At 32.5% G+C, this 72,089-nt stretch overlaps 2 long non-coding RNA genes across 2 annotated transcripts in view; both read left to right on the forward strand.

Annotated features, from left to right (window-relative positions):
• Nucleotides 1-26,039: 26,039 nt before the first annotated feature.
• Nucleotides 26,040-31,433, forward strand: LOC145306042 (uncharacterized). Its single transcript, XR_013874875.1, has 3 exons — nucleotides 26,040-26,106; nucleotides 30,619-30,685; nucleotides 31,395-31,433. It is a non-coding gene; the product is annotated as an uncharacterized LOC145306042 (long non-coding RNA).
• A 19,778-nt stretch (nucleotides 31,434-51,211) lies between these two features.
• LOC145305368 (uncharacterized) overlaps nucleotides 51,212-72,089 on the forward strand; it is a 23,164-nt gene continuing 2,286 nt past the window's right edge. The window contains exons 1-3 of the long non-coding RNA XR_013874580.1: nucleotides 51,212-51,231; nucleotides 52,540-52,608; nucleotides 59,394-59,443. This is a non-coding gene — a long non-coding RNA (uncharacterized LOC145305368). The remainder of the gene's footprint in view (nucleotides 51,232-52,539; nucleotides 52,609-59,393; nucleotides 59,444-72,089) is intronic.

Genomic DNA, 72,089 nt, shown 5'->3' on the forward strand with positions numbered 1-72,089 from the left:
GTTTGAGCGAGGCATCTCTATAATCGAGTCCTTAAAATGTAAATATGTCCTAAACATTATCCTGTAATTATGCAGTATTAAACAAATTTATTAAACATTTATCGCTTTGATGGTCGTTGTCATCCTTGTTTTTAATTAAAATTTGTATAAGATACTAAGATCTCTTTTTATAAAAAAAAAAAAATATTTTAGTTTCATAAAAATAACGAAATGGCAAAACACATGAAAAATAATTGCAGCTGTTGTTAACACAACACTTAGTTAGATTTACAACCTTTACATTTGCCTCCAAATATCCTTTAGATTAATTTCGCCGGCTGGTTATACCTTATTCCTGGAAAAATAGCTTTCAAAAAGCTAGTGGCAATACTATTATGTTTAAGCCTTTCTACAAGTAGAATGTATTCCTGCGTTTGTCCGTTACTTAGAAATATGTAAAATATGAGCTTCTTAAATCCCTGAAAATTTCAGCTGTCTATTTTAAATAGAAGCCAAGAAAATCCCGTTTCAGACGGACAGACCGACATTTCAAAAATTGTGATCATGTGGTTTGAGTCCTGTAATTGTCCCTTCCCCCCGGACTAGGGGTTTAATTTTAGGTAAGGTGCTAGTCTACAATGTTCTACAAGTGTTATACACTAAATTTAACTGCAATTTAAGTAACATAAATCGTATGAATAATATATTAAACAAAAAGTATAATAAATAACATAAATACACTTTTTTACAAAAGAACAATATAAGTTAATAACCTCTTTATGCTTCAATATGATTTATTGTTTACTTTAAAATGTTTTAAAAGTATAATCATCATATAAAAGTATAATCATCATATAAAAGTATAATATCAATATAATATAAAGTATAATTATCATATAAAAGTAACTGGATGCCTGTACTTCTTTGTATAGGTTAAGATCTCGAAACTGCTTGACCGACTATGATCTGCTCTTCCTATAGGTCCAGGGAAGGTTTATAACTATTTTTGGGGAGGGTACCTCCACCCTCTTGAAACTTGACTTGGCCTTAAAAACATAACCTTCAATAAAAACTAAATGAAAAGTAAAATAGCCGTTAATTTAGTCCGCTACAAGTTTCACTTTATTAGAGTACATCATACAAGTAACAATAAATTATACTGATTTTCTCGTATTCATTCGAATCCGGTGGATAGAAACCGGTTCTCATCCATACAAAAAACTATGTCTAGCATCGTATTATATCCAGCTTTCTACGAATATAAAAATGTACAATCATAAGATTAAAACTAGTTTTTTGGCCGGTGCCCTCGGCACCTCGGGGCTAAAAAAAATAGTTTTAATCTTATAATTGTACATTCTATATCCGCGGAAAGCCGTTTATAATACGATGCGAGAAATAACTATTCTAACTGACTGTTTTTGTTGTTGCGTAAATTGGGCTTTACTACTTAAAGATAATTTTAAACAATTTTTTCACAAAATTTGATAAACGAACACCCTAAATATTTTTAAAGTAAAAAAATAAACATACAACAAGCTCCAATACATTTGTTATACTGGTTTAAGCTTCTCCGAAATTAAAATTTATTTTTAATTAACTTCATATGAGCAGAAAAATATTTTCACGAATGGAGCGTTTCTTTAAAACTGCGTGATATTTTTTTATTAAGATTTCTATTTACGTACAGTTAAATAATTTGCATTATAGGTTTGATTTCATTATGTTTGTCTGTTTGTACTAAAAGAGCTTGCAAACTTCTGTATAGAATCCGAAATTCAGAACTCGAGGGTGGGGGTATTTTTTCACCCCCATAAAATCTCTGAAACCCCTTAATGTACCCCCCTCAAATTAAAAACCTTAGACGTCCCTTAGACGAACTGTCTAAAACTGTTCACCAATGTTTAATCTCTCCATAAAAAGTTATGATTTTGAATGACTTAATAGTTATTTCTCGCATCGTATTAAAAACAGCTTTCCGCGGATATAGAATGTACAATCGTAAGATTAAAACCAGTTTTTTTAGCCATAGAAAGCTGGATATAATACGATGCAAGACATAGTTATTTGTATGGATAAGAACCGGTTCCTATCCACCGGATTCGAATGAATATGAGAAAAAATATTATGAACAACTTTATTTAAAGAACAGATAACCAGTGTTCATAAATCAATAAATTTATTGGGAAAAACAAATGTATTTTATTATGTTTTAATATTTATGCTTTTGCAGCATACTATATGCCTATTGGTAAAGAGAATCTTCACGAAAAATTTCAACTTTCTATTTTCAAGGGCAGCCGAGAAATTTACAAAGTATTATAAAATGAAGGACTTACTACATCAAAATATGCATTTGGGTGGGGGGGGGGGATCTATGCAGCATATATTAAAGGGAGGGTTGATTTACCCTCTTCCCCCCTAAAACTATAACCTACCAAAAATGGTGAACTTTACCACAATTAACTCCCCCCCCCCCCCATCCACTTTTATTTTAACACGTCGTATTTATCACAAAGTCCTTCAAAGTCCTAATTATTTATTTGAAACAGCAATTTCAACTCTACAGCACCACTTGGAGGCAATTATCTTTTAGTTTCTTACTACAATTATTAAAAAAAACACATCTGTAAAAAATCAATTTCCTTTGAAAAGCTGAATCAGTTTTCGGTCCCCCTTTTCAAATATTTCAAAGTAAAAAAAAACTAAACAAGGATGACAACATCCATAAGTAGCGAAGCTCAAAAATTATAATTGTATATCAGTAAAAAATACTGTAAAGCAGTGTCATATAATAAATATTATTATTGGTAAAATATGGAAATCATTACACCTTTAAAATCACGCAACCTTATAATTATGAAAACTTAAAAATCTAGGAAACGATCTAGCACCGCAATTAATAGACAAATCTTAATGAAACTTAATGGAAATATGTAGAACATGAGCATACTCAATCCCTGATAATTTCAACCGTCAATCCTGAATAGGAATTGAAAAAAACATGAAAACCTAAAAAATCTAGGAATTGATCTATCACCCCAATTATTTAATTATTTTAAAAAAATATTAATAAAACTTGGTGAAAATATGTAGAATATAAAATTAATCAATCCCTGAAAATTTCAGCCCTTTATCTTGTAAAGGAGTTGAGAAAATCATGAAAACGTAAAAATCTAGGAATCGATCTAGCACCCCAAATAACAAACAGACGGACAAAACAATGTATATATTAGATGGGCATATATAGTGGGAATCTTCAATAAAAATTTCAGCTGTCTATCTTGAATAGGAGCCGAGAAAATCACGTTTCCCCAAATTCATTAATTATGGACAGACGGACGGACGGACGGACAGACGGACGGATGGACAAACGGACGGACGGACGGACATTGTGAATTATAGAGTAGCTTCGCTACTTAAAAGTGAACCAAAAAAGATGTACTTTCTGTTTTCAAAATTGTTTGAAAAACTGGATACTTATATTTCTATACTTGATTAAAACCACCTTTAAACTGAAGTTCAGAAATAAAATAGCTTAAAACCAAGACGGCTTTTTACGCTTCACTAGAATGTAGAACTCAATCGGTTAAGTAGTTTTCGAAATTTAAGCTACAAAAAAAAATAGGATGACAACATCCATAAAAGCGAAGCTCTGAAACGGTAGGAAAAACGAACATTAACTCTTGTAGAGTGTCAGAACTCATTAATCAGTATAAAAAATTGTAAGTAAATTTGTTAAAAAAAACTGCGGAAATACAGGGTAATATTTAAGGACATACTTACATATTTAGGACTTGATCAATTTTTAGGACATGTTCAAAATGGACGTACGGATATTCTGGTCTTGATTATATAGTTGCTACGCTTTCTAAAGTGTACCTAACTACTACAGAAATCACCCTGAAAAGTTTAAATTCGATATGACTACTCTAACATGCCTAAATTAACGAAAAGAACTATCCGTTCCAGTCAGACGGGCGGACCGACCCTTATTATATAAAAGCTTTGCTTTGCTTTTAAAACACCTTGCTACTTTAATTATTTTTTTGGGTGGAAAAATTAATTAAATGGAGAATCATGAAAATTAAAGCATACGAATTGCTTCAATTCTGCTAATTACATACATAAAATATCTATATAGCTCGCATTATTAACATAGAATAGTTATTTATAGCATCGTATTATAGACAGCTTTCCGCGGATAGTAAATGAAAAATTATATGATTAATAACAGTTTTGTTATCCCTGAGTGACCAAACTGGTATGAATATTATGATTTTTATTTTATAATTCGTGGAAAATTGAATGTAACACAAAATGTTAAATGAGTTTTCACAGAACCGGTTCTAATGCAGCGGATATTAACTGGTTTCGAAGCCATACTGGGAATGATAATTATATATATGTTCAAATATTAAATATTTGATGACCGCTAAGTAGTTTTAATTTCTAGTATCGCAGCTGTTTGTATGCTAGGAATGTCTGCTTGTTGTCAAGGAGGTGTCTGGTTCGAGTCTGGACCTCACCACAGCATACTTCTAGTATCGCAGCTGTTTGTATGCAAGGGGTGCCTGCTTGTTGTCAAGGGGGTGTCAGGTTCGAGTCTTGACCTCACCTCAGCATACTTAAGACGGTAAAATGTTACCTATTGCTGCTATGTCTGACGTATGTTGTCGTGGCTTACAAATTTTACATAAAGATGAATAATAAAAGAAAAAAAAAACATTTTAGTATCCAAGGAAAGCTGTGTATTTTAAAACGATATAATAATTATCTATTATAGTATCATAGACAATGTCCGCGGATATTAAAATGAATTTTCTTTTATTTCATTATTCATCTTTTATCTTATGATACATTCATTCACAGGTGATGCGTCATTATTGCGTCATGTTGAAAAAATACACATTTAGATAAATACAGGGATCTTAAGGGATAAGGCAATGAAAGATAAACATTATTACAACCCAAATGACAAATAATAAAATTTGTTTATTATTTGTGTACAAATTTAAACACTGTTAAATGAATCAAGATTGAATAAAGTGCCATAGTTTTTATTGGCTAACTAATATATTAAACTTTGGGTACCAGTATAATTTGCAGTCCATTATCCCCTCCCTCCCTGGATGAATAGAAAGATAAAAAAAAAGTATGATTCTTATGTATGCAATATGCATTCTCCTGTCAAATTTAATCTTATGTAAAACAACTGGAAAAATTTAAAAAGCTTTTTCATAATTAAAGTCGGTCCGCCCGAACGTAACAGAATTTTTCCTATAATTTTAAAAATTTGCATGATGACTCCTGTATTCATGCTGTCTATTACACTACTCCCAAAAGTTTTATAGTAACGTTTTCTTATCCGTTGACTTAACAACTTTGGAGACTTAAGAGAGTGAATTTTTATTGGTTAAACATTAAGTTGAATGTTAAAACGTTTCAACCACTTATCATAATCTACAGAAGTGGTAATTTTGTGTATCCCTTTAGATCCCTGTATTTTTGAGCTTCACTTTTATAGATGTTGTCATCTTTGTCTCTTCATGATTAATTTGACCACATAACGAAATTTTTTATTTTTTTTCTTAAATCTTATTAACAGGGATAAATGGATAAGACATTGTATTTCAAATTAATTAATTATATCTTTGACTTTGGGTACTAGAAAAAAATCTTATTTTGATTCTTGAACAGAATGAAAGTTGTACGTATCCTTGATTGTTATTAATAAGCAAAATTTATTAAAAATTTTCTCAATAAATTTGATTTTTTAAGACTTTTGATCTAGAATTTTAAATTGCCTATTGTCTAATCCTTTATCTCTTAATATTAGACAATGGACGATAAATCAATAAACATTTCCAAATATTTCCATAATGTAAATTAACACTAAAAATAAGATTTAATAAAAGTTCCCAACGTTTTTAAGCTAACCAACAAGCACAATACATTTTTAAAATGTAGCCAAGAAGAAGCTGAAAATCATCATGTTGAAATGGACATACGGACTTTCTGATAATAGTTATATAGTTGCTATGCTTTGTGTTACATGAATCAACCTGCCAAATTTGAAATCGATGGAGCAATTCTCAAATTACCAATAATAATGATCAGAGACGTTCGTTTTGTTTAAGCTGCGCTACGTATAAACAAAATTATCCTTGTCATTAAAAACTACATGTCAAACATTAAGTAAACAATGTTAGATAAAATTAATAATTAACAACTGATTATCACGTTCACCACAAAATAATTTTGAAACAACTGAATCAATACATAAAATATACATATATGTATAGACAGATAGATAGTAAGAAATAGATAGATAGTTAGTTGGATAGATAGATAGAGAGAGGCGCATATAAACTTACTACATGACTTTCTCATGTCATAGTTGAAATTCTAATAGTGCTAGAGTGTTCATAATCCTTATATATATAAAAGTAACAGAATGTCTGTCTGTCTGTGTGTACTGCTAACCACTGAACATAGGTCCAGGGTAGGTTTACAACTATTTTCAGGGAGGGTACGACCCCTTTTCCTAGCCACTAGAATTTTTTTTCTCAAAATTTAGTTTTAAAAAAAAATTCGAATTAAATGTGGATGGTCGACTCCTCTCCTTCTTCAAGAAACCCTTCAGGTTTCTAGTTTCGTATCCGTAGTTTCTATTATGTATTTTTTTGTTGACTATTTTTTTTATTTCCTGGCATTTAAATAGTGAATAAAATATCAGATAATTTCAATATCTCTAAAAGACTGACTGCAAAAGTTCACTCATTTTATCAGGGAGAGAGGGGACATTAGACTGTAAATTGTTCTGGTACCCATTGTCTTAAAAACACGTTGTCTATTTCGTTGGCTTTAAATCTTTGGGTGCTTTTATTAGATATTAATTTATTGAGACACGCAGTGTAATCTTTTTAAATAAAAAAATATTGTAAAAAAGAGGAAATTTTGTTTATCATAATTAAGGTAGTACATCAATTTTCCATCCATTGGCTTATCCCTTAAGACCAATGTATTTTTTACATAATGTTTTTAAAACTTGAATACTCTAAAAAGTGTCTATTAAATTTTTGTAAGCGTGTGTTCGAACATGCAGTAGGAGACGGGAGGGAGGGGATATTAGGCTGTTAATTACACTGGTACCCAAAGTTTTATAATCACCCCAAAACCTTGGTTACTTTAATTTTGATTGGCAAGTTCAAACTAACATTTCAGATAATTATAATCTACAGAAAGGGGTAATCTTGTTTATCCTCATTGGGGATAATTTTATCGTCCATTGTCTTATCCCTTAATATCCCTAAGCAGTAGCACACATATGGAAAAGACAAAGGGAAGGGGTCAGTGGCGTGGCGACAACGTTGAAAATGCACATTTTTTATATTTTTTTTCAAAGAAAATTAGCTTTCTAACAAAAATGAATATATTTATACTTGGATGTTAGACCAGATTTTCATGTTTTCTAATAAAGTGAGACTCGCAAAGGGCTAAAATAACGTTACACCTATCCACCCCTTCAACCCATCACGTCCCCTCCTACTGGATGAAAGAGCTGACCAATAAAGGAGTTCCATGTCAGCAAACTAATTCGACGACAATTTTTCCCCTATCAATATATCCATGTATATTTTATATTCATTCTAATAAAACACTTGTTTTCATACAGATTAAATGATATGGACAAGTATATAGATTGTAATTAAAAAGTTTCTTTTAAGGTTCAACCCACCCTTTACCTTTCCCCCAACCCCCGGCATTACATATAAGAAATAGGGGATTGTCATCGAATCGTATTACAGACAGTTTTCCGGGGAAATTAGAATGAAAAATAACAAGATCAAAACCACTTTTGTTAGCCTCGGGGGGCCGAAGGTCCGGGCTGACTATACATGAATTTTACTATGGATGAGAACCGGTTCTAATCCATCATTTCAAATTTCAAATCATTTCAAAGCCACACTTGAAAATAATTTACATGACAGATAAAAGAATACTTGCTAGGAAAAAGCCACACATATACAAAACGCACAATCTTGCGTGAATTTATAAAAAATACTTAAGATAGATTTCGTAATTCTTAACTTTAATAACAAATGATTCTAAATCATCTTGTCCTTATTCAAAACCATTATTTTTCTTGTGCTTCGCGTTATGAATGTTGTCATCCTTGTTTTTATATAGACAAAAATTACATTTTTACCGGAAAGGTGGACAAAGGGACAAACAGACAATTTTAATTTCAAAGTAGCTACGATCAACTTATAAGAATTGTTTGAGAATATGTTGAATTTAAAAAGTACATAAATAAGAGCAAATAACAGACTTTAATCATTTTAATATGTTAATAAGTTAAACAAAATTCATACAAAATGATAAAATAAGTTCCATATGCTTCAGTTTATGTTTATTTATTGTATTCTTAAAATTAAATCTTTTCCACGTTTATTGTGTGTTTGTTGTGTCTGTCTGTCTGTATATTTGCAAGAATTTAGATTAAATTCTGGAATAGCATATTAAGATTATTCCTGTTACAATAAGGTATAATCATTACAAAAAGTTGTTAGTTTTATATGATAGTTCATATGATTAATAGGTCGATTGGGAACAATATCATAAGCATACTATCTCTATAATAGAGTCATTGAATGTAGGTATTAGAGTTGGGCCGGATATCTGGACAAAGTTCAATATCCGGAAAATTACCGGATATACGGCCCAACCCTAGTAGAAATGTCCATATAAGCATTGATGCGTTGCCATAATACTTTTGTTAATGTTCGTATGTAAGACCGTCTAATTAATTGAACTTCGCTTTTTTGTATGTTGCTTCCTTGTTTGGTAAATAATGTTAAGCTTCACAATTTATGTGTTAATAAAGAAATCTCTTTCAAAGACAAAACAGATTTTATTTCACATTTAAGAATTTTATGTCCCTTGAAAAACAAAGAATACTGTTTAATAGAATTTAACAAGGACAATTACGTACAAGAGAGATAGATAGAGAGAGAGAGAGAGAGAGAGAGAGAGAGAGAGAGAGAGAGAGAGAGAGAGAGAGAGAGAGAGAGAGAGAGAGAGAGAGAGAGAGAGACAAACAGAGAGATAGGGGGAGAAAGTGAGAGAGAGAGAGAGAGAGGGAGGAGAAAGTGAGAGACAAAAAGAGAGAGAGGGGGAGAAAGGGAGAGATAGAGATAATTTTTAGATTTGAATTTAAGGTGGGTGTGAATTTTTATACACATAAGGGCGTGTTTTGTACCTCCATCTACCACCCTTAAATTTCCTCTTCTGCACGCCTCTAGTTTGAAGTAGCTTTTATTATTATATTTCTTAAAAGCTACAACTGTACGCTTTTGTCAGAAATAGCCATTCTTAATTTTTTTTCTATGGATAGAAAATATGTATAGGCTTGTTTTGAGCGGCGCAATTTAGAGCGCAGCCTTTCTTTATGTAGGATAAGATATGCTGTTCGTCAGTAAGTCCGTAAATGGTTGATATTTAGTTTATTCAGCTTATACTTACGAAACCCATACGTGGTTTTTAGCTGTCGATGGGGGGCTACATATAGTAAAATTGACGACCTCTCCATTTACCCCCCAAAGATTATTTAAGATTTATTTAGCTTGTTGGTTACACCTTAATCCTGAGTTAAACTATAGAAATTTGATAATGGTCTTCAATTATTTCTGTCTGTTGGTCCATCTCATCCTTTTTCTTTAAAACTTGAAACAATTTTAATTTTTAATTTTGGGATGGTGATTCCTGGATCGATTATAACAAATTTTTAATAAAGAAAATTTTTCAACAGATTACCTACACATTTTTAATATAATTAAATTGTAAAAGCGCCGCCTTTCTGTATTTGATAATGTCCGTTTGTGTGACTGTCTGATATGTCGAGCTTTGCATTTATGTGTGTAGTTATTCTTGTTTTCTTAGTACATTCGGGTACGTAAAATTTTACGATGCGCAACATTCTTCAGATATTTTATCTAAAACATCTTTGCTTTTTAAAATAACAGAGCAATTATAGATAACTAGCGGCTTCGCCCCTAGCCTCTAGGGGCTTTGCCCCAAGAGGTTTGATCAAACCAATTTTTCGTATTTTAGATTTAAAATAAAAAAGAAAAAAAAAATTTGGGGGGGGAGGGATTTTTTTTTTTTTTTTGGGGGGGGGGGTTAGTCGACGCCACTATTTTAATTTTAGTTAAAATTTTTTTTTTTTGGGGGGGGTTGGGGGTGTCCAACCCCCCAAGAAAATAGTCATAAACCTTCCCGGGACCTATGAGAAGCTACCCTGTAAAGGAGAACCCGATCGGTTCAGCGGTTAGCGAGATCCTTCGCTACAAACAAACAGACACACAGACAAACAAACAGACAAACAGCCAAACATCGTTCTACTTTGTATTTTAGATAAATGTATGACCAGAGGCGTGTAGAAAGGGGGAACACTCAGAGAGAGAGGAGGGCTGTTTAGTCCCCAAAACATTATATTAACGATTTCTTAATATTTGGCTTACAACTTTGAGGACTCCCAATGAATTTTGATTGATTAACATTAAGTTGAGTGTCCAAACGTTTCAACTACTAATTGTAACCTACATAAGAGTAATTTTCTGTATCATCAATGGGAATGTTCATAGATTTATCGGCCATCGGCTTATCCCTTTAAATCTCTGCTTAAAGGGCGAATATAGGTTTGATATGATATGGGCTTATTTCAAGCGTGCAATTATATAGATTATAAATAACTTAAAGACATTGACATATTTAACTGTATAAGTCCGTTTCTAGCCTAAAACCGAACTGATTCGTTGATATAATTACGCCATTTCGCGTAACTTGTGTGGTTCCCTAAGAAATCCAAACATCCCTGCATCACACAAGGCTGCGTCGGAAGGTTGTATTATAAAGCTTTTGTTCAATCATAGTCATAATGAAGATGAAAGGAATGGGAAAAAAAAGGATGCTGCAACTTTTACTTTTGATCAAATAAATTTTTCATAACATAATTTTGTAAAAGTACATTGAAAAAGGGAGGGCTGAAAACTAATTTTAAAAAAATATTTCAAAATTAAAATATTATTTTTGTTTGCTAAAAGTTGCATCATGTTTGTGTCTTTACCCAGGCTACAAAGGGTAAATATATTTTACATATTATATATTTTTATATAAATAAATTGTATTCATCATGAATAAATCTAAAATCTTAGTAGAGAAAATAAATTTAAAAACTTAATATTTATCTTTATGATGCACTATAAAGCAAAATTTTTGACGCTATTTAAAATTTGAATAAAATACTATATAATTAAATAAAATAAACATTTTAATTATCATTTAAGATGCATGCCAATGAAATAATCAATTAAACTTAAGAGAACTAGTCAAAAAAAGTCTTGTAAAGGGCTAAAATAAACAATTTTGTAGGCCATCTCATTTATCATATGTTGAAGAAAACACGAAAATTGTAAAATCTACTTAAGGATTTTTTTGAATTTTTAAATTTAACATAGATATTCTAAAACTATGCAATGGCACCTTTGATATAAGCTCATATCATATCGAACCTATATTCGCCCTTTAATATTCTTTTTACTTTCCTCTTTTTTCTTTATATGTTTTCTTCTCCTAACTCACCCAATAATTGACTACATATTTAAATAGTTTCACTATTATTGGACGATATCGTACTTGTTTCAAAATTAAATAGGTTAAATTTATTACACTAGTCCCCAAAGTAATATAGTAACATTTTCTTATTTGTTAGCTTTCCAACTTTGGGGACTTTTATTGAATTGTGATTGGTTAGTTCATTTAGTTGATTTTCCAAACTTTCAACCAATTATTGAAATCTACATAAGGGGGAAATTTTGTGTATCATCATTTGGGGATTTACATTAATTTATAGGCCAATGTATTGTCCCTTTAGATCCCTGGGCAGGGACTCTGTGTTGACTTTCAATTAGGTTGGAAACACAGTCAAGTCGCTCAAAAAAGCAGAACGATTACGGAAAAGGTCCATACCACTAAAACCAGGTAGTTGTCTGGTTTATACATCTATACTTATATTATCTAAACATTAAATAGATGTATAACTTGACAATTACCTGTCACCTTTATTGTCTGCTAGCAAATTGCTTTCTGCTCTTTTGTAGCGACTTGGCTGTGTTAACGTCGGCACAAGGTCCTTGGACATAGGACATACAGTTATTTTACCCCCCGCCCCTATAGTGTTTTACTGTATAGTAATGTTTAAACTTAATGAAATATAAACTTGATAATAAACAGTTCAAGAATTTAAAAGTCGTCTTATGTAAGATTTTCGTTCATTTTTAGAAGCAATGCTATTCAATAACCAAGATTTCTCACCAGGATTTCTCACCGGCTATCAAAGGTAGATTTGAAGGCTGATTTGAAGTGACGATTTTATAACTATAGAGCAATTCATAGCAATTGCAGTTATACCGTTTTTACTTTTTTAAACGTTTTTATTTCTACAATTTCTCATCTTAAATTGTTGATATCATAACATACATGTAACAATAAAATATTTTACTCACTTTCTTTATTTTCTAAGTATATTTGCGATTACTTTTATTTAATGAAATCTTACAATTTTTAACATTTACAAAACTGCCTGCTTTATTGCATCAAGATCCATGACAGATCTATATAGGAAATAAACGTCTATAAATGAGCTCGAGTCTTCCAATGGTAAAGTGTTTAAAACTCATAGTGCTCCAATAATCCTCATTAAACTCTCATTGACCAAAGCGATAAGACCTTTATTCTATTTGTTTATGGAATGAATTAAGTTTTTCACTTCATGTTGATATCTGAATTACATTAAAGTATTTAATCCTTATTTCATAAATAAAAAATATATGTTCATAATAGAGTAAATCTAAGAAAACTGTATTTTAAAAGGATTCGATTGTGGCGACACTTCCTTCGTGTTAAAATATTAAAACTAAAATTTTAATCATATTAACCCTTTGATGATGGTAATGTGAAAAAAATATAATTGAAAAAATCTTTTTAAAATCATTTTAATTAATAAATATTTACTTCTTTCTTTTAGATAGTAATGGCGGGGGAGGAAAATAGATTTATTGAGAAATAGATAATAGATATGTACTTATAGAAAACTAGCCAATAGCGATATAGTTATATTGAGCCAACTCTAGTTTATGTAATAGTGACGAATGACAAATACTTAATTTTTGATAATCGATTTCTTGTTTCTAATAAAGTGATGCTTCCCAGCTGGTTAAAATAACTATACACTATCCACCCCTTTTACCATCTTTTTAATTTATCCCCTCCCTTCAAACAAGATGAACGAACTGACTTATAAATGAGGTTTATATTAGCTACCTAAATTGATGGTAAATTTTCGATTGTCAATTTATCCATGTATTCTTATATTTATATATCTGTAAATAGTTATAGAATTGCTGTACTTTATATAATGTACTTTACTGTTACAGGAATCATCATCTAAAGTTTGAAATAGACTGTATAATCTTCACATGCTTACATTAAGATTAGAGCTGTTCGTCCGGAACAAACAAATGGACCAACCCCAAATATAGAAAATCATCTTTAATCCCATTATATAGTAGTAAGGTTTTTTTGTCAGTATCTTATGACTTTCATTCTATACCTAGCGATTACTTTTTCTGTTTCTTACCTTATGAATTATTTTCGACAGATTTTTTATAAAATGGATTGCTTTATTTCATCAAGATCTATGACAGATCTATATAGGAAATAAATATCTATAAATGAGCTTTAGTCTTCCAATAATAAAATGTTTACTACTCATAGTGCTCCAATAATCCATAATAAACTCTCATTGACCAGAATGATAAGACCCATTTTTTGCTCTATGAAGAATAAATTCATTTTTTTATTCCATGCTGCTATTTGAATTACTAGTGGCTTCGCCCCTAGCCTCTAGGGGCTTCGCCCCATGAGGTAATGGAAAGTCAACCCTCCAGAATAATTCTATAGTTATATTTTTAAAAAAGTTATTCTTTGCCGAATTACTCTTTGGTAAAATTAAACCCAGATTGTGCGCCATATGCACAAAAATTTCAATTTGTAAAAATTAAACCCAGGTTGTTCACCGTATATACAAAAATTGAAAACTCTCCTCTGTAAATTTTATTTAATAACTATAATTGCAACAACATTTTAAAGATGTCAATTTTTAAAACTTACAAAAAGCCCAATATTTTTTTGGTTAAAATTTTTTTTTTTTTGGGGGGGGGGGGGTGCATGGGGGCTTCGCCCCATGATGCAGTGGGGTTACCCCAACCCAATTACTAGTTTTTGTTTACAAAAATAAAAACAATTTGGAAATAGGTATTTTTTTTATTTTTTGGGGGGTTGGGGTGTCCCACCCTCCTAGAAAATAGCCTAAAACCACCGGAGGACCAGTAGGTATATTCCCAGAAGAGTAGAGCCCAATTTGTTCAGCAGTTACTGAGATTTTTTAGAGGTGGTTTTTTTAGTTGTTGGGGGGGTTGGGGGTGTCCCACTACCCAAGAAAATAGCTTAAAACCATCACAGGACCAGTAGGTATAATCCCTGAAGAGTAGAGCCCAATCAGTTCAGCAGTTACTGAGATCTTAAGCTTCAGACAGACAGACGGACAGACATCAAGCTACTTTGTATAATAAATATATTAAAGTATAAAATTTTTATTCATAAAATAGAAAATTTTAATTTATATAAAATGAACAAGGTCTACAGCTTACTAAATATGTATTTCAAATAATGGGCATATAAGCAAGTAAACTGGTCAATTTTTAGCTTTCTACAAATACTACTATACTACTAATAATCCACATATGTTACATATACTCTCCTTAAATTTTTTTATTTTTTTTTTATTTAACAATGTGCTTTGTAAAGAATAAAGTTGAATTCTAAAAGAAAACTTAATTTGTGGAATTTAACAATGTGCTTTGTAAAGAATAAAGTTGAATTTTAAAAGAAAACTTAATTTGTGGATTTTATATACTAAAATTTCAATGTAGGTTAATGTAGGTTGAAATTGTACAGTTCTTCTTGTTCTGCTGGTTTCATTCTTGCCTTTGTTAGTTTTCGGATCTTGGAGTACTGGCGGCTGGAATTACAGCACAGTTTATATGCTAGGGCTAGCATTGCCCTAGGTCCCGCGTTTACTAAAGTCAAACAGACACTTAACACAGTGACCACTAAGTTAGTCAGATTTATGGCTAATGCCAACAAGCAGATATACATTATACGTGGCATATTCTTTGATGATTTCCTGAATTTCTTGCCACAGATTGAGCTTAATTCTGTTCTCCAGATTTGTGAGGCTGTAGGTGGTTCGGGTTGGTTGGTTATGGCTGGAGCATTGTTCAGAGCCTAAGCATAGGCCTATCATTATTCTGTTTAAGGTGCTCTTCTTGTAGTTTGGGAAGGATTGGAGGGATTCCCAACTTTGGAGTTGAGTGGTTGTAAATATCGCTGATTCAGTGAGGTCCTCCATCTGGTAATTGTCTTCATTAACAAGGTGGTACGTTGGTGGTATTGGTGCCGGCCTGATATGTGGTTCTAAGCTAACAAATTTTCCCTCTCTGGTCTTGATTTTCATTGGATGATGGCTGGAACATAGGGTTGGTGTGCTGACATTTTGACTTAGTTTGGTTATAGGGTTTACAAACTGTCCATTGGTTAAAGGAATCTCCTCAAAACATGTGGTTTCCTCAGCAATGACTCCGTTTTTTAGTTGGCATTTGGTTAGATAGATTATGTCTCCATGTCGATGGATAAATTGATTGTCCTTTAGGTGTATCATCTTAGGTGTTTGGAGCTGTTGGTCACATATTTCCCTGAGTTGATTTTTGTTTGATTCAGTTATCCTGTTGTGCAGCATGTGGAGCTCATACTGCACCTTTGCAAGTATATTGGCGGTGATATCAACATCTGCCGCATGTACAGCATTCAAGTAGGCTGCACCAGGGTCCAATGTTAAGAAAATATTATTCATGTTGGTTGACTGTATTCTTAGGCCACAACTTGTTGTAATATCTTCTGATGCATTTATTAGTAATTGGTGTTGATGATTTATATAGTGAGTACCCAGAATCGAATTCATTGGAAGGCTTTGTATGATTTCGAACTCGCAATGATTTTCTTCTATGGTCCAGATATAGGTGCCTTGAGTAGTAAAACATTCTTTGGAAGGAGCGTCACAGGATAAGGTGATGTGTTCCGAGGTAGATTCTATTTTGTTACCTTTCACCAAATATTCCTCATCCTCTACAGTGATGGTTACTTGTTGGATTTGAAGAGAGTCCTTTAGAATTCTACCTTCGTATCTATAATCTTCGCCTTCACAGGCAATGTTGCTGGAGGAGGTTTTCATATTGCCTTTGGAAACATAGTTAAAGAAGTTGATGGTGTTGATATCAATTTGTCTTTTGATTCCAAACAGAGACTCTGGGGTTTGATGACCATGGTACATATAGCGGCACTGGGCTGGTGTGATCTGGACTGGTATTTGAATTTCAGGGGGTATAGCTACTTTTAAGTGGGACCATGCCCCACAAAAGTATGTAAAGGTGCTAACAGAAGCAGCACATTTATAGCCTTTCAGCCGTTGTACAGTTTGTTTTTCAAGTAGATACACCTGTTGGGGAGCTGTGTCTGGTTGTAGCTTGGCATTGTCACAAGCAACTGTTGCATCATACTCTTGTATGTTGGTGGGCTGGTGACAGTCCCAGTAACTTATTGTGTAGGCACTGGCCTTTGTCACCAATAGGAATATGCATATACTTTTCATCATTTAGTCTTGTCCATGCTGGAGATAGTTGATAGACTGATTTAAAACTTATGTGCAACACTGGGCTAGTTGCTTTCTAAAACTTTGAAAATAGGCCAGTTGTTGTGATGGAAAGCAGATTAGGTGAAATGATCTGGTCAAATGTGATGGAAAGCAGGTAGAATCTTCTGGTCAAATGTGATGTACAGCATATCAGGTAGCAGGTAGAATCTTCTGGTCAAATGTGATGGAAAGCAGGTAGAATCTTCTGGTCAAATGTACTAAGCAGGCAGAGTTGAGAAGGCAGGTCATTCCAGAATTTTCTGGGCAACATAGGCACAATTTCTGGTCAGCAATCTTATTAGGATTGTATTTAACAGCATGTTTCAAGATGTTCTGTAAACTAATATGAACCTAATTTGATTAGCATAAATTATATATATAGGAACATGAAGCAGCAATTTTTTTTTTTTTTCTAAAGTTCTTTTGCTAATCGCTGTCCTCCTCTAAAGCTTCTGTGTAGTCATCGAATGTAAGTGCTGCTTTTTTCCTAGGAGCAAGTGGTTCCTGAACTTTTTCTTCTTCCCTGAGTCTTATTAGACCCCTGGTATGAGGTCTTTTTCTTTCCTCACTAGCTGCAGGCCTATCTTCCATTACCTTTCTCTTGGTTTGTTCACTAGGTAGAAGGATTGGTTTACTGGCCACTTGCTGGCCTCTTGAGGGTGCAGCTGTAGAAGGGATAGATGCAGGGACAGTAGGAACAGAAGGTGCAGGAACAGTTGTCACTATGTCAACAATTTCAGGTATAGTTTCATCAGTAGGGTATTCAGTTGTTATGTTGTCTTGTGGTATATTGTAGACTGCTGGACCTTGTATTTCTTCTACTAGAGGGTCCAGATCATCCTCATCCTCCCACTGGGCTGGAATGTTACCTTTAGGAACATGGCCTTGTACTGGTTTAAGCCTTGATATATGTACTGTGTTAGCTTTGTTGTTGCGATCAACAATGGTTACCAGTACCTTGTTGACTAGTTTTGTAACTTTGAAAGGACCAATCCACATTCTTGTAAGTTTGGGAGATTTGTCTTTAACGTTCCTACTGGTGAAAAACCAAACCTTATCACCTTCTTTAAACTTGTGGTCTTCATTACCATAGAGTTCGCCATTTCTTCGTATGGTTTGTTTTTGCTTGTCCAAAACAAATTTGTAAATATGATTGTACCTCCTTTCCATGTTCTGTACTTCTTCCAAAGGACTGGTAGGAGTTTGTTCTGGGGATTTGATTATCAGATCTATGGGTAGTGATAATTCTCTTGACAAAAATGAGGCAGCAGGTGTCACTCCTGTTGCTGCGCATAATCTCGTGTTATATGCAAACATAAGCAATGTTATATATTTGTCCCATTGTCTCTCTTCCCTGGGGAGAATTGTTCTGATGAGACCATTGAGGGTATGATGCATACGTTCGATTGGGTTTGAGTGTGGATTGTATGCAGGACCTTGTAGTGTTTTGATTCCAAGTCTTTGTAACAGTGCTTGAGTAATCTTACTGGTATATTCTAAGCCTTGATCAGAGTGTATGCGGGCTGGTGGTCCAAAATAGTTGATCCAGGAGGTGATAATTCCTTCTACTACTGTTGCTGCTGTTTTATTAACCAATGGTACTATTGCTGCATATCGACTGAAGCCATCCATAAGGGTTAGACAGTATTTATGCTGCCTTTCAGTCACTGGCATAGGCCCAATAAGATCCACAAACAGCATCTGGTTAGGGTAACCATATTGATGGGGGTAGTGTGTCCCCTGCTTAACATTTATCTTGTTGGTTTTCTGTAAACATGTGTTGCAGGTGTTCACCCTATTACGGACATCTTGCAAGATTCCTGGATAAAAAAATCTTAGTGAGATTCTTGATGCGGTAGGTATTATACCCCAATGGCCCACTACATCATTGTGGCAACTGAGGAAGACATCTTGTCTCAATGCTTCTGGCACTAGGATCTTTTGGAGGTCTCCTTTCCAATGTTTCACCTGCTGAATTAATACCCCGTCAGTCCTTTTTTGTAGTGTGTTCAATATGTTGTAGTACACCTGAAGATCCTTTCTTGCCTTTGTTACATCCTTCTTGTCTGGCTGGCTCTCTAACCAGAGACTGACAGTGATTAGGACAGGATCTCTTTCTTGCTGTTCTCTTATGTAGGTAGGACTTAATGGTGTATTAATAGGCTCTTCTGCATTGGTTGCTTCTAAGGCAAAGATAGCTCGGTTGAATTCATCTTGCTCTGTTTTTTCCACTGCATCAGGAGGAGCATGATTAAGTGTCCTAGATAAGGCATCAGCTGCCTGATTTGCAGCACCTTTTATGTGTTCCACAGTAAAGTTAAAACCTTGGAGGTACTCTAGCCACCGCACCATGAGAGCATTGGTAGGCTTAATGGTTTTTAGGTGACATAGATAAGAACTATCTGTTCTGGCTACAAATTCTGAATATCCAAGAATTTGGCTAAATTTGCGCACAGCAAACACTAATGCTGCAAGTTCTCCTTTGATGGAAGAATAGTTTTTTTCTGCAGTAGTGGTAGTTCTACTGCTAGCTGCAAGGAACACTTCTTTTCCATTTTGCTTTTGGCTCAGTGTGGCTCCAAAACCAATACGGCTATAATCAGTGGTGATTATAAATTTACTAGCTGCTGGCCCATAATCAGGGGGGTGTCTAATTGGTTTTTCAGCGAATAGTTGCTTTAACTTGGTGAATTCTGCCTCCAGCTCATCATTCCATTCCAAATCTTCAGTGTTTCTTTGTTGATTTAGAAGGTTGGTTCGTTGGGAGTAGTTTGGGATGAATCTGGAATAGTAACATGTAAATCCTAGGAACCTTTGGACATCTTTTCCCTTCATTGGTCTTGGCCACTGGAGGATGGAGGACACATACTGATCATCCATCATAATGCCCTTCTTGGAGATAATGAACCCCAGGTATTTACACTGTTCCTGAAAGAGATTTGTTTTCTCTGGATTCAGGCGTATACCTGCTTTGGTATAGGCAGAAAATGTCTCATCCAGACATTTTAAATGTTCTTGCAGTGTTATACTGTGAATCAGTGTATCATCCAGGTAGCTGCTCACTTGATCCGGGGGTAAGCCTTGTGCAACCAATGCAACCAAGCCACTATATATACCGGGCGCAGCCTGCAAGCCAAATGGCATTCTGCAAAAATTAAACAAACCTTTTGGACTGATAAAGGCTGTGAGAGGTTTGCTGTCCTCGGCCATCTTTACACTATAATAAGCTGATATAGCATCAAGACAGCTGTAAATCTTCTTTCCAGCTGCATTTTCTAACATCTGGGTTATGTTGGGCAGAGGATGGGCATTTTTCTCGCACAAATCATTTAACAACCTGTAATCTACACACCAGCGCAGTTGACCATTTTTCTTCCTGACACATACAAGGGGACTTGCCCAAGGGGATTCACTGGGTTCGATTATTTCATCTTTAATCATCTGCTTAATTTGAGTATCTAGATCTTTAGCCAAGGCGGGGTGAAGAAATCTGGCTTTGCACCGGACAGGTTCTACAGATTTATCTTTGAGTTTGAGTTTGCATTCTATAAGATCTGTGCAACCAGGTGTTCTGGAATTGTTGAAAACTTGAATATGCTTTTTCAGTAACTGCAGCAACTTCTTCTTGATTTTAGGATTGTCCCTTAGCACTTGATTTTCCTCAATCCTCAATAGCTTAGCTAGTTCCTTGACTGTTAACTCTTTATAATCAGCTGCTTCTTCAGACTTCTCATCCATACCCATGTTGTTGATCCCTGGCAATTCTATTGGTTCAACTGTAGATCCAGTGAACCTGTGGGAGGGACTCAGTTGTATGGTTTTATCACTAGGATTTATGAAATACATTTCCAGTTTATTGTTATGAACAGGAAAAATACCTTCAGGTATTATTATGTTTTTAATAAATCTAGCCTGAGTAGCTAAAGCTTCAATCTTGTTTCCCCTCTGACCAGGATCTACTGTACAATGAACAAGTTTAACCGAGTTAGGAGGAATAGATGTTGTGGCAGGAGTCATCTTGATAAGTTGGACTTCATCCATTCCCTGGATACAGGGTTCTGTGTTCATAAGCAATTGTGATATTAAGAAGGTTTTGTTCTTGAGTGTAAGATGATATGCATTCTTGTCAAATGCTAGTTTCACATCATTCTGCTGAAGGAAGCACTTACCAATGTTTAATGGAGTTGACAGGTTATCCACTACCAATAATTTGGGTATAACCAGTTCCACAGTGTTCTTGCCCTCAGCCAACTTCATTGTTACCGGGCCAGTTTCTCCTACAATCTCTATTATCTTCTTATTTGCAGTGTGGACAGCTGGTAGTTTGGTTGGTTTAATTGGCAGTTTCAACTTCTTGCACCAGCTGTCTGAAATAGCTGCTTCAAAATGTGCAATAGTATTACCCGAATCAATGAGGAATGGGGTTGGAACATTGTTGAGAAATAGTGTGCAGGGAGGTTTTGGGTGTATTGCAGAGATCTGGGCTCCTGTTTGTGAGGGGTTTGTGGCAGGAGCCTGACCTAGAACCCCCAGGAGTTTTCCACATCAAATTCATCTACTTCACCATTTTCTTCTATACAGGAGATATTCTTCTTTTCTTTGTTGTCCTTGTAGCAGTCTTTTGTATTATGAGTCTTGGTCTTACACTTTTTGCAGAATTTCTTGTCCTTTACTTGGTCAGCAGGTTTGGCTCTGGGCTGGAAACCCTTGGTATTTGCAGGTTTGTAGGGTTGAGAACCAGTTGTAGTATTTAGAGCATTTTTCCGTTTCTTGGAATAACAATCCACGGCTCTGTGGCCGTTCTTTTTGCAATAAAAGCATTTCACATCCATCTGGCTGACTTCCATAGCATCTTTGTCTACGTAGTCATGTTGTGGAACATCCACACCTAGGCCCTGGGACTCTTGGTGAAGGCCCAGTCGTACAGCTTCAAGTTCTATGGCAACAGCTTCTTGCATGGCCTTGAGGTAGGCTGCAAAATCAGCAAAAGTACGTCCTAGGAGGCGGTATTTTAGTTTTGGATTTTGAAGGCTTCTAAGATTTGTATCAATAAATATACTGAGACTTGAATTTGTACCTTCAACACTCCTCAGGTAGAGTTGATAATGTCTCGTAGAATATGTTATTGGGTCCTCATTGGCATCTTGCTGGAGAGCCCGAAATCGCTCTAAAAACACATTCAATGAGGTGGTTGGTAGGAACAGTCCCTTTAAATCAGTTTCATATTCACAGAATGTGTATCCAGGAGTAGCTAATTTGCCTTCCAGATAGGCAGCACTTGAACTGGCCTTCCCCTTTAGGGAGTGAAACAACAGAAGGAGTTTTTTCCTATCATCATTTATTTCATTAAACAAGAAATAAGTTGATAGCTTCAACAGGTGAGTCCTAAATTCTGTATCATCCCCATCTGTGCAAGTTCCAGCAAACGTAGGAAAAGGCAGAGAAATTCTGGAAGATGCAGCAATTGCAGGATCTGGCATTTTGTTGCAGGAAGTTTACACAATATCCCAGGAGGCAATGTGCATAAGATCAGTGTCACTCAATATCCTGCTTCTGTAGCAAGCAAAGAGAATAAAAGGAAAGCTCTCAATATCCTGCCTAGCAAGCAAAGAGAATAAAAGGAAAGCACACTGTAAAGAGTGTATTTCTGACACCACTTATAATGAACAAGGTCTACAGCTTACTAAATATGTATTTCAAATAATGGGCATATAAGCAAGTAAACTGGTCAATTTTTAGCTTTCTACAAATACTACTATACTACTAATAATCCACATATGTTACATATAAAATAATAAATTAAAGAAAACCTAGTTTTAAAATAATTTGATACTAGTGAGGCGTCCTTAATGGGTTCAGATATTCAACTAAAATTTAACATTTGACCAAACATTTTAACCCTTTCAGGACGATAATATGAAACAAAAAATACTAGGATCCTAAAATATTTTAAAGCAAGAGAGACAAAATTATAAACACAGTTTTAAATAAAATTTTAAAAATAATGAAATTAAAAAAGGCGGAAGGAAAGGGAAGTAAGAGAGAGGGACATTTAATCTTTAAAAAAATGAAGAAAAATCAAAAAACCTAACTAAAGTCGTAGTAATCTTTATGTGTAGTAACTTTTTTTTGTAGTTGGGTTGATATTCAGGGATTGGACAATGGAAGAAAAAGATTAATATTCAGGGATAGGCCAATGGAAGAAAAAGATTAATATTCAATCTAGCCAATAGCGGGATAATTTTAGAACGCCGCCTCTAGTAGCTTGATAACTGTGAGCCTCTAAGGGCGCAACCGCTAATCCAATCTATAATACAAAGTAGAACAATGTCTGTCTGTTTGTGTGTGTGTTTGTTTGTCTGTTTGTTTGTAGCGAAGGATCTCGCTAACCGCTGAACCGATCGAGTTCTCCTCTACAGGGTAGCTTCTCATAGGTCCCGGGAAGGTTTATAACTATTTTCTCGGGGGGTGGGACACCCCCAACCCCCCCAGAAATGAAAAATTCCCCCCCCCAAAAAATTTTCTTTTTCTTTTTTATTTTAAATCTAAAATACGAAAAATTGGTTTGATCAAACCTCTTGGGGCAAATTCATGGTTATTTCATGGTTCCCAACCATTTGAAGAGCACCTAGATGCTATGGGCACAATCGCTAATATTAATATAAATGGGTAAGTTTCAAACATATCTTCAATCTAAAGGGATAGGAAAATAGCCGATAAATTGATTTATATCTTTAATGATGATACACAAAATAACACTTTCTGTATATTACAATCAATGGTTGAAACGTTTGGACACTTAATGAACCAACCAATCAAATATCAATAAAAGAGAAATAGGAAACTGTCCCAATTTTGTATAACTTTTACGGAACAAGTTCCAATTACGTCATATTTTTCTTTCCCGAAAAAGAGAAGGGAGAAAGAAAAAAAAGGGAAGGGGGGAAGAAAAAAGAGATGGGAGAAAAGGGGGTTTTCCCCATCTCTTTTGAAGAGATTTTCTTCCCCCCCTCCCTTTTTCGGGAAAGAAAGTCCCTAAAGTTGTTGCGAAAACGAAAAAGAAAATGTTATCATTAAACTTTTGGGATAAAAATGGGTAAGTTTTAAATGTATCTTCCATGATAATCACAGCATTGTTACACTTGCTAAACTGAAATCATACTGTAATACCATTGGTCCCAATGGTTCGCGAAGAAACCCGCCAAAAAGAGAAATTCTCCGACTATACATGTGCAGAGAAGTTGTCGGAAGAGAGGAATATTCTCCGATGCACTTTTAGTTACATTTATACCACCGTTGGTCCAAGGTCTCGGGTTCGAACCTATACACTTTAATGAACATTTCTTAGGACCAAAGAATTTCTCTTTTTTGTTTATCTATATATAATATAATACAATGTAGAACGATTTCTATCCGTCTGTCTGTCTGTCTCATTCTTTCCCTCGTATGAAATATAAATTTTAAAATAAGAAGTAATTAAACATTTCAGTTGCTAGCAAAATGTTAATAAAACAAGGATGACAACATCCATAAAAGCAATGCTCTGAAACGGTAGGACAAGAGGGCATTAACACTTGTAGAGTGTCAGAACTTAATAATCAGAATATAAATGTATAAGAGTCGAAGCAAAATAGTAAGTAAATTTGTTGAAAAATTGCTTGATGCAGGATAATGTTTAAGGGCACACTTAAATTTGTAACACTAAATCATAGAGTTGCTTCGCTTATGATATTGTACTTTCCTGTCCCAGAAATCAGTATACAAAAAATCAGATCAATAATTAGATCATCATATAAAAATTTGTTGTTAAAAAAAGTGAAAAATTAACATGTTGAACATGGATGTACGGACATTCTTGTAATGATTATATAGTTGTTACGCTTTCTAAATTGTACCTAACTACTACAGGGATCACCATGCAAAATTTGAAATCAATAGGACAATTCTAACATGCCTAAATTAACGAAAAAAGCTATCCGTCAAGGACGTACGGACGGACGTACGTACCGGCCCTAATTATAGAAAAGCTTCACTTTTATGAATAAGATTGAATATTTTAAATTGATAGAGTCATATTTTGCTTCTCTGATTAGCACTCTTAGTGAAGCTTTCTATGGTCAGTGCCAGTACGTATGTAACAGATAGCTATTATCGTTAGTTAGGCATGTTAGAACTGTCCTATCGATTTAAAACTTTGCATGATGATTCCTGTAACAGTTAGGTACGATTGAGAAATTGTAAGCAATTCTTAAATAGTTATCACACAATTCTTTTGTCCTACTGTCTGATTTTAGAGCTTTCTTTTATGGATGTTGTCTTAAAAATATGGTATTCTTAAGCTTACAAGCATCCAGTACTTCAAATTTTTATACAGTTTAGTTAAAGCAATTATCTAATACACCAACATCCCCACTTCCTTCCCTACCAAAAAAAACTTTAAATTCCGTGTTTTGTATGTACATTTATTTAAATTATGCACAAGAAACCTGGGATTATAAGGGATACGACAATGGACAATAAACTGATTTATATCCTCAATGGTGACAAACTAAATAAGCCCCTATTTTTATATATACTGAATTTTCTTTTTGAAAAATTTGGACACTAGTATAAAAATTCAACTATCCAAAATAAGATGACGTGGTTATAAAACTTTAGGTACCAGTGTAATTAACAGTCCTATGACCCCTTCCTCCCTGACAAAAAAAAATCGGAAAATAAAGGGGACAAACGGCTGTTTATTACACTAGTCCCCAAAGCTTTATAATAACGTTTTCTCATTAGTTAGCTTAACAACTTTAGACACTTTTATTGAAATTAGATTGTTTGGTTTTAGTAGAGTGTTCAAACGTTTCAACCACTTAATGTTATCTACAGAAGGGGTAATTTTGGAATCATCATTGATAATACACATCCGTTTATGAGCTATTGTTTTATCCGATAAAGACCAAAGTGTCTTAAACATCAGATTTGTGACGCCATAAAAATGAGGGATTATCCATCTCTTTTTCAGGGATTTTCTTTACAACTTCTCCTCTCATCTTCCTCATTTTTATGACGTCACATAGCTGATTTTTTAAGACACTTTGATCTTTGTCTCTTATCCCTTTCGGTTCCTGCCAAATATACTGCTAAAATAAATTGTTTTGAATCCTGGAAGCTAATCTCTTAACTTGTTGATTATTTCAGAGGATTAGTTTTGATTATATGTCAACAATGTCAACTAAGAATAAGAGCTATGGATAAACATAAAAGTAAGTCTATCTATCTATTCTTCTATCTATCTATTTATCTATCTTCATATTCTTATATTTAGATTAAGAGCGATATAAATATTTTTATATGAGAGCTATTCATCTATGTATATCTATCTATCTAACTTTATATTTTTTTGGTTGGCTATTTATCTATCTATCTTCGTAAGTGATAATTTGACTAAAAGTATTATTTGTTTCTTGTTAAGACTACTGAACCGATTAAGTCTCAGGTTGGTTTATGACAATCTATTTTAAAATTCAAGTCTTTGGCTGGCTAAAGCCACAAAGGAAGTTTATCTAGATATCTTTTTAAAAGCGAAGCTTTTCTATAATTAGGGTCGGTCCGTCCGTCCGTACGTCCGTCCGAGATAGATAGCTTTTATTCGGTAATTTAGGCAGGTTAGAATTGTCCTATCGATTTCAAATTTTGCATAATGATTCCTGTAGTAGTTAGGTACGATTTAGAAAGCGTAGCAACTCTATAATCATTACCAAAATGTCCGTACGTCCATTTTAAACATGTTGATTTTTCTACTTTTTTAACAACAAATTTTTATGTGATCTAGTTATCCGTTTGATCTGATTTTTAGTAGCGAAGCTACTCTATAATTTGAAATGTCCGTCTGTCCGTCCGTCTGTCCGTCTGTCCGTCTTAGTTTGGGGGAAACGTAAATTTCTCGGCTCCTATAAAAGATAAAAGGCTGAAATTTTTTGACAACATTCCTATTATAAAGGAGCACAATTAACTATCAAACATCAATGGCGGTCGGACCGCTTTTTAGCAGGTTTTAGGCTATTTTTGTATTTTTCACATTTTCTTCCATAACTTTGGTGTTTATGGTCCGATTTCCAAAATTTTTTCAGTTAAAGATATCAAAATTGAATTTCCTGTCGATTTAAGAAAACAACTATGACGGTCAGACTGTCTTTAAGCAGGTTTTAGGCTATTTTTGAATTTTTCACATTTTATTCCATACCTTTGGTGTTTATGGTCCGATTTCCAAAATTTTTTCAGTTAAAGATATCAAAATTAAATTTTCTATCGTTCAAAGAAAACAACTATGACGGTCAGAATTGCCCTTTTTCAGGTTTTGGGCTATTTTTATATTTTTTACATTTTTCCTCATATCTTTGGTGTTTATGGTCCGTTTTTTTTAATTTTTTGTAGTTAAACATAATCATATCAAAATTAAATTTCCCGTTGTTTTGAGCATCCACTATGTAATTTACTTTAACCATCAGTCAGTTTATCATAGTACTGAAATATAAATATTAAGAAATTAAAAACAAATGTTGAAAAGGTTTCGTGATTTTTTCCTAATATACATGCTTTTGACAACTAATATCTAAATTCTAATTTAATTGTTTGTGCTTCGCTACTTATGGATGTTGTCATCCTTGTTTGTATATTGATTCATGGGACAACAAAAAACAATAGTATAAGCAAAGCAACTCTATAATCAAGTCCTAAAAATGTAAGTATGTCCAGAAACATTATCCTGTATCAAGCAGTTTTTCAACAAAATTACTTACAATTTTGCTTCGACTCTTATACTTTTATATTCTGATTATTCAGTTCAGACACTATACAAGTGTTACCGTTTCAGTGCTTCGCTTTTATGGATGTTGTCATCCTTGTTACTTTTAAAAGCGAAGATTTTCTATAATTAGGGTCGGTCCGTACGTCCGTTCGTCCGTCCGAGATAGATAGCTTTTATTCGTTAATTTAGGCATGTTAGAATTGTTATATCGATTTCAAACTTTGCATGATGATTCCTGTAGTAGTTAGGTACGATTTAGAAAACGTAGCAACTCTATAATTATTACCAGAATGTCCGTACGTCCATTTTAAACATGTTGATTTTTCTACTTTTTAACAACAAATTTTTATGTGATCTAATTATCCCTTTGATCTGATTTTTGGTATATTGATTCCTGGGACAACAAAGAACAATATTATAAGCGAAGCATCTCTATAATCAAGTCCTAAAAATGTAAGTATGTCCATAAACATTATCCTGTATCAAGCAGTTTTTCAACAAAATTACTTACAATTTTGCTTCTATCTATTACTACTACCTATCTATCTATTTGTTTATTTCTACATATATATAATTTAATATATGTAGCGGGACAAAGTGTCTCAAAAATCAGCTATGTGACGTCATAAAAATGAAGGAGACGAGAGGAGAAGTGGGAAAGAAAACCCCTAAAAAAGTGATGGATAATCCTTCATTTTTAAATCGATAAAAAATATATTTTGTCCAGGGATCTGAAAGGATAAGACACCAGTACATTAACTATTAGTTTAAAAGTTTGGACTCTGCTTGTAAAAAAGAATAAGTCGCATGTTCCAACCTTTCTCACACATTTTGATGTAGCTCCTAAACTAAAAATAGCACAATAATGATAAGTTCAAAAACTAAAGCTTTTAGCCTTTCCAACGAGATGCATACCATTTTCCTACTATTACTACAAGCCGTGCAATTTGAATTTTTAAAAGGTTCTCATTTTTATACACACTTTTTACAAAACATAAACTTTCATTAATTATTTAATATATATTTGTGAATTCAATTAAAATATATACTTCCTACAAAAACATTGGACAACAAGTCTAAATATCTAACGAACAAATTCTAAAACAAGGATGACAACATCCATAAGTAGCGAAGTACAAAAGTTCGTGGATGGGACTGACGGTCAAAAACCTGCAAAAAGGCAGTCTGACCGTCATTGTTGATTTCTTCAAATGACCGGAAATTTAATTTGATATCTTTAACTGAAAAAATTTTGAAAATCGATTAATAAACACCAAAGATATGGGGGAAAATGTAAAAAATATAAAATAGCCAAAAACCTGCAAAAAGGCAGTCTGACCGTCATTGTTGATTTCTTCAAATGACCGGAAATTTAATTTGATATCTTTAACTGAAAAAATTTTGAAAATCGGTCCATAAACACCAAAGATATGGGGGAAAATGTAAAAAGTATAAAAATAGCCAAAAACCTGCAAAAAGGGACTCTGACCGTCATTGTTGTTTTCTTCAAACGATGGAAAATTTGATTTTGATATCTTTAACTGAAAAAAGTTTGAAAATCGGACCATAAACACCAAAGATATGGGGGAAAATGTAAAAAATATAAAAATAGCCAAAAACCTGCAAAAGGGCAGTCTGACCGTCATAGTTGGTTCTCCAAACGACGGAAAATTTAATTTTGATATATCTAACTGAAAAAATTTTGAAAATCGGACCATAAACACCAAAGATATGAGGAAAAATGTGGAAAATAAAAAAATAGCCTAAAACCTGCTAAAAAGCCGTCCGACCGCCATTGACGTTTTATAGTTATTTGTGCTCCTTAATGATGGAAATGTTGTCAAAAAATTTCAGCTTTTTATCTTTTATAGGAGCTGAGGACTGACGGACGGACGGACAAAGTGAATTATAGAGTAGCTTCGCTACTAACAAAGTGAATTATAGAGTAGCTTCGCTACTAAAAATAAGATCCTGGATGAAAAATATTTGAAAATGTTTTTAAATTTTTTTTGCAAATGTTAAGAAAAATATAATCAATCTCCCTCGCCAATAAAAAAACTACATTTCTTTTTAAGAATAAATATCTGCTTATATCAATTAAATTATATCAGGCTTATATCTGTATTCTTACTAGTATTTTTTTAGTCAAACACGGCTAAAAAATTAAATATTTGTTATTTTTTTAGAGCACCTATCTGTCAGAATTCATAAACATTTTACCATTTACTATATACTCTTTTTTAAGAGCGAAGTTTTTTTTCGTTTCGGGTTATTCCGTGCAACCTTACTGGATAACTCTGGCCATTATTTAAAGCTTGTTAGAACTGTCCTATGGATTTAAACTTATCATGATGATTTTGTACCAATAAGATTATCACTAAGAATTCTATGTTCGTTATTAATTTTTTTACAGATATTTTTTATATGATAGATACTTATAATTTACTCTTTTTGAATGATGACTCCTAGAACGATTAGGCAACCCTATAACCATATCTTAAAAATGAAAGCCTATCAGAGAAAAATTTTCTGTCTTTTAACCAATACTCTGGCTCTCTATTACATATAATTGTGAATATTCGTTAATCCGACTCTCCAAATTAATTTAGTTTCGTTTCTACGGATGTTTTAATTCTTGTATTGCATGCTACATTACATAACAGTATAGAATGATTTAATGTATACTTTATTTTGACAGTCAATATGGAATTCTATACACGTTTTATAATGCGAGGCTTTTCTGTAAATTTTTATCTATCTATCTGCCTATCAGTATCCCCCCATATATCTACCTATCTATCTATCTATCTATCTATCTATCTATCTATCTATCTATCTATCTATCTATCTATCTATCTATCTATCTATCTATCTATCTATCTATCTATCTATCTATCTATCTATCTATCTATCTATCTATCTATCTATCTATCTATCTATCTATCTATCTATCTATCTATCTATCTAGAGAAGCAAACGTATAGAAGAGTGAGGTGTGTAAGAAAAGCATGTGGAAGATGTTTTCAGTGTCAAGGGTAAGTTTGTTATTATCATCCTGGCTAACATGGACGTCCAAGCTTTTTTCTTGAGTGGGGGGTGAAATGAGGGTTTTTTTTTTTGGGGGGGGGGGGGGGTTATCTTAGGTATTTGTTCATAATTTTGAGGGGGATAAAATGCAGGTTTTCAACGTAGAGTGGGGTAAACACCACTTTATCCCAGACCTAGAAGGGTATTTATTTTCTAGGAGAAGAGTGGAGATTCCCTCCCCATAATTGTTTTAAACCTTGATGTTCCAATTAGAGGCTCAACAGCAGTTAACAAGATCTTACGCTACATGAACAAAGACATCCTGTTACATTTTTTATTCGTAATTTCGTTACAATGGGCGTTTGGTTGTAGTCAAATGCTATTATAAAGTCAAAGTGTTCTTAATAATAACTAAATGAAATATATGAAATGGTCAATGACATTTGACTACAACCCAACACCCAACTTTACGGAATTATGCGAAAAAAATTACCATCTTTATTTATTTTAGAATTCTGTGTGACTGTGCTAAATCTGATAGTTGGCAGAAATAAATACTAAGACAAGGGACAACCATATTGGTCCAGTGGTATTAATAATATAAATATATTTTTAGAATTCTGTGTGACTGTGCTAAATCTGATAGTTGGCAGGAATAAATACTAAGACAAGGGACAACCATATTGGTCCAGTGGTATTAATAATATATATTTTTAGAATTCTGTGTGACTGTGCTAAATCAGAAAGTTGGCAGGAATAAATACTAAGACAAGAGAAAACCATATTGGTCCAGTGGTATTAATAATATATATTTTTAGAATTCTGTGTGACTGTGCTAAATCTGATAGTTGGCAGGAATAAATACTAAGACAAGGGACAACCATATTGGTCCAGTGGTATTAATAATATAAATATATTTTTAGAATTCTGTGTGACTGTGCTAAATCTGATAGTTGGCAGGAATAAATACTAAGACAAGGGACAACCATATTGGTCCAGTGGTATTAATAATATATATATATTTTAGAATTCTGTGTGACTGTGCTAAATCTGATAGTTGGCAGAAATAAATACTAAGACAAGGGACAACCATATTGGTCCAGTGGTATTAATAATATATATATATATTTTAGAATCCTGTGTGACTGTGCTAAATCAGAAAGTTGGCAGGAAAAAAATTAATGCTTCTGAAACTTTTAAAAGAAATTACAAAACATTTTTAAAAGCGAAGTTTTTCTTTAATTAGGGTTGGTCCGTCCGTCCGTACATCAGTCCGTACGTCACAGACAGATAGCTCTTTTCGTTAATTTAAATAGGTGAGAATTGTCCTATCGATTCCAAACTTTGCATGGTGATTACTGTAGTAGGTACGATTTAGAAAGCGTAGCAACTCTATAACCGTTACTAGAATGTCCATACGTCTATTTTAAACATGTTGATTTTTAACTTTTTAACAACAAATAATTATGTGATAAAATTATCCGATTGATCTGATTTTTGGAATACTGATTCCTATGACAACAAGTACAATGTTATAAGCGAAGCATATCTATAATCAAGTCCTCAAAATGAAAGTATGTCCTTAAACAATATCCTGTATTTGCGTAGTTTTTCAGCAAATTTACTTACTTTTTTTTTCTATTTATATACATTTATATTTTGATTATTCAGCTCTGAAACTCTTCAAGTATTCATGTTCGTTTGTCTTACCGTTTCAGAGCTTCGCTTTTATGGATGTTGTCATCCTTGTTTAGTAATGAGATATTGTATAATTCCAAATGTCCGTTCGTCTTTAAAACTGTGTGAGGAAACGGCCGTCGTTGAAGAACTTATTTTTTTAAAAGTTACTTATACCAATGAGCAGTATATAATTGAATTGGTTCGTCGGTGTGTCGGTCATGCTACAAATAGAACCAGATTGATATTTTTACAAAATATTTCATGATTTTGTAAAATATCTATGAATAATAATATGTATATTTCTACTGAATAGCTGATCTCTAACTCTCCGTTGGTCCATCCACAATAGTTTGGTCCCTGCTATTTATTGATGTTGTTTTTAAACTAAAGATTGATGAAAATGTCTTAAAAGAAAATATTAAAATTGAAATATATGAACTATCCTGTTATATAAAGTAGTAAAGAAATATTTTATAGTATATTTTTTTGGGCTATATTTAAAAATTTTTTTTTGGAATGATGATAAACTATATTTCTACCTCCTCACTTCCCCTTAAAAATAAAAGCCCGAATATGCTAAGGGCTCAGCCGTTAGTTTATATACAACTACTAGCTACGCCCCTAGAGGCCTCTAGTGGCTCTTTAAGGGGGGTTTGGGTGGGAGTCTTACTCCACTCTAGATTTTAGTTTTATAAAAGTAAAAAAAAAAATTATAGGGGTCAATTTTGTTTTAGGGGTTATTTTCTTTTGGAGGGTAGACATACTCTCCCCAAAATTAGTTATAAACATTCCCAGTCACTGTAAAGGAGAACTATATTAGTTCAGCGGCTAGCGAAATCCTTCGCTACAGACATAAAAAACTTACTACTTTACATAATAGGATAATATCCGATTGTTTACAAGATGCTTTGCAGCTTTCTGTCAAATTCATCCTTGTTAGAACATGTTCCATTTATGCATTGTCCAAATATGTTCTCATTGAAACTGAAATTTTTGGCAGATGGGTTTTATACCTTTCGGCCTTTGGCCAGGAGAAAAACAAGGATGACAACTTTCTTGAAAACAGAAATGTAAAAATCTATCTTAAAATCAAACCGGGAATTTTGTTCAGGTATGTAACAACATAGGACATGGTCGATTAATTCCCCATTATTTATAATAATGATACACAAAAATAACTTTTCTGTAGATTATAAATATGATAGAGGTTGAAACGGTTGAACACACACTAAAAATTCAAGTCCCCAAAATTGTTAAGCCATTAAAAAAGGAAACATTGTTATAAAAAAAACATAGTGTAATAAACATACCAATGCCCCCCCCCCTTTCCTGGGTTTTGTTGGTGGTAAAATGTAACCGAAAATAATTAAATCTTAGGAAAATTATTTTTCGAAGAATGATTAAAAAGAATGCACCACATTTGTTAAAAAGGACTTAAAAATTAATGAAAGGTGCAAAATTGTCGTTATGGATTTCAAAGAATATTTAAGGGGGTTGGAAGGTTAATGTACTTTCCAAAATCGTTTAAATGAGAGGAACATCGGGCTGTAAATTATTCTGGTACCTAAAACTTCTTAATTCGTTACCAAAACATTTTTTTTGGAAAATTTTGGTTCTAACTAGTAGTATTTAAACGCAGGGATACAGGGATGGGAATTGGGCTATTAATTCAATTTAAGAATTTTAGCTGAAAGACAATAAAAATCAGATTTATCCAGAAAATTTGGAGAAAATAGTAAAGTGTAATCTAATTTAGAAACTCCAAAATGAGAAAAGTTGTAAGAAAAATACTATGTTACCAGTAAATCACAATGTAGCAGTCATTCTGTAATTAATCAATAAAATATCGCCATAAGAAATTGTTCACCCCTTATAATCTATAATACAAAGTAGAACGATTTTTGTTTGTCTGTTTGTTTGTAGCGAAGGATCTCGATAACCGCTGAACCGATCGGGTTCTCCTTTACAAAGTAGCTTCTCATAGGTCCCGGGAAGGTTTATAACTATTTTCTTGGGGGTTGGGACACCCCCAACCCCCCCAAACAATGAAAAATACACCCCCCCCCAAAAAAAAAAAATTTCTTTTTAAAACTAAAATTAAAATAGTAAGGTCGACTACCCCCCCCCCCCAAAAAAAAAAAAAGAATCTAAAATACGAAAAATTGGTTTGATTAAAACTCTTGGGGCAAAGCCCCTAGAGGCTAGGGGCGAAGCCGCTAGTTATATTATAAACTACTACCAAAATTCATTAAAACAAGGATTTTAAAAATTATGGTTCTAGATTGTTTATTAAACAAATATTCCAGTAGAGTTTCTATTTATGAAATGCTATTTTCTTTTAAAAATAATTGTTAGAACCATCTGAAATAATTTTATGCCATATAATTTTTGGACAGGTCCCCAAGGTTTGAGACCCCTATCATATTGAATATTCGATCCATTGTCCCCTCCCTTACTCCTTGGTTAAAACGATTAATCTAAATCTACAAAAGGGTGTTTTTGTATCATAATTAGGGATGTATATCAATCTATCTTATAATTTGTCTTATCCCTTAACCCTTACAGATCGGGCCCCAATTCCCACCTTATTAGATCGCGGGGGGGGGGGGGGTTTAATTTATAAGATCAACTCTTGCCGACGTATAATTACTAAACTTAAAAAGTCATGAAGAGGAACCTCGTAAAAGTGTCTGACTATGACGTCAGAAAAAATTTACAATTAACCAATGAGAAGCCAGTATTCACTGTAATTGACCAATGGTAAAATATATAGCGATCTCTCATTGGTTAATTGTTAATTTTTTCTGACGTCATAGTCAGACACTTTTATGAGGTTCCATGAAGAGTCACAACTCTCTATCTTACCTACAAAAAAAATGACATTAAAAAAACTTAAAATTAAATATGACTCCCCCCCCCCCCCGATCTGTAAGGGTTAAAATCTCTGAAAAGGGCTAAAGCTTTATATACAAACAGACACAAGTATATGTACAGTAGCTTCTCTGATAATAAATGTGATGAGAAATGAAAGTAAATATCGGGTGATTAAATAAAACGACTCATACTTAAGGCTGTTTCCTAGATTTTTAACATAATAAATAACATCAATATTCGCATCTTGACAATATGTCTAGTGCAGAGCAAATTCTGGGTTTTATAAAAATAATGTCTTCGCAGAAAGTGACCAGCGAGCACGGATTCCCCCTTTACCTCTTATTTGAATAAAAAGGGTGACAGTATCCATAAAAGAGAAGTTTCAAAATACTTTTAGTCCTGATAAAAATGCAAACCACTGCCGTTCTATAGAGGCTGAACCAAACAAATAGTAAAGTAAAATTGGAAATGTTATTTATAATAATTATAAAGATAAAGTAGTAACTTGTCCTTTAAGATCCCGCTAACGTCTGAATGATTTTGTTCTCACAGGTCCCAAGATGTTTCAGACCAATTTGTTTTTAAATTTGTTTTAAGCCATTTTTCTGACCATACCTCTTCAAGTAACCAATAGACTATAAAAGTTGGAAAGATTTTTAATCAATATAATAGATTTGAAATCTGCATAAAATTTTAAGGATTTTTTATAAAATTCGTTTTTTATATAATTCTTTATTTAAAGGCGCAAATACGATTTAAGTTAATAAATTTCGACCAATAGGATAGCTGGATTGGAAACTACCTACGCTCTAATTGGTTGAATGATGTACGTCACTTTAGCTTCTCCAATCAGAGCGCAGATAGTTTTCAATCCACCAATCACAGATCTCAAAATTATTTAACTTAATTTGTATTTGCGCCTTTAAATAAAGAATTATATAAAAAACTAATTTTATAAAAAATCCTTAAAATTTTATGCAGATTTCAAATCTATTATATTGATTAAAAATTAAAAAAACTTTTATAGTCTAGTAACCAACTCTAGATGGTGAGGGCCCAGCAGCTAGTGTTGATAAAAAAGAGAGACAGAGAAATAAAAAGATTAATGTTAATATAAAATCTATCATATCTTGCCCTATGGACTGCATATCCCTTCATACACAATGGAAATATTTTAAAAGTGCATCAAAATGAATAATCTTTACAAAGTATGACTTGAAAAGAATGTGAATTGAGAATCTTTTTTAGAAAAAGCGAAATATTCACCTTCTGAATTTTGTATTAAGTGATTACTTCGCCCAAGACTTTAGGGTAAATTTATCTTTTAAAAGAGGAGTGTCACCCCCCCCCCCCCCACTTAGACTAACGATAAACTTCTCAGAAAAAATCCAGAATGATCTTTTTAGCTATCTAATTTTTTTTGTTGAGCAACAATATGAAGTTGTTAAATACTTGGCTTAAGTCAAACATACAAAAAATGCTTTACAAATATGTAGTGTTTTACCAATTGGCCAGGTTAAGTGAAATAAATACATCTTATTATTAAAAAGTATAAAAAAAACTAAATATTAAGAAATATAAAAAGCTCAGTAATTTTTAGCATTAATGACGTACCAAAGGAAAAAAATAAAGTGCTGGTGCTTCTCGGTACAGAGAATCTTTAGAGACTCTACAAAGTGTCTTAAAAAATGAGATGTGTGACGTTAAAAGATCCATCTCTTTTTAATGGATTACCTTTTCCACTTCTCCTCTCTCCTTTCCCTTTTATGACGTCACACAGCTCATTTTTTTTGGACAATTTGAAGAGTCTCGAATCTTTACAAAAAATATCAGTAGCCGTCTATCTTAAATAGAAGCTCAGAAAATCACCTTTTCCTCAAATCGTCACTGACAGACATACTGACGGACATTCTAAATTAAAGAATAGCTTTACTTCTAAAAATGATATTTATCTAACTTCCAAGAATGATGAATAATGTCTTATTATTATTTATGCTTGGTAATACATATTCCAGTATGGCTTCGAAACCGATTAACATCGCTGGATTAGAACCGGTTCTCAATAAAACTAAAAAATCATGTATAGCATCGTATTACAGACAATTTTCCACGAATATCAAATTATGAATCATAAAATAAATACCAATTTTTTTTTAGCCGGGGCCTTCGGTCCTCAGGGTAGACAAAACTGGTTATATTTTTTTTTATCAATACCCGCAGAAAGCTGTCTATAAAACATTGTGATAAATAACTATTATGAGACAACTGATAATGAATAATTAAAGATTAATTTATTTATACATTTTATAACGAGAATGTTTTCTACTTATGTTCATAATAAAAGTTTTATTATTGTATTTTTATGCTCTAGATAAATCTACTAGCGGCAACAATTCTAGAAGTCTCTAGGGGCAATTGAGGAAGTGGAGCAGTCGACCCCCCCTGCTTAAAATTTTTGTTTTAAAACGAAAAGCTAAAAAATTGGGGGGGTGGGGTTAAGGGGTTAAGGAAAACCATATCGGTTCAGTGGTTAATAATACAAATCACAATAGAAGAAATCTAATAACATTTTTCCATGAAACACTAAAGAAAGCTTCAAGTAAAGAATTCTTACCAATCCAAAGATGTATATTACATTACTAGCGGTTGCGCCCCTTGCATATAGAAGCTATGTATTCTAGGGAGGTTAGAGAAATAACTCAAAATCATCCCCCTGACTAATGTGAAGCTTCCTTAAAATTGAAAACTCAATCAGTTTATGAGCTAATGAAATTTAAATTACAGACCACAAAAATTCTTACTACTTTACATAAAGGATTAAATAATTAAATATATTTTGTGTAACATCAAAATATTTTTTCCAATTACACTTTTTAACAAGCTGCATGTAGGTATTGAAGGAAATAAAAAAAAAATTGATAAATTTAGCAATTAAATATAATTCTGTCAATTTCAGTTGATAATTTTATATTATTTTGTATTGAAGTGGTTAGTGATTAATATTATTCCAGGAAGGGCTGCGATTTCGTGGATTAATTAGGATTTCTGTCTTATGAAATAAAGATTAAGATGATTAAAAATATAATTATCTTGTTATCGTTTTCCGTTTTAGTAGCGCTGCTTCTCTAGTATTATGTCCATTTTGAATGTAAACACGGTTGTCTATTGAATTACACTGATATCATACCGTTTTTGGTTTTGCAAATAGACATTTATTGTAATAATTTCGTTGATTCAATCAATGCATAAACAGTTTTTCCTTTTTCATTTTAACATTTACTAAAAAGTCTATTCGATTAAATTTAATTATTATTTTTGCCATTTAAAATGAGGCATTAGTTTTTACAATGGCCTGTTGATAGGAGCCAAGGTAATATATTTTTTAGTTACACTGTTACTCTAAATCTTTTCTTAACGTCTATGTGTTTGTGACCAATCAGAGAATAATTTTTAGATTTAAGCCAATAAGAGAAGAGACATTGTTTGTGTCCAATCAGAGAACAATTTTGAAATTTAAGCCAATAAGAGAAGAGACATTGTTTGTGTCCAATCAGAGAACAATTTTGAAATTTAAGCCAATAAGAGAAGATACATTGTTTGTGCCCAATGAGAGAACAATTATGAAATTTAAGCCATTAAGAGAAGAGACATTGTTTGTGTCCAATCAGAGAACAATTTTGAAATTTAAGCCAATAAGAAAAGAGACATGGTTTGTGTCCAATCAGAGAACAATTATGAAATTTAAGCCAATAAGAGAAGAGACATTGTTTGTGTCCAATCAGAGAACAATTTTGAAATTTAAGCCAATAAGAGAAGAGACATTGTTTGTGTCCAATCAGAGAACAATTTTGAAATTTAAGCCAATAAGAGAAGAGACATTGTTTGTGTCCAATCAGAGAACAATTTTGAAATTGAAGCCAATAAGAGAAGAGACATTGTTTGTGTCCAATCAGAGAACAATTTTGAAATTTAAGCCAATAAGAGAAGATACATTGTTTGTGCCCAATGAGAGAACAATTATGAAATTTAAGCTATTAAGAGAAGAGACATTGTTTGTGTCCAATCAGAGAACAATTTTGAAATTTAAGCCAATAAGAAAAGAGACATGGTTTGTGTCCAATCAGAGAACAATTTTGAAATTTAAGCCAATAAGAGAAGAGACATTGTTTGTGTCCAATCAGAGAACAATTTTAAAATTTAAGCCAATAAGAGAAGAGACATTGTTTGTGTCCAATCAGAGTGCAGTTTTTTAAATTTAAGCCAATAAGATTTTTTTTAAACAAGAAAATCTATTTTAGTATAAAAGCCAATAGGTGAAGAGTCTTACTTTAAGTTTGACCAATTAGGGAGCGGGAAAATAATTAAAGTCCATTAGAGAAGAAAGTGTCTGTTTTTAATCAATCAGAGAGCTATTAAAAATTTAAGCCAATAAGAGACGATTTTGCTTTGTCTATGACCAATCTGAGATTAATTTAAAAAAATAAGCCTTAAGAGTAGCAAGTCTCATTGTTTTTAACCAATCAGAGAGCTAATTTCGATTTAAGCCAATAAAAGAAATACGTCTTCAACCAATGAGAAATTGAGTTGATCATTTTTAACTGATGAATAAACAAAACGCTAGACAAAAGATAAGCCAGATGAAAAGACAGAATTAAATAATTGAACATTGGCTTTGCTGCAGATATAAGGTTTTATAAAATTTTGTATATATTTTGAATTAATCAATTTAAAAGCACAAATATGTAACTGCCAAATATATCATGGACATTAATGAATACAGAGATAGGACGATAGATAATTTATTATTCTTCCTTCTAACTATTAGGTTAAAATTATTTAGTTGCTAGAAGATATTTAGGGTAGTATTACATAAACTAGCATTATCCTCTCTCTCTTTATGACCGAAAAAGTAAATTTAATTATTTGAAAAATTTCTATTTGAAGAAAAGGAGTAGCATTTTTTAGTAGCGAAGCTACTCTATAATTCACAATGTCCGTCCGTCCGTCCGTCTGTCCGTCCGTCTGTCCGTCCGTCTGTCCGTCCGTAATTAATGAATTGGGGGAAACGTGATTTTCTCAGCTCCTATAAAAGATAGAGAGCTGAAATTTTTTGACAACATTCCCATCATTAAGGAGCACAATTAACTATAAAACATCAATGGCGGTCGGACTGCTTTTTAGCAGGTTTTAGGCTATTTTTTATATTTTCCAAATTTTCCCCATATCTTTGGTGTTTATGGTCCGATTTTCAAAATTTTTTCAGTTAAAGATATCAAAATTAAATTTCCCGTCATTTGAAGAAACAACAATGACGGTCAGACTGCCTTTTTGCAGGTTTTTGGCTATTTTTATATTTTTTACATTTTTCCCCATATCTTTGGTGTTTATGGTCCGATTTTCGAAATTTTTTAAGTTATAGATATCAAAACTAAATTTTCTGTCGTTTGAAGAAAACAACAATGACAGTCAGACTGCCTTTTTGCAGGTTTTTGGCTATTTTTATATTTTTCACACTTTTCTCCATATCTTTGGTGTTTATGGTCCGATTTTCAAAATTTTTTCAGTTAAAGATATCAAAATTAAATTTCCTGTAGTTTGAAGAAAACAACAATGACAGTCAGACTGCCTTTTTGCAGGTTTTTGGCTACTTTTATATTTTTCACATTTTTACACATATCTTTGGTGTTTATGGTCAAATTTTCAAAACATTTTCAGTTAAAGATATTAAAATTAAATTTCTGGCGTTTTAAAAAAAGAAACAATGGCGGCCAAACTGCCTTTTAGCAGGTTTTGGGCTATTTTTAAATGTTTGACATATTTCCCCATATCTTTGGTATTTTTGGTCTTATTTTAAAACTTTTTGCATTAACAGTTTCAAAATATTTTTTCCCATTGTTATGTGCATCTAGTATGTAATTTACTTTAACCGTCTTCATCATACAAAATAAAACAAGGTTTTGTGTTTATTTTCTCCAATAAATCTATTCTTGATTTAAATAAATACACTTTAAATCTACTTCTACGTATTACCATCCACAATTTTTTGTGCTTCGCTACTTATGGATGTTGTCATCCTTGTTCCATTAGTACATCCCCTCCCCTTCTTCCACTCATATTTAAAAATATGTGGGTAATTTTTAACCTTAAATTACCCATGTATCAAATCCGCAGTTAGATTCGATTCTTTATCATTAGATATAGAATACGAGGATATATTGACACGGGAAAATTGTCGTCAAATTAGGTTGCTACTCTATTTACCTAATTTATTAGACAGTTTGTTCATCCAGGGTGGGTAAATGTGGAGGAGTACATAAAAATCTGTTGCAACAGTATTATATATCGATTCATAGATAAAATGACCCAACAAATATGAATAGCTTATTATACCAATGCATTGGTAAACTTAATCGTTCTTGTTTTTCTAAAATTTGATTAAAGAATCGGCTGTTTTTTTATACTAGTTCCCAACGTTTTCTTATCGATGGCTTAACATCTTTGGGGTCTTTTATTGAACTTGGTTGAGTGTCCTAACGTTTCAACCACTAACTGTAATCTACAGAAGATGTAATTTTGTGTATCATTATTGGGAATGTACATAAATATATCGGCGAATGTCATATCTCTTTAAATCCCTGCTGAAGAGTAAAGATGGGATGGGGGGAGGGTTAATAGAGGTAAACTAGTAAACTATAAAATTTTGAAAAGAAAAAAAACTTAAAACGCATCAGATAATAAGATAATAATATAGATTGCATTTTCTGTAAGATGCAGTAAGGAAAATTAAATTATTTCAATCGATATATAATTACTTGGATGTTGCACCAGATTTTCATATATTTTAACAAAGTGATACTCATAGCTGGATAAAATAACGATAAGTCCCATCTACCCCTTTTCCCCATCCCCTCCTCTCCTAATGGATAAACTAACTGACCAATAAATGAGGTCCATGATAATAACCTAGATTGACGACAAATTTTTCTCTGTCAATATATCCACGCATACAATATCCTTTATTACTTTAATAAAATTTAACAGATTTAGGAAAAAAGCTTTTCTATAGTCAGGTTTGTATGTCTTTATGTCCATATTGGAAGCACTGATCGAGAGAGGATTAATACATGAAAAGCTCGTTTAAAACTGTAAATTTAATAAGATATATAATAATAAATTTTTGGTACATTCCCTCATAGTGCCCTGTGAGTACAGTATTCCCCCCCCCCCCATCTTAATTCTAAAATAAATAGAAAATAGAGTTCTTTAAGTCTAACCACTGCACTGCAGTGCACTGTAGGGGGCTCTAAACTTGCAGTGTAAATACCTATCTTACACAGGAAAAAAAAAACACAACATAAATCAACTATTCCTTAGTTTCAATATATTTCAAATAATGGGGGGGGGGGGGTGGGGGGGAATTCTGTGATCAATTTGGCAATTGAGAGAAAATCCACTAAATAATGCGTAAATAAAATGGCTAATTTTAATAAAACTATGAAGGTTTATTATTGTTTTTTTTATGCTCTAGATAAATTAACTAGCGTAAAAACTCCTAAAGGCCTCTAGGGGCAATTGAGGGAGTGGAGCAATCGACCCCTCCCTGCTTAAAATTTTTGTTTTAAAAAGAAAAACTAACAAAAATCGAGGGGGGGGATTTTAAGGGGTATAGGAAAACCATATAGGTTCTGTGGTTAATAATACAAATCACAATAGAAGATATCTAATAACATTTTTCCATGAAACACTAAGGAAAGCTTTTAGTAAAGAATTCTTACAAATCCAAAGATGTATATTACATTACTAGCGGTTGCGCCCCTTGCATGTAGAAGCTATGTATTCTAGGGAGGTTAGAAAAAAAACTCAAAATCATCCCCCTGACTAATGTGAAGCTTCCCTAAAATTGAGAACTTAATCAGTTCAGGAGCTATTGAGATCTAAATTATAGACCACAAAAATTCTTACTACTTTACATAAAAGGATTAAATAATTAGATATATTTTGTGTAACATCAAAATATTTTTTTCCAATTTTTTCCAATTACACTTTTTAACAAGCTGTAGGTATTGAAGGAAATAAAAAAAAATTTATTTTAAGTTAACAATTAAATATAATTCTGTCAATTTCAGTGGATAATTTGTAATATTAATATTATTCCAGGAAGGTCTGCGATCAGGAAGGATTAATTAGGATTTCTGTCTTGAAATAAAGATTAGTTTGATTAGAAATATAATTATCTTGTTATCGTTTTCCGTATTATCAGCGCAGTTACTCTAGTCTTATATCCATTTTGAATGTAAACACGGTTGTCTATTGAATTAAACTGATATTATACCATTCTTGGTTTTGCAAACAGAAATTTATTGTAATAATTTCGTTGATTCAATTAATGCATAACAGTTTTTCCTTTTTTATTTTAACATTTACTAAAAAGTCTATTCGATTAAATAAAATTTTTATTTTTGCCATTAAAAATGAAGCATTAGTTTTTACAATGGCCTGTTGATAGGAGCCAAGGTAATAAATTTTTTTTAGGTACACTGTTACTCTAAAACTTTTCCTAACGTCTATGTGTTTGTGACCAATCAGAGAACAATTCTGAAATTTAAGCCAATAAGAGAAGAGACATTGTTTGTGTCCAATCAGAGAACAATTTTGAAATTTAAGCCAATAAGAGAAGATACATTGTTCATGTCCAATCAGAGAACAATTTTGATATTTAAGCCAATAAGAGAAGAGACATTGTTTGTGTCCAATCAGAGAACAATTTTGAAATTTAAGCCAATAAGAGAAGATACATTGTTCGTGTCCAATCAGAGTGCATTTTTTTTAAATTTAAGCAATTAAGAGAGTCTTTTTAAACAAGAAAATCTATTTTAGAATAAAAGACCAATTAGGGAGCGGGAAAATAATTAAAGCCAATAAAAAAAATTTTGCTTTGTCTATGACCAATCTGAGATCAAGTTTAAAAAATAAGCCTTAAGAGAAGCAAGTCTCATTGTTTTTAACCAATCAGAGAGCTAATTTCGATTTAAGCCAACAAAAGAAATACATCTTTAACCAATGAGAAATTGAGTTGTACATTTTTAACTGATGAATAAACAAAACGCTAGACAAAAGATAAGCCAGATGAAAAGACAGAATTAAATAATTGTACATTGGCTTTTCTGCAAATATAAGGTTTTATCTAGTGTGTAAATATTTTAAATTAATCAATTTAAAAGCACAAATATGTAACTGCCAAATATATCAGGGACATCGATGGATACAGAAATAGGACGATAGATAATTTATTATTCTTCCTTCCAACTATTAGGTTAATCTTGCTAGAAGATATTTGGGGTAGGATTAAGTAAACTGGTCTACAGATAATTTAGATATCATTATTGGGCAATGGCATGTACATCAATTTATCAGCGAATGTCATATCTCTTTAAATCCCTGCGGAAGAGTAAAGATGGGATGGGGGGAGGGTTAATAGAGGTAAACTAGTAAACTAGAAAATTTTGAAAAAAAACTTAAAACGCATCAGATATTAAGATAATAATATAGATTGCATTTTCTGTAAGATGCAATAAGGAAAATTAAATTATTTCAATCGATATATAATTACTTGGATGTTGCACCAGATTTTCATGTATTTTAACAAAGTGATACTCATACCTGGATAAAATAACGATAAGTCCCATCTACCCCTTTTCCCCATCCCCTCCTCTCCTAATGGATAAACTAACTGACCAATAAATGAGGTCCATGATAATAACCTAGATTGACGACAAATTTTCCTCTGTCAATATTTCCACGCATACAATATCCTTTATTACTTTAATAAAATTTAACAGATTTAGGAAAAAAGCTTTTCTATAGTCAGGTTTGTATGTCTTTATGTCCATATTGTAACTACTGATCTAGATAGGATTAATACATGAAAAGCTCGTTTAAAACTGTAAATTTAATAAGATATATTTTTAAAATAAATTTTTGGTACATTCCCTCATAGTGCCCTGTGAGTACTGAATTCCCCCCTCCCCCCCCATCTTAATTCTAAATGGAATAGAAAAGAGAGTTCTTTAAGTCTAACCACTGCAGTGCACTGTAGGGGGCCCTAAACTTGCAGTGAAAATACCTATCTTACATAGGTAAAAACACAACATAAATCAACCATTCCTTAGTTTCAATTTATTTCAATGAAAGGGGGAGGGGGAGTTCTGTGATCAAAGCACTTTAGAGGAAATCCACTAAATAATGCGTAAATAAAACGGCTAATTTTAATAAAACTAGAAAGGTGAATAACCACAAATTCTAGGTTTTGGTTTTCCTTTACATACATTTTCAAAAGCTCAGCTAAGTTAATCCGTCTGTTCGTAACAGTTACCTGTTTTTTTGTTAATTTAGGGATGTTAGAATTGTCTTATCGATTTCAAACTTTGCATGATGATTCCTGTAACAGTTCAGTGTGATTTAGAAAGCGTAGCAACTCCATACTTGTTACCAGAAAGTTCAGGCGTCCATTTAAATTATGCACACTTTAAATATTTGACAACAAATTTTTGTATGATATATTTATCCTATTTCTTTGATTTTGAAATAGTGATTAATCGGACAACAAGGTACAAAACATAGTATTTGAATAATACTTTTATGAGAAAAAGATCTACGGTTTGATATGTATATTTTTTTTAATCCCTCAACAAAATTTTTAAATCAACCTTTGTATTACTCCATTCATTTCTACAATTAATATTAATACTTGCTAAGTTTGGCTTCCATGGAAGTTGTCATCCTTGTTTATTTATATAAAGCATACAGCATAATCTATTTTCACATATAGACTAACTTTTATTTTACAAGTTTTCCTTTTATGTGCCTATTTATTTTCTGTTCTTGTGAAGATTTATATGAAATATGTGATTCTAGTTTATACATTGTTTTGTCCGTCTGTCTGTCAGTTATGTCTCAAGACATAAACCTTATTGAGTAAAGGCTTCGTGATTCTTTTTCCCCCATTGTTATGAAAACTGAACATCTTCTCTATAACTTACTTTGCCCGATAAACAATTAATGGTGATTTTTGTGTGCTTCGCTTTTTACGGATGTTGTCATCCTTGTTTAATTTTCATTGCTTAAAAAGTTAGAAAATGCAAAGTGGTATTTATACCTTAACAGCTTCTAGTTAAGCAAAAATGTAAATTAAAGTTTCAACAAAACTGAATATTTTTATCATGTTTAGGAAATAATCTTTAATATTGAATATTTTTGCGTTTTAAGTTTCAATCATTATGAAAGTTAGAGCTTTTTTTGTGCATATAAGAAGTCTTTTCAATATAAATAACTCAATATTGATTCTGTTTGGAAAAAATACAGACGGTATTTCATTTACAATCGACTGCTTCCTTAGAATTTAGGGGCTCAGTATTTTAAGAGGTAGAGCAATATAGCCTAAAACTACTCCGGAACTTTCAATGATAATCTTCCCTATTATCAAGTAGGTAAAGAAATCTTAATCTACAGACGAAAAAGCATACTACTTTATTTAAAAAGGATGATAATGCTAGGTGTTGAAATAAAGTTTAAGCTATTTTATAAAATTTGCTGTTTTTTGTGACAACCCTTAAATTACCTAAACTTAAGTAAATTCCCTTACCATACATATTACATAACTCATAATATTTCACTATCAGTATAATTTTTAGAGTAAAAATTTTATGTTTAAAAAAAATGAAGTCATACAATGCAAATGACCAATGGTAGGCCAATAAACAGACTAAATTACCAATTGCAGGCCATTATACATTTTAATTGACCAATTGAAGGTCAGTATGACTTTAAACAGCTTCATGAGATTTAATAAAAAATGAATTGCAAATAAAATATCTCTATTACTTAATCATTTTGTTTTAAAGTTTTTTTTTATGAATTTAATTGGATCATACTCATAAAAATTTATGTTTTGTTTGTAATTTTATGTTTTTGAAGTAGAATAGTTATTTCTCGCATCGTATTATAAACGGTTTTCCGCGGATATAGAAAGTACAATTATGAGAATAAAACTAGTTTTTTTAGCCCCGTGGTGCCGAAGGCACCGGCTAAGAAAACTGGTTTTAATCTTCTGATTGTACATTTCTATATTCGTAGAAAGCTGGATATAATACGATGCTAGACATAGTTTTTTTCGTATGGATGAGAACCGGTTCCTATCCACCGGATTCGAATGAATACGAGAAAAAGTTTTATTTTCAGCATTATGTGGTTTGTATGTAAATTAAATCGCACATATAATGTTTGTTCTAATGGTCTTACAACCAAGGACAGCAATTGCTCATTCGGACAAGATTTGGAAACTTGAGTGTTTGGACATTCACAGGGACGTGCAATAGGGGATGGGGGGGGGGATAAAGGGGTGATTACCCTTTATTTTTCACCCCCCCCCCTCCCCAAATAAAAAAAAGCTAGGACCTTCTTGCCTCTATGATATAAAACTTTAATTTTTATTTTTTTCACCCCCCCCCCCCCCCTAAATAAAAAAAAGCTTAGACGTCCTTGGACATTCCTGAGATCAAGCATATTACATCATGCCCAAACGTTTGAGAAATCATCATTTGAAAAATCATAGCAAAAATGATGTAATAAAACAAGCAAACTTTGAATAGAGTTTATGAAGTTACTTTGATTAAAAGTTGTTCCTAACTGAAATCAATAGGACGGTTTTAACTTACCCTAAATCTAGAAGCATGGCAATCAGAGAGAGAGAGAGAGAGAGAGAGAGAGAGAGAGAGAGAGAGAGAGAGAGAGAGAGAGAGAGAGAGAGAGAGAGATAAAGAGAGAGAGAGAGAGAGAGAGAGAGAGAGAGAGAGAGAGAGAATGAGAGAGAGAGAGAGAGAGAGAGAGAGAGAGAGAGAGAGAGAGAGAGAGAGAGAGAAAGATAAGATAAATAGTGAAGGACAATGGCATCCAAGCTATTTCATTTGGACTTGGTAGAGTAAAATTTTTTTAAGGGGGGTGGTTATTTGTATTTGTGGGAGAAGCACTTCGAATTTTTTTTTTTTTTTGTGGGGGGGGTTTAAATTTGCTGTGGGTAATTCCCCCTTCCCCCTGAAAAAGTTTAAGTATTATTAATTTGGGGGAGGTAAAATTACGGGTGGCACTCTCAAATTCGTTTGGAGGGAGTAATCACCCATCTACCCCCCCCCCTTGGACGTACCTGCTTAAATAGTTGCTTCGCATCTAAAACTAAGTTAATCTGTCTATTACCCGTCATTAGCTCGTCATTGTTTCTCAAATCTTAGTTTTTATTAGTAGCGAAGCTACTCTTATAATTTGAAATGAACGTCAGTCAGTTGTTTTTCTCTGCTGGGTATGAAAGATCCAGTTTATATTTTATTTGGTCTGTTGGTTGGTCAGGCTTGCTAAAATATAAACAATAAACAAGGTTTCGTTAAATTTATCTTTGATGTATGACCACTAAACATCTGCTCTTGAAATTACTTTAAATACGTATGTCTAGTTCATCCATGAATTTTATTGTGTTTTGCTAATCATGGATGTTGTCATTCTTGTTTTTACAATGATTTTCTTTTGTAATGCTCATGCTTTGTTTCAAAAGTAGTACAACTAGAATTTGCAGGGAACATACTGGTACCCAAAGTTTCTTTCATTCATCGGATTAAAAACTTTGGTTACTTCTATCAAAATTTGACTCAAACCTGCAATGTGCAACCATTTCAACAAATATTTTTAATCCTATTACATTAGATGAAATTTTAATATAACATTATTGGAGATATACAGTAAGATATATAAGTTTTCCGGAATTTTAAAGTTAGGGAGAGATTTGAAATCTGCATCAAATTTTGAGGATTTTTTATAAAGAAGTTGTATCAACTTTTTTTTTTATAGCTAGCCGGTTCTTTTAGTAAGTAGTAGATGTAAAATTTTTCATAGAATTCAGATATGCAATCGGTTTTTTTTGTAGACCTCTTATTTTTTAAGTAATTTAAGTTTTTAAAAAAAATAATTAAGTCGGTTTTAAGGTACTAAAACGCAACAAAATAAAAGAAGAAAATGGTCAGTAAGAACAAAAATAGTAAGATCTTTAATTTGACACCTTACTTTTAAAATTCTGTTGAGTAATTATTGAAAAAATCTATTTTTTTAACCTCGGTATAATAAAAACTTTAGACCTAAATATTTTCTCAAACAGACATAAAAAACATGGGTTCATATATACCATTAGAATCAGAAAAATATTACGAATCCATTGTAAGCAAAATTGAAAAAAATTAAAAAATTAAAAAATTACAGAAATGGCCAATTATTTTTTTTGTTCAGACAACACTATTGTCTTCCCTTTTTTACCCCCTCTTTACCCCCTCTTTACCCCCTTCCCATTTTTATACTCAATTGAAGAATTAAGACGTTGCCTGTACAACATAATATGATATTTTCATATAATTCCTTTTATTGTAGTTTATATACTATATTGTAAACTTTTTTTTTCAATTTTGCTTACAATGGATTCGTAATATTTTTCTGATTCTAATGGTATATATGAACCCATATTTTTTTATTTGTGAAATAATAAAATTAAGTTCAAAGTTTTTATTCTCGTGGGTTTAAAAAAATCGATTTTTTCAATAATTACCTGACAAAATTGAAAAAGTAAGGTGTCAAATTAAAGATCTTACTATTTTTGTTCATAATGACCATTTTCTTTCTTTTTTTTGTTGCATTTTAGTACCTTAAAATCGACTTAATTTTTTTTTTTTTAAACTTAAATTACTTAAAAAATAAGAGGTCTACAAAAAAACCGATTGCATATCTGAATTCTATGAAAAATTTTACATCTACTACTTACTAAAAGAACCGGCTAGCTATAAAAAAAATAGTTGATACACCTTCTTTAGTTTTTTCTATAATTCTTTATCTAAAAGCGGAAATGCAATTTAAGTTAATTAATTTTGGCATCTGTGATTGGTGGATTTAAAAAATCTGCGCTCTGATTGGATGGCGTACATCATTCAACCGATTAGAGCGCAGGTAGTCTAAAATCCACCTATCCTATTGGTCAAAATTAATTAACTTAAAATGCATTTCCGCTTTTAGATAAAGAATTATACAAAAAACGAATTTTATAAAAAATCCTTAAAATTTGATGCAGATTTCAAATCTCCCCCTAACATTAAAATTCCAGAAAACTTATATATCTTAATATACAGCATTGTCTTAGCCCTTTAAGATCCATTCCTAAGTAAAAATGTGTTTGTCCCTAAAGAACATCCTGTATTTTACCAATTTTGTCACTTATTACAAACAGCTATCACTTTTGTTCGATAATATACGTTTTTTCAACTGTTAGATCTTTTGAGCTTCGCTTTAATGGATGCTTCCTTCCTTGTATATGGTATTAGCACTTTTGTAATAGTAATAAAAGTTTTAAATTAAGTTTTTTTGTTTGTTCTTTGTGATTTATAAAACAAGAAAATCTACTTAAATTTCAATCTTGAATTTTTAATAATGTTTTTTTTTTGGTTTTAAGTGAAGTTAAATTGTTCTAATTCTAAATGAAAAAAAAACTATATTACATGACGTTGCATCTTTAGTCTTTCTGAATACTAATTGTGTTCATATCCTATAATATAAAGTAGTTTTTTGTTTTTTGTCTGTCCCGAAGGATCTCGCTACCGCTGAACCGATATTGTTCTCCTTTACAGTGAAGCTTCTTATAGGTCCTGGGAAGGTTTTAAACTATTTTTGGGGAGGGTGTCTCCACCCCCCTCCCCCCCAAATTTTTGTTCACTCTTTTGAAACACAAATTTAAAATTGGGATTAAGTCGATTTTCCCCTCCTATTTTAAGTGCCCCTAGAGGCTTCTAGGGGGCGTAGCCGCTAGTATAAAATATAAAGGGGGAGGTAGGTTGTGCTAAAATTCCGTAAATGTGTGAGTTTTAAGAATTTAAAATAGAAGTGGAACTATAAATTTTGGCATGGCAGTTGCTTTCATGGGGTATAACGTGGATATGTACTATATTAGAGCAACTGCCATACAAAATTTAGAGTTCTGCTTCTATTCTAAGCCTTAAAACTCACACCTTTACGGAATTTTACAGCACAACCTACCTCCCCATTTATATATTCTTGATACAGTAAATAATACAAAAATAAACTGTTCAAAAACTATCTTTTTTTAAAAGCAAACATTTTCTATAATTAGGATTGGTCAGTCCATCATTAGATTCTTAACGGCTAGCTTTTATAGTTATTTTTTTGCAAATATAAATGTCCTATTGTTTCAACATTTATAACATTTTGATTTTAAAATACAATTTTGAACTTTTCTAATTAAGTCTTGAAGCTTCGCTTTTAAAAATTTCATAATGATATTATCATCATACGTCCAATATTCAAACAATTTGGCAGCAATTTATATTCATTTTCAATGAAACTTCATGAACTATTACTGCTCGTTATTCCATTTAGCTAAGCTTCACTTATATGGAGGTTTTTATTCTTGTTTTTCGCTCATGTTACATAAAAGTAAAAATGTAAATAAGGAAAATAAACTAAATAATATTTCGTAAAGATATTACATATTATGAAATATGAATTCACATATTTTGGTAATACTGAGCTACTTAGTGACTAAATCACTAATTTTGATAGACAATAACTGCTGATATGTTTTTTACCTATATGAATATTTCTTACGAAAACCCAAGGGCATCATCTGAGCTGGATCTTTAAATCATTTTAGTGGTGAGCCAGATCAGGGTGAGCCAACTTTCCACCAATGAGAGCATAGCATTTTATGAAATGCCGCGCTGTGATTGGCTGAAATTCGGCGCACAACTAAAATGATTTAAAGATCCAGCTCTGGTGTAGAATATGAGGCTAATTAACATTTAACCATTCAATAACAGGTAACCAACTCATTAATTGCACGACTTTTGTCAGGAAGTCCTAAGCGTTTATTATAATGAGTTGCGCCTGATTACAGGCCAATGCATTCACCATAAACTCATAGTTAGTGTCAAACATATCAGCAGTAGGTTCCATTTTTAACGTCTATAGCATAACGCGGTGTAGTCCAGACTCGAGCCCAAGCCGAGTGTTTACTCATAAATATAAATATTCTAGGGAGATACGGAAAGTGTCATGTGTGACGTCATAAAAATACCTCTAAATCATTTTCTTTTTTTAGAGGTTTCCTTTCCCACTTCTCCTCTCATCCTTCCCTTTTAGATGTATTTTTATGACGTCACATATGTGATATGACAATTTCCGTATCTACAAATTATAATTCTTGTATTTTCAGGGATGTGCTATATGGTTGGTGTCCAAAATGTCGAGAAAATTTTCCCACAGAGTACAAAAAAGTTTCCGCGTAAGTTTACTTAATGGATACAGAATACATGGATATTGTGACTAGGCAATTTTTGTCGTCAATTTAGGTTTCTACTATAGTCCTCAGATGTTGGTCAATACGTTCCTCCATGGTTAGGGATGGGGCAAAGTCAGAAAGGGGGTATTGGTATATAAGACAGCTGAGAGAAACATTTTATTAGAGTATGCGAGAATCTGTCATAATATCCACGAATTCTATATCCATTGTTTACTTAAACTTTAGATAGGCTACTCCAAAAGTAATTTTGTTAGTCGCTATTCCATTCATAGAGGTGAGGAAGGAAACATTCGACTGGAAATTACACTGGTACCCAAAGTTTTATTTGGGTACTTTTATTATATCATGATTAGTTTGTTTAAACTAGCATTTTCTAACAATTAGTGGCGCTGTCCCTAGCCCTCATTAATCTTAAGGGATAAGTCAATGTTCTATAATTTTAATTTACAAGTTTACCCCTCTGGTAGATTTAAAGATTGAGATGTTTGGCACCAACTCATGAAGACAAATTTATTACACTAGTCCTCAAAGTTTTAACATGGTTTCCCATTTGTTGGCTTAACAATTTTGGGGACAGGAATTAAATTTTTACTTGTTGGTTCATTTAGTTGATCGTCCAAACGTTGTAATTTACAGAAGGGATAGTTTTGTATAACATCATTTGGATACAGGAATAAAAATTTGGACAATATATTCATGCAGGGACAAGGGTATGATATTCTGACAAATAACTCTAAAGGTAAATTTACCCACAACCCCCTTCCCCTTCTCCTCCCCTTATTTCCCACCCCTCTTCACTTAAATGATAAAAACAAACTATATCACCAGATACATTATAAATTTTTGTGATTTTTTTTGTAGAATTGTTGGTTACCCCTGATATTCATGTACCTGCTAATTAACATTTATTTTTTATTGGTCGAAAAGATAGGACAACTTACTTTGTACACCTCTATAATTCTCCCAATAATTTAAAGCTAAAAAATAATCAAAAAGAGAGAGTACATTGAACTGTAAATTACGCTGGTACCTAAAGTTGGCAAAATCTTTTTTTATTAAATTTTGATTGGTTTGTTTTGAACTTGTAGTGTCTAAACTTTTCAACTTATAATTTTGATCCATAGAATTGATGACTTAGTATAAAATCATTGGAAATGTATATCAATTTATCATCCATTGTCAAATCCTTTGAGAAACCTGATTTATAAAACCATACTCATTAATTTACTCCGTACTGAAAGATGAAAAGAAATTGTAAGTAACTTTAAAACCTAATTATGGTTTGTCTAAATATAAGTTACAAGGATTACAACATCAATAATGGCGTAGCTCATTTTATACAAAATACCAAGCTAATTATAGTATATCTTAATAAGTAACAGGATATTTGTGTGTGTGTGTGTGTGTGTGTCTGTCTGTCAGTACCGCAAAACCGATATGCTTCTTCTTTACAGGGTAGCTTCTCATAGGTTCTGGGAAGGTTTACAACTATTTTGGGGAAAAGTATCCCTCTCCTCAGGCCCCCCTATTAAAATAATAAACTGATGAACGGCTTGCAATCTTAAAAACTGTCTGAAAAAATCAAATTTATCAACAGCAACCTTCAGTAGTAGATAAATCTTTACAAAAAATTCAGCTGGTTATAACAGCAACAGTAATGGGCTGTTTATTTCACTAATCCCCATAATTTTATAAAAATGTTTTCTTACTCGTTGGCTTAACAACTTTGGGGACTTTAGTGGATTTTTAATTGGTTGTATAATCAAGTTGAGTGTTCAAACGTTTTAACCACTAATTATAATCTACTGAAGGGGCATTTTTTGTATTGGGGATGTACATCAATTCATCGGCCATTTTCATATTCCTTAATACTAAAGGAGGATGTAAAAGTCCCAAAAGTTGATGAAAACAAAATATTTGTTTAAAGATTTACTTTACATTACTGTTATCTGTTGGTTATCATTAGCTAACATAATTATCTTTGTAAGTTTGTTTTGAAATGAATTTCTATTTGAAATGTAATATTCAAAATATTATTCATTAAATTGAGTTAAAATATATGGATATATTGCCAGTCGCAGTTTAGGTTGCTAATATGGACCTCAATTATTAGTCATTTCATTCAGTTAGTATGAGAGGAGGGGTTATGAGGTATAGTGGGAGGATAAGAGGTATTGTTATTTTAACCATCTGCGAGTATCACTTTATTAGAGTCCATGAAAATCTGGTGTAACATCCAAGTCATTATAAATCGATTATACATTCTCGTTTTATAAGGATTATCTACAAATACCCAGAGAGGGAGGACAATGAGCTGTTTATTACACTAGTCCCCAAAGTTTTATAATAACGTTTTCTTATTCGTTAGTTTAGCAATTCTTGAACTTCCCACTTAGAAAGTCTATTAGGCCTAATTGCAAAGAAGCAAACTTTGGGGACTTTCATTGAATTTTGTTTGGTTAGTTCATTAAATTGAGTGTTCAAATATTTTAACCACTAAAGAAGGGGTGAATTACTGTATCATTATTGGGGATTACATCAATTTATTGGTTATTGTCTTATACCTTTAGATCACTGAATTTACTGTCTTATGTCCCATCTGTATCATATCAAATTAAATGACTTGAAAAATTTCTACAAAATGAAACAATTACAAGACTGTACTTTAAAGCATGGAGGAAGGGGACATTGGGCTATTTATTACACTAGTCCTCAAAGTTATATGATAACGTTTTCTTATCCGTTGGCCCAAGAACTTTGGGAACTTGATTTTTATTTGTTGTCTCATTAAATTTGATGTCCAAACGTTTCAACCACTAGTTAAAGGAATTATTGTACAATCATTGGGGATGTACACCTATCTTTTGGCCAGGTATCATCACTTTAGATACCTGACTTTTAAAATGTATTAACCCTTAACAGTCGGGCCCCTTGCTGCACCTTAAACCTTAATCGGTCGGGGGGGGGGGGGGGCGTTCAACGCCACCCCCCCCCCTATTATCTCAGTTCCATTAGAGCTAGAGGGCTAAATTTTTTTTGTGCAAGTCCCCTGTTTGATAATGAATTTCCGACCTAAAGTAAGTCAAAGTCAATTTTCACTTCCTTCACCCTTTTAATTAATAACCTTTGTTTTTAGGTCCTTTTTTACTTAAAAATTTCAAACGGCTGTAATTTTCTTATTTTTGAAGCTAGAAGAACAATTTTTTTTGCAGAAAATGTTTATCTTTATGTAAATTTTATGTTATGTATAAATAAAAAAATATAAATTTGAGCGGCCTCAGCTGTACTTTGCAGCTGCCAGCCGCCGCAGTCGGCGGTCGGCGGGAAAACGGCGGCGGATCTTTATAAAGTTTTAATACGTACACATGTAAGAAAAGCATAAGTTTAAAATTTGACGTCTCTAAGTCAAAAATTGCGGCCACAGGAGCCTTATAAAGATTTCTTGAGACCTGGAGGATCAGGACCTGCAGGATCATACCTGGAACTTAAAATTGACTTGAACACCTGTATTTGATATGAGAATGTACTACTAGGGGATATTTTAGTATTTTGGTAAGATAAAATGCTTTGTTTAAGTCAAAAATAATTTTGCTGTTTACCTGTATGACCCTGCCAGGTTTGCTGGCATCCTGTGCCCGCCAGGATGGAGATATTCAAAAAATCCCAACTCTCAGTTATGTGTCAAACCCATACTTAACAGTCACGCAGTTTGGGCTCTTTTTCTTACACACACAGAAAATGAAAAAAAAACGGAGGGGGGGGGGGCATTGAACGCCCCCCCCCCCACCGACCGTTAAGGGTTAATATAAAATAGTTAAGAAAAAAACATTATTCTAAAATTTTTCTCAGGAAGTGAGGAGACATCGGACAGTAAATTTTGCTTGTCCCCAAAGTATTGTAAGCATGTTATCTCATGTAAAAAAACATTTAGCAGGGAGTAAGGGAGGGAACAATGGATCGAATATTCAATTTTGAAGAGTCTTAGACTTTGGGTTCTGGCTTAAAGGGAATGTGCACGGATTCAGCAGGTTCTGACTGACTTTGGGTACTAGCGCATCAATTCCCCGCTAACTAGCTGAGTTAGTTTTGAATATCTTGTCTAATTTTTTTAACCAATAACTTTAAACTGCAGAATTTAATTTCTCGTATACATTCGAATCTGGTGGATAGGAACCGGTTCTCATCCATACGAAAAAACTATGTCTAGCATCGTATTATATCCAGCTTTCTACGAATATAAAAATGTACAATCATAAGATTAAAACCAGTTTTTCTAGCCCGTGCCTTCTTATAATTGTACATTATATATCCGCGGAAAGCTGTCTATAATACGATGCGAGAAATAACTATTATCATAATTGGGGGATTACTACAATATATCGTCTATTGTCTTACCCCTTAACCGATATCGAATTCAAAAAGAAGGATCTCACTAACCGCTCAACCGATATTGTTTTCCTTTACAGTGAAGACTTTTATACGTCCTGACATGGTTTTAGTTTTACTTTTATAAATTAGTATTGGTATGGTTTTAGGTTAATTTTCTGCCCTTCCATATCCCTTCGAATATAGAGCCCCTACACGTTAGGGGCACAGCTGCTAGTATATACTAGATATGTAATTTTCATCTGAGAAAAAAACTATAGATTGGATGTAGCATACAATATAATCTAATTTTTATATTAAGAGAGAGAGAGAGTTAGAAATAGTTATGAATGTGAGGCAGGGAGGAAGGGAGGGGACATTAGAATCCAAATTATACTGGTCCCCAAAGTTTCTAAACACGCACTATTATTCGTTGACGTATAAACTTTGAGGGCTTAAATCTTATAAAATCTTGATTTGGCAGAACAAAGGGGTAATTTTATTTATAATGAGTAAATATCGTTTTTTTCTAAATAGTCTTATCCCTTAATATTCCTGAGTGGAAGGACAGTACAGAATAATATTTATTGTTATAGCTGAAAGCTACTCAACAAATTAATTGGAGTTATCCTTCAAAGGTATTGTTGAGCCTAACTAACTCCACCCTCTATTTTTTTTTTTTTTTTGGGGGGGGGGGGGAGTTTTTCGTTTGATCGGGTTATATTGGGTAACCCGCAGGGTTATGACCCCCTCAAGTGGTAAGAATAGAATTTATTTAAAATAAAAGGGAGGGAATTTCTGTGCTCCACTGGGCAATTTAAGAGAAACCACCAAATTTTCAAACGTTAAAAAAATAAGTGTTTTTTAAAGTTTAAAAATCAATAAGGGGAGAGGGGGGGTTGATATTCGCTCTAAACAAATGGAGGGATATTTTCGTATGAACTTATTGATCAGAATGTACAAATTTTCAATTCCTAACCAGAGGTGAATTCTTAATAAAAACTTTTGCCCCATTAAAATCAGTTTGCCCCACTAAAATTTTAGTGAGGCAAAATTATCCCCTCTAAATTTTTAGTTTGCCTCACTGATTTCAGTGGGACAAACTGATTTTAGTGGGTCAAAAGTTTTTTAAGAATTCACCTCAGGACTTTCATGTGCATTTCAATGTAAGGTGTACATAACGGGGGATAAGGATATGAAGAAAAAAAATTTAAGGGGTTTATTTCTAAATTAAGGTTGCATGGAAAGGTCTAGAACTCGAAGCGAAACCAAGCTCCTCCTAGAGGTCAACATTACTCAAAAATTTGCATTAAAAACTGTGGGGCTATTCAAATCCCTGAAAATAACTGCATTTTATTGAAAACAGTCTCCGTCAAAGTGTCTAGTCGAGCCAAAACCATTTAAAATTTCAAAGGAAGGTTTATTTTAATGAATGGGGGAAGAGGGGTGTTCCTGTGCTCGCTAGCAACTTTGAGTAAAAGTACCATTTTATTTCAGCATTTAAAACTGTACATTTCAAATTGAATTTTAGAATTAGTTACAGGAAAAGATCAAACAACATTTTTTAAATGAATTTTTAAATTTATTTCTTTTTTTGTAATTTCTAATGTAACTAAAACTAACACAAATATTTCCTTGCGTATTTCTAACTATTCATAAAAGAATATTATCAAGGATGGAAGTACTGTAAAAAAAAACAGGAACCTTAAACTTTCATGAGTTGGCCTAAAAACTTTGGGTACTTAAAATCATAAATGGTTCAAACTATCTTTCAATGTGTAGCTGTGTTTAGTGCCCTAGGAAAATGGGGAAAGATGTCACTGCTTTTGGCATACCTCTCTATTGACGTCATAGTAGAGGGAAAGAAAAAGAGAAGGGGGAAAGAAACATCCTAGAAAAGAGACGGGGTATGGGGTATTTCCTAACGTCATTAGAATAGGTAGGCCAAAAGCAATGACATCTATCCCCATTTTGCTAGGGCACTAAACACAGCTTCTTCTATGTCCAAACTAACACCAACTATCAAATATTTATGTTAAATTTAACTTAAATTGGGGGTTGAACATCAATTTATTTTCCTTGTCTTATCTCTTAAGCCAAATATAAGGGCATGACAAAAATCTCCAGGTTTTAACTAGCCTCTCTTTAATTGTCTGTCTGTCCGTCTGTTTATCAATCCGTCGGTTCATTAGTCAATGATGGGAAAGGTCATTTTCTTGGCTGCTATGATTGCTGATTCTTTTGTGACAATACATCATACCAAAAAGCTTTCAGCATAATATATCTATTAACAACCACTATATAACTAACTTTTGTTGTTGTCATCCTTGTTAAAATTATAAGTTTAAGAGTGATTAAAAACAAATTTTCAATTTTTTCAAAAATTTTTTCTTTTTCTTTAGAACTCAATGTACGTACTGTGGCGGTGATGTAGAGCATGTTTTTCCCACAGGTAAAGAAAATTTCAGGAATCTAAAGGGATAAGCCATTGGACGATAAATTGATGAACATTCCCTATGATGATACACAAGATTACCCCTTCTGTAGATTACAATTAGTGATTAATAAGTTTAGACACCTAACTTAATTAATCCACTTATCAAAATTAAATCAAAGTTGTTAAGCCAACGAATAAGATAACTTGGTTATACAATTTTGATGAAGTGTTCGACGAAGCCCATTTTGTTCCGAATTTGTATCACTTCCTGAAAAAGGGAAGGGGGAAAGAAAAAAAAGGGAAGGGGGGAAGAAAAAAGAGATGAGAGAAAAGGGGGTTTTCCCCATCTCTTTTGAAGAGATTTTCTTCCCCCCTTCCTTTTTTCGGGAAAGAAAAATATGACGTAACTGGAGTCGCACTTTTCAAAAGTGATATAAATTCGGAACAAAATGGGCTTCGTCAATTGTTTAATAAACAATTTACCAATATCCTATATCTCTCTACTAATATTTACAGAAATTAGTGCCACTTTAACTAAATAAGAATCTTTGAAATAATATTGGTGGTTTATTCGTCCGAGGTAATCTGCTATGTACGATATATTTCTACTGCTGCTATGTCAGAAGTGTGACATAAATATTAAGTGTTATGTGAAGTTTGAGAGGAAGGGGGTTGCAATTATTTTGATCAAAAAAGGCTAATTTTGTTTATCATACTTAGGAGTTACACTATTTATCTTCCATTGTCTTATCATATAAAATCCATTATGTATATATAAGTATATCCATTATGAACAGTTTCTATTGCATAATAGTAGTATGTCAATTTAAAGGTTCTAGGACAAACGCAGGAGTCCCAAACGTCGGAGTGGACAAACGCAGGAGTGTTAAAATATTAATTTTATTAATTATTTCTATACAGATTAGGTTAGGTTAAGATATGAATGAACAAATAAGCCCCCCGCAGTGGTTAGGCATTTAAAAACCCAATAAGATGGTCTAAAATAGGTTAGGTTAGGTTAAGTATTCACTCCGACGTTTGTCCACTCCGACGTTTGGGACTCCCGCGTTTGTCGTATGACCAATTTAAAGTAATTCTATTTTTTCTTACATTAATCTATCTTTGTGTTTAGGGTCAAAAAAATATTTTCATATCTCTAAATATTCTAAGTGTATAGATACATATATTGATTAATATCGTAATCTAATAAGAAAATAATAATAATGTAACGTCCAACAATGAGATACATATGTACATCAAGAAGGAAGGGGACATAGGGCTGTTTTCTACAATCTACACTTGACTTCAAAGTTTTCTTCTTCGTTGGCTTAACAAATTTTGAGAACTTTTATTGAATTTTGAATTGTTGTTTTATGGAATTGAGTGTCCACAATTTCAACCACTAATTTTATCTACAGATCGGGATAATTTTGTGTATCATCATTGGGATTGTACAGCAATTTACTGGCCATTGTCTTATCCCTTAAGATCCCTGTAATTTTCATAAATTTTCAAAAGTATTGCTTTTCTAGAGTCGGAACATTCGTATGTCTGTCCGTAACAGACAATACTGGTTGTTAGGACAATATCTGTAATACAAATTATAACTATGTCCGCCTGTCCGCCGTCTGTCCAGATGTAGATTATGGTATCACTAACCTCTGGGCCGATTGGGCTCTGATTTTCAGATTATATACCTAACGGTCACATAAATGTTATAGGATATTTATTTAGGGGATACATGCTTTGGCCTGTAAACAGGCGAAACGCATTACCATGCAAAAACAAAGCTTGTGCGATTTAAGGGTTGGTTGTTTGTTGGGTATTACCTGACATGAATACCCCTGGTATTTGGACAGAAAAGTAGTCATTTCGTCCCATGGTTGTTGAGCCTGAAGTTAAAGTTTCATGAACAGCAGCCTGGCCGCGCCCCTAGAGGTTATATTTTAAAGCATCCTAAAATAAATTGACTTAATATATTTATTTCTTCTGAGTAACACAAATAGTGTATCTTAGAAAGAGCCGTTCTTGGGAGCTTAAACACTGAGAAAAAATACACGTTTCTGTTTAGCCCACATTCTCTAACTTAATGAGTGCAAAGTACGTACTAGGAACTCACTCTTATGGAAATTTATTAGAACAGGGGAAAAATAGATGTACTTCCCTAGGTGTTCAATCATCTTTTCAGACATATATCAAAAACGGGGGGAGGTCAAATTTTGACAAAATTATTTTACCAAATAAAGCTTGACCCAGAGACATTAAACTGGTTCTAGAAGACTTATTATATGGAATGAATACAGAAAAAAACCTAAACTAAAATAACCTGTTAAAAGCTAATGTGAAAAGAGGACGAAACCCGCTACTTCTTTCCATAACCATTTTTAAATTAACCTTATGGTCTTATTGTTTCTTTACTATGCCACTATAAGTAGGAAATTGTCCATCTATGCTTCCTATATTCATTGGAGGAAGAGATAGCAAGCATTAGAAACACAGGGATAGGTGTATTGAAGATTAGAATATTTCTACCATTTTAACAAAATTAATATTGTGTATATAGCTTTAAATAAACAAGGATGACAACATCCATAAAAGCGAAGCACAGAAACGGTAGGACAAACGGACATTAACACTTACATAGTGTCAGAACTGAATAATCAGAATATAAATGTATAAGAATCAAAGCAAAATTGTATGTAAATTTGTTAGGACAATTCTAAGATGCCTAAATTAACGAAAAAAGCTATCCGTTTCTGACGGACGGACGTACGGACGAACCTACCCTAATTATAGAAAAGCTTCGCTTTTAACAAGGATGACAATATTCAGATGTAAAAATAATTAGATGAATATAAAAAGGTTAAATGCTCATATTGATTGATAAAGTGTTTTACAGAGTATATTTTATTGGTAGCAAAATAATTACAAATAAATAGTCTTCTATTTTTCTATCTCGAACAGCAGGAGGGAAAAACTTTTTCGATAGAAATTTGAAGTTATCTAGCTTAAAGTACCAAGAAAGTTTCAGTGCATATGGTATTGGCCATCAATTTTTTCATAGAAGCCGAAAAAATTATATCCAAAGTGACAAACGGACTGTATAATTTTTTTATTTACTGTTTCGTTTATCCCGGAATATTTCTAAATCTTTCTCCACTTAAATTTGGTTGGCTGAACCCAACACAAAGCAATTAAACATTGGAGAGGGAATTAAACAACAAAATTAGCTTTAGCAATTTTTTGTTGTTGACATTGACAACTAATAGCCAAAAATTATGAATGCATTTTATTGAAATGCATAGGAATTACAATATCTATGATAGTTATTTATCGCATCGTATTTTAAACAGCTTTCCGCAGATATAAAAATGTGCAATTATAAAATTAAAACCAGATTTTTTAGCCATGAGGTACGGACTAGAAAAACTTGTTTTGATCATATTATATTAGTAGAAACATGGATATAATACGATGCCATACATAATCCATACATACAAATTTTACCCAAAAATCAAATAATTTAATGATCCAGCTATTTTTGAGACATTTGGTAAAACACACACAGTCGATTACTTTAAGAGGAAATTAAAGTACGTTATGAATATTATTTTTTTTCGTAGAAATGCCAACAACATTTTTATGAATTTCGGATGGTGTGAAAAAATAGTCTGTCGGGATAATGGATGTAGCATATACATGGATATAATGACAGGGGATAAATTGTCGTCAATTTAGCTTGATAACATGGAACTCATTTATTGGTAAGTTTGCTCATCCAGTAGAAGGGGTTGGGACGAGTAAAAGGGGTGGAAGGGGGAGGGGTCGTTCTTTTAGCCCGCTGCGTTTTTCACTTTATTACGGACATGAAATTCTGGTGTAAGATCCAAGTAATAATATATCCATTGCCCTGATGAAAAGGTTCTCAAAATTTTAAAGGATAATTAATTCAACGTTCTTGCATTGCAGCAAAAAAAGATACCAGAAAATGATTTTTCTTAATAAAAACTTCATATAAGCCTTTATTATTTTCTAGATTTTTTTGTTTGTTCGCTAAGACAAATCATTGAACCATTTGTATAATACTTTTCTTAGGATGCCTAATACCTTTACTCTATGTTAATATAAGAATCAGGTATTGGAATGGTTTTAGGCTATTTTATGCTTCCTACTATACCCTTATAATACTGTACCCCTGAATACTTTTTATTGTATTTTGTATGAAATACTATAAGCTCATACTTATAGGGATCTTCACAAAAAAATCAGCATATGCGGCTGCTCTATATACTTGCAACAATGCTAGAACACTAATTAAAGATAATGATCATTCTGATTTTCCAAGAATAATATATAGTTATATAAGAACAAATTATTAATGAATGTATGTAATATATATAACTTAGATACACACTAAATAAGCCAAAAGAAAAACAGTGGAGGCTTTATTTTAGTACAAAATTATCCTCCTATTATATAAAGTATTATCCATAATACAAAGTAGAACGATGTCTGTCTGTCTGTTTGTTTGTTTGTTTGTACCGAAGGATCTAGCTAACCTCTGTACAGATCGGGTTCTCCTTAACAGGGTAGCTTCTCATAGGTCTCGGGAAGATTTATAACTATTTTTGTTTTTTAAACATTTTATTAATAGAATGTAATTGTTTCACTACTGAATAGATCATTAGTTCCAATTAAGATTTATGAAATAAGAGTTAAAAAAGTATATGTCTTAGCATTTGAATCCTTTAAAATATAAAGTATTAATTTTTTATACGGAGTCAGTTATAAATAGTCACATCTCTTAAGATAAAGCTTTTGATTGTGTAAATTATATCATGTAATCATTTCTTCTTGGCATTATCCTCTTTTTTCAAAATTTACACCACCCCCAGAACGAATTTTTTTTACAATTTGGTTAATATAACTAGGGGGTCGAGCTATGAATAGTTGAATTTCTTAGGAGAACAAAAATTTCGTATATCTATAATACAAAGTAGCTTGATGTCTGTCCGTCCGTCCGTCCGTCCGTCCGTCCGTCTGTCTGTCCGTCTGTCTGTCCGTCCGTCTGAAGCTTAAGATCTCGGTAACCACTGAACCGATTGGATTCTTCTCTTCAGGGTATATACCTATCGGTCCTGTGGTGGTTTTAAGCTATTTTCTTGGGGGGTGGGACACCCCCAACCCCCCAAAAAATGAAAATTTACCTCCCCCCCCAAAAAAATAATTTTCTTGAGAACACATTAGACTATCAGCAGCACCAGTAGTAATTTTCTTGAGAACACATTAACTATTTTTATTACGAATTTTGCGAATTCGTTATTTAAACTAGAAAATGTTTTCCTGCTGGGTAGGTGCGAAAATTTGCGATCCGTTCTGCTGGGTAAGTAATAGAAGATGTAATTATACCTCTTGGGGCAAAGCCCCTAGAGGCTAGGGGCGAAGCCGCTAGTATTAATATAAGTAAACAAAAGAGGGCTGATTTGTTTGTATATCTTTTTAAGTTTGAGGGATTATGGGGGCTAGATTGACCATCTAGATATACTATATCTATTTATTAATGCATCTTATCTGTCTACTAATTAGAAATACAGTTATTACATATTATTATCATAGCTAATAATAAAAAAAAAATTTCTATCCGTCTGTACACCTTAAATGTTTAGAGGAACACGGTTTGACAACTTTAAAGTAACATGAATGATTTAAAAAAGATATTCCTCATCAATTTTATAATTATTTTGTTCATTGTTATGATCCTAACTAGCGGCTACGCCCCTAGAGGCAACTAGGAGCACTTGAAGGGGAGGAGGTGTTGATTTCGACAACGCATTTTTATTTTAGATTTAAAAAGATAAAGTAGAATTTTTTTTGGTGGGGGTGGTTTTTTTGGGTGCGATTTCTCTGAGGGTGGTGGGGTTCCCATCTCAAAATAGTTACAAACCTTCCCCGGACCTATGAGAAGCTACCATGTAAAGGAGAATCATAATGTTCAGCGGTTAGTGAGAAACAGACAAACACACAGACAGACAGACATCCTGTTACTTTATTAGAATCGTAATAGCCAAAAATTTTTGTTGACATTTTTATATCTATATTCCCTAAAATAAATTCCTCAGAACGACCTGAAATTTTTATTTAATACTAGATTATATCACAATAAAAATTCATACAAAAAACATCAAAGACATAGGTAAGATATATGGAAAATTAAAAATAAATCTACTTGTGCCTTCATCTATAGACAAAATCCCTAATAACGACGGTAAATTTATTTTTGATACTCTATATCTTAACTTTAAAGTGTTTATCAGCCTTTCTCGCAAAAGGTTGAATATTTAAGCATAAGAAAAATGCGCTAAAACAATTTTTAGATGTTGACACCTAAGTTTTGAATTTTAGATTTTACTGTACTTTTTAAATAAAAACTGATATATATTTTTGTGATGTTCTATTAATTGCATTAAAAAACGAAGAAAATAAGCCATTAATCATTAAATTCTGATAACTATAAGTGGGGTAAAATTGCTTTCAAAAAAGTTCTCATAAAAAAAACACACTGTATATATCCTATTATATAAAGTAGTAAGCTTTTTTTTGTTTGTAGTGAAGGATCTCGCTAAACGCTGAACCGATATGGTTCTCCTTTAAAGTAGGGCATCTTATATATCGTCAGATGGTTTTGAGATTAAGTTTGGGATGGTTTTAGGCTATTTTCTGCACCTTTCATATATCTTTGAGTATAGAGCCCCTAGATGCTAGGGGCGCACCTGCTAGTCTATAATACAAAGTAGAACGATGTCTGTTTGTTTGTTTGTCTGTCTATCTGTTTGTCTGTCTGTTTGTAGCGAAGGATCTTGCTAACCACTGAACCGATCGGGTTCTCCTGAACAGGGTAGCTTCTCATAGGTCCCGGGAAGGGTTATAACTATTTTGGGGGAGGGTAACACTACCCTCCAAAGAGAAATCACAAAAATCGAATTTAGAAAATATATTTCAAGAGACTTCAACGCAACATAGAAAAATCTGAAAAAATTGTTAACATGTATAATATCATTTGAAAAAACATTTAAAGTGCCACATTTAATAGTGATAAATAAATATTCTGTAGATTAAAATTATCGGTTCAAACGTTTGGATATTCAACTTATTCAACCTAATAGTTAAAATTCAATAGTAATCCCAAACCAATAAGAAAACATTATTTTAAAGCTTTGGGGACTAGTATAATAAACAGCCCAATGTCCCCTCCCACCCTGCTAATCCCTAGACTACGAAACCAATAAATTACAACATTAATGATTCTATACATGGAAACTTGTTTTAACAAAAAAAATAATTGTGATATAATAAAGAATAAAAACAAGGAAATATAGAAAAAAAACAAGGATAACAAACTGCATTAAAGCAAAACACACCATATCAGATGGTCAGACAACCGAACATTAACAAATATAGAGTAACAACGCATTTAATCTTTAACATATCTTAAAAGTAAGAACAAAAATCCATACAAATATATTAAAGAAATTTAAAAAATACAGGATACAGTAAAAGAATTTGATTATAGAGATTCTTCCCTTGTAACATGAAACCTTAGATTTTTTTTTCTTTAAAAAGAGTTAAATCAATTATTATCAAGGACGTCCAACCTTTTTTTTTACCTTTTTTTACTGGTTTTGGTGAGAGTACCACCACCCTGGCAGCCTGCCAAGATAAATTGCACCCAGGAAAAAAAGATTTTGATATTTACAGAAATGTTTGACTGAATTGATTTATCTATTTTATGGCATCTAGGCAATTAATTTTGAATTTAAAATTTTTTTCTTAATAATTGGGAAAATTTTACACCCAGTGCATTGTTTGATCAAAAGGCCATTGCAAACTATGTATTTTTATCATGGTTCAGAACTGTTTTAATTTGGAACTATACAGTCTTTTGATTTTGGGCAGTGCAGTGGTAAAAAATCTTGGAAGTGGAAGTATTTACCCCCTAAAATTGTTTGCAGGGGGTAAATGGAAATGAAAAAAAATATTGAGGGTGCCTACGTCACCCCCCCCCCCTTGGACGTCCTTGATTATCATACCAACTATAAAATCAATAGGGCAAGTTTAACATGCATAATTTTAAGATAAGAACAATCCGTTACTGACGTACGTTCGGAAGAACATTCGAATCGAACCCAATTATAAAAAAGCTTTGCTTTTTAAAATAATATTAATATTTTTAAAAAATAAACATTAGCGTATGCGTATCATCAAACATCATATAAAAGTCAAACTCCCACTAATTACTGAATAATTTTCTTAGTATGATGTTGCATTAAAAATTTCTCTAGTGAAAAATTGGTAAATTAAAAAAAAATGTCTCATTATATCATCAATACTGTTAAAAATGAATTGGCTTGAACTAGGATTGTTATAGGGGAGCATCAAAGGAATCGTAACAATTTCAAAGATTCGTTCTAGTTAGAATAAACGTCCTAGTAAAAAGTACATATATAAAAAAGAGGACCTTTTTGCTATTGAGGCACCCTCAACCCCTTAAAATTGGAGTTTCTTAGGATTTAAAAGAAAATTAAGTAAATGGTGCTTGAAAATATCTAAACAACATCCATAAAAGCGAAGCTCTGAAACGGTAGGACAAGCGGACATTAACACTTGTATAATGTCAGAACTGAATAATCAGAATGTAAATGTAATAGAGTCAAAGCAAAATTGTAAGTAAATTAGTTGAAAAATTGCTTGCTACAGGATAATGTTTATGGACATACTTACATTTTTAGGACTTGATAATAGAGTTGCTTCGCTTATAATATTGTACTTTGTTGTCCCAGAAATCAGTATACCAAAAATCAGACCAATCGGATAATTATGTCACATGCAAATTTGTTGTTAAAAATGTAAAAAAAAATCAACATGTTTAAAATGGACGTACGGACATTCTGGTAATGATTATAGAGTTGCTACTCTTTCTAACTCGTACCTAACTTCTACAGAAATCACCATGCAAGTTTGAAATCGATAGGACAATTCTAACATGCCTAAATCAACGAAAAAAGCTAACCGTTACGGACGGACGGACCGACCCTAATTATAGAAAAGCTTCACTTTTAAAAATTATATGGATGTAAAAATCCAGTAATAGATGTATTTGACATGTGTTTAGATTAGGCTGATGTATTTTGCCAGTTATGGATGTTTTATTGACATTATAGATACAATGTTAGATGTAAGTTTGCCTGGGGTTATTGTCATTTATACAGCTAAAATTCAATTTGCCATAAATACACCCATTCATTGTGGCTAAAATACATCTTCTGTACTATTTTTGACGTTACACTGACTCTTGAAATATACTTCAAGCGACTGATACAGCACCAATAAGAAATATCTTAACGTTTAGTGTATCTCTTAACCAAACCTTACTTAATTAATATGCCTGTCTATGTAGTCATACAACCTACAGACAACCATCCCTTTGATTGCACGACCTTTGTCTGATAAAGCCTTACTGTACGTGGTAATCAGTTTTTAGGCCAGGACATCTATTACGCTCCTGACATAGCAGCAGTTGGAACCATTTTACCATCTTTAGTTTATAACCATTATAAAAACAATTACGTGCAAACAGAGGGCTTTTGTGAATGTTCTAATAGCAAACTAAAAGCTTCTGCCATACAAATTGTACATTTGTGATAAAACATATAAACATTATAAATGGTCTACTGATTTTTCCTTAATAATAATAATAATCAAATAGGGATTATTTATCTGAAGAAATGTTTATCATTGTGGAGACAAATTAAAGTATTTGTATGTTACTATACTAAAAATAATGAGGACGAGACATTGGGCTTGACATTATACTAGTGCCCAAAGTTTTATAATGACTTTACCCATTCGTTAGGTTAACAACTTTGGGGATTTTTTAAATTAAATTTTGATTGGCTGGGTAATTTAGTAGGGTATCCACAAGTTTTAACAACTAATTTCAATCTACAGATAGGGTAATTTTGTGTACCTTCATTGGGGATGTACGGCAATTTAAAGGCATTGTCTTATCCCTTCAGATCCCTGAAGAATATATGATTTTCTATATGAAAAACGGGAAGAAATGTTTAAATATACTTTCTAGTAATGAATATAATGTTGCTGTGCTTATTAATAGATTATACCTAATTATTATAGGAAGTCTGCATGTCGTAAATACACTACAAATAGAAGAGCTTTGCTGAATAAACGGAACATTTAATAATAATTATGTATGTATGATAAATGATCTTAAACATATTTTGTTATATCTTATTACCCCCAAAACAGACATAAATCTGCGGGGGGTTTCAGACTTATGACTTGTAACCCTGCGGGGCATTTTATAATCCCGACAAAACAATTACCCATTGTATTTTATTAGCGCAGCAACTTTATAATTAATATGTGTATGTCAGTTAATCAAAACGTCACAAAAACTAAGTGTAGACGGTGTTACTGTATAATTAGAGTAAAACACTAGAGGGAGAAAGGGTTAAATAACTGTATCTCCCCATCCCAATCGTCTTGTGCAACCTTCCTATTGGGTCATTGAAAATCAACCAATGGTATCGCTTATATTAACACAGCTAAGTAGCAGAAAATTATTTAGAAGCAGACGGAAGAGGTCTTTGAAAAATGAAGGGAGGTACTTGTCTGTATATACATCTATACTATAAGATCTGTCACTGTATATATAATCTAAACATTTTTTAGCAGCTAAGCTCTTCTCTAATTCGAAATAATTGTTAGTATGTAAAATCAATTAGGGAAACACAAATTTATTGGCTAATATCCAAGATAGACAGTTGGAATTTTTTTGTACCCTTTACCAATGAGTATCCAGCATATATTTTATTTGGTCCGTCAACCTGTCGGTCATGAAACAAAGAAGCAATTAATGTTTTATACAAAAGGGTTTTATGAGACCCCCATATTTATGCTTTTTTTTTTGTATATTGCTGTGCTACTTATGTTTTTTGTCCTTGTTATTTCTTTGGTATTATGTAGATTATATTATTATTGCGTGTTAATGACGAGCATGGCATGTCAACTGCCTATTATAGGGAAATAACGCGACTGACTTGCCATTTATTTGTAACTTTTTGCGGATTGTGATCATATTACTGCGGCTGTGGTCTGTTTAATAATGCGGCTGCAACATTATTATGTACAGTAAATATTTCTTAATGATTATGTTAAACAATTTGTTTAATATTTACATAATTATTCCAACTAACGTTTGCTTGGGTTTTCTATCATGCAAATAGTGTTCTTCCAAGAACTAGAATCACACAATTATTGAAAGAACGTTTTTGTAAAACATTGTCAAAAATTATGGGGGTGGGTTTTTTTTATAGAAGCTTTAGTAAAAACAGTCAATTATAATTTTTGTCTACTTTCTTGAACGGAAAACTGGATCCACTCCACTCTCCAACTTTTAGTTCATCACAAAAAAATGTGTTAGCTGTGAATATCATTATTTGCTGCGCTACTTTTAATATAATTGTTCTTGTATATTTATATAGTTAATGTGTCTTGTGTTGAAGTCCTTTAGCACTTTATTTTCTTTTCATTGCAATCATTTACAGAGAATAAATTAATAAACAAGAATATTTAGGTCCATGGTCCATGAGGTTCTATAATGAATCATAGTCAGGGATTTTAAGGGATAAGACAATGGACAATTAATGGATATACATCCCAAATGATAATAAACAAAATTATTCCATATGTAGATTCAAAATATTTGCTTAAAAGTTCGGACATTAATAGTTTATGATCAACCAATCATAATTTGATATAAGTACCAACAGTTTCTGACTTTCTGGTTTTGTATCAAACCGTTATTGTAAATACTTAAAAAAATTTTTTTTTTAATTTACAAGAGGGGTAATTAAAGAGCAGCTGCAATATTGAACATAATTGCTTGCAGGGATGGGGGTTGCATGGGCTGTTTTTTCACGCTAATCTCCAAAGTTTTTTATAATAACTTTGGGGATTTTTATCAAATTTTGGTTGGTTAATTAAGTTGAGTGTCTAAAAGTTTCAACATTTTAATTGTCATCAACAGATTGAGAAATTTTGTGCATCATTATTTGGGATGTGCATCAATTTATCGACAATTGTCTTATCCCTTTATATTCCTGTACTACTTGTATAATTTAATGAGGTGACATCATGTATTAAAATATATATTTTTCTCTCTCTAATTTGTTGATATGACCCACCAAAACTGCTGGACCATTAAAAATCCATATACTCTGTAGGTATATGTATATTCAACCTTTACAAATCCTATATGGCAACAAAACTATACAAACCTTAGTATTGCTGGTTAAAAATTATATTTATGTTCTACGTGAATATTTAATAGTGTACTTATAAATTTATAAATAAAAAGCTGTAATTTTAGTGAAGATTCGTATGAACGACCCACGCGCATCTACTCTACAACTAACTTTGTCCATCTTTCTGTTACAAATGTTATGAGAGTTAAGCACAATTATAGTTATGTCATAAAATCATACTAAAAAATCATGTATTGCAGCGCTTTGCAGTCAATTTTCAACGAATGATAAAGTAAGAATCATAGAATTAACCCCAGTTTTGTTAGCACGGGCCTTAA

Source organism: Acartia tonsa, chromosome 14, assembly GCF_053477335.1.
Source record: "Acartia tonsa isolate MP-2025a chromosome 14, ASM5347733v1, whole genome shotgun sequence".
Lineage (NCBI taxonomy): Eukaryota > Metazoa > Arthropoda > Copepoda > Calanoida > Acartiidae > Acartia > Acartia tonsa.